The sequence below is a fragment of the Rutidosis leptorrhynchoides genome, chromosome 9 (genome assembly GCF_046630445.1).
Source record: "Rutidosis leptorrhynchoides isolate AG116_Rl617_1_P2 chromosome 9, CSIRO_AGI_Rlap_v1, whole genome shotgun sequence".
Lineage (NCBI taxonomy): Eukaryota > Viridiplantae > Streptophyta > Magnoliopsida > Asterales > Asteraceae > Rutidosis > Rutidosis leptorrhynchoides.
Window position 1 is genome coordinate 356132883 of NC_092341.1, and position 72089 is coordinate 356204971.

Here is a 72089-nt window from a genome sequence, read left to right on the forward strand (position 1 = left end):
TTTTTTTTTTTTTTTTTTTTTTTTTTTTTTTTTTTTTTGGTCAAATTGATAAATCTCAGCATTAGAGTTGACATTTTCTATCCATAATTACGTGGAAAGTTTCTGTGGTTTGCACAGAGTTGACATTTTCTATCCATTTGGCCACAAAACAGGTCCTACAAACTCCAAGATCGCTTACAAAAATGAAATTTTCTTTTTGTAGTCACAGAAATAAGGCAATTTTAATTTGGAAAACGATGCGTTTGTGGGTCTACCTCAAGTGACCTGTTTCCACCGGCACTAAAAATCACCCGTTTCAACCCAGACCCATTACCAAATTTGCCTGACTGACCCATCTTGCCACCTTTACTCTAGTTACCAGTCTTTCTTTCTTGCTTAATACATCATTCGAATTATACTAATATGACTAGCTAGCTAATGCCACTTTCACATATTTTCCTTTCTAACTTTCACAACAGTGTCACATCAGCATTTTCACCAGGACTAACTCAACTAAACACTCCAAACCACGACATACTTCCTTATTTTTTTAATAAATTTCTTCAAAATAAATAACATCATCATCATCATTATTATTATTATTATTTACATTGTCATTTACGTAATTAAAACTAATATTCATGTTATTATTAGTTTTTTTATTATTATTATTATCATTAAAATAATCAAATAATTAAAAAAAAAATCTTATATTTTACAATTACAATTTAAAAAAAAAAACAGATGATGCCATGCCACGTTTCATTGATTTAAGCCACTAGTATAATATTATTATATACGGAGTATTTTATTTAAATGTGTCGTCTCTTTCATCTTTATATTCAATATTTGAATAGGAGATGATACTCACACACTCAATATTAATCCATACACACCTAATAGACTATTATGTCCTTACAATAATAGAGGTTCAAGTCCCAAGATAAATTGAAGGATATAATTGTAAGTTTTATGGTAAAAAGTGTGTATGGATCAAAAACTGGTGTGTGAGTATCACTTCCCATATTCAATACATATATATGAGCATGCGTTTATTTAAAAAAATAGAAATGAAAATAAAAAAATTCAATACATATACTGATATACATACAGCATATCATAGAGCACTCCTACCCCATTAAAATAGCTTTGAAACACAAAACAAAAAAGGAAAGAAAAAAAACAATAAAATTACAAAGCCAACATATCAAACCAAGACATAAGGCTGGGTGGTGGTGTGGAGGGTGACGCTGGAAACAACCACGCCCTCCGGAGCAATGTGCTGGGCGACGAGGGCTGCCTTCCCGCTGGGAGCGGCCTAATATGATTTGTATAACCCTTGGTGAATATTCAAAGAAGTTATCAGTCCATTCTTCCTGATCTAGAATTATGGTCAGCTTTTTATTTTAAGTGTATGTATTTAATTAAAGTTGACAACTTGACATATTGTCGGACTATGAATCTATAACGCTTACGATATTGATTTAACTTTTGGCTAAGTCAAGATGATCGAGTATTATTCGTTAACTCGTTTTATCGATCAGTGTTTTGGTCTTTCCATCCTCAATTTTATGTATCGATCAAGTACAGTAAAATCTATTCAACTTGTCATTTATGCCGTTTATATACAAAAGCCTGCTACTTTTCATTTAGAGATACTGGAAAGCGCCTACACCTAATGGCTTAAGCCGCGTTCCCATTTCCTCGCTGACCCATCATGCAAAAGGAATCATCTTAATCTTGATATACCATGAGTCTGTCATAGTGTCATATCACCCTCAACTCATTTAGATTACATCTCCATAACAACATTTTGACAGACCTGATGATTTTGTTTCTTGAAATTGTAAATTTAATACCCCATTGGTACATGGTCAGTCCTTTTAGGACGTTGTTCTGTTTGCTTTTGAGATTTTAACAGACGGTTTCAAGAATGAAACCAACAGTTTGCAGTGCCAATGTAACAAAAGCACTAAAGACATGGCACCACAGAGCAATAAGAATGTCAAACACAGCCACAATTCACCTATAAATACACCATTTCCATGCAGACAAGGGACCCCACTCATAGATGTTTAGGCGTTTGGTTACTTATTAGACACTCTAGCAAACAGTACATATCAAGTTTGATATGTATTTTCAAGAACGTACATAAGGTATATATATATTCAAAATATATGTGCCTATTGACAAAAGTGCAAGTGTCCAAAGAAGACAATACAGACAAGGCATGGTTCTCACTATAGGGATCATAACCCATAAGATTGAGGAGCTAAATAAACTAACTGATGTGATCGGCAAATGTTCAAAAGGAAACAAAATAAATGAATAGTTTACACATACCCATTATTTATTAAACATTCTCACTTGCATCTCTTTCGGGTTCATCTGTCTTACTCTTTGCACCTGCACCATTCAATCTTTCTATCGCCAATCTTTCCTCTAGAGCTCGGGCACCCCTTTCCCTGAAATTAATACATCAATATATCAGAATGTTGTGAACAAGCTATTTACTTAAATTAAAAGCAATTATTTGTTCAAAGGAACTCAATTAACAAGACTCGTTTTGACACGGACCCATTTGACTTGCTACCCAACACACCAAATTTGCAGCCCGTATATTACAAAACTCGAATCTAAGTTAAAAAAAAGGTCAGGTGGGTTGGATAGCAAGTCAGATGGGTTCCAAACATTGCTCAAACCGGCCTATTTTGACACTGAACCAGTCACCAACCTTGCTTGACCCGCCCATTTTGTACCTCTACTCTAACCAACCCTTATTCTTACCGATTCACTCTACCCGTTTCTATAACCCAAACTAAGTACTGAGTGCATTACTGTATTTACCTTCTCCTTGTTGCCTCAATGGGGTCAGAACCAGGCAATGGAGCACTGCCTATTGTGTATCCCCTACCATCAATGGACGCTTCAGATCTTCCACAAAGCATTCGATCAAATATTGAAGCAATTGGATCAATCACTGGTCTGCACAACCAACAAATTAGGGAAGTTTCTAGGTAAAATACTAAAATGGCATATTTCAATTACACTACATCCTGAATTGCTTCATTATAAGGGCTAGTCTATGATGGTAATTAATTAGTTTTTATAGTCATTTTTAATATTTTTACTAATTACAAATTTCAAAAATCTATATGTATGTATAAACATTGTGTTTGCGTCAACCTGACATTACCCAACCATATTTAGAATATACGTGTTGTGAGCTGTTTGGCACCTATCGTTTGTCCTACTTTAGAAATATTTTGTGGTAAACCAAATTCTTGAAAACCCGAATATTCTTAGACAAAGTGAATGTCAAAAAATAAAGCCATTAAGGGACTAAACCATAACAAGTTTGGCAGAATGATACAAACATCTCAATTTTCATGTAATCACATCATCTCCCTAAAGTGGACCTTTGATAACAAAAAGACATAAAAGCAGAGCACTGAAAGTTCTTTAATTACCTCATGAATTCAGGGAAGAAAGTGGAGAAGGAAAATTCATCGCTGGGGTCACCCTTAAATCCAGTCTCTTGTTTCTTTTGAAAATATCTGAGGTAAATCCAACCAATATATGTGCCAAATATCAAGACTGGAAGGAATTCTGATGGCTCTGTAACAAAAAAGCTCATAACAATAGCTAATAGTAGCACGATAGATGGCAACCACTGCGTAAACCAAAAACAGATATGCACATGAATATTTAGTTTTCAGATTAAACAGATGAATATAATTTGCTTTGTGATGATTAGAAATCAGAATCAGGACTTTCATAAACTTATACCTTTGCTTTAATTTGTAATGGAGACAATTCTTGGTCAGGAATTATCTGTTTGACACCGACTAAGAGCCCTGAAAGTACCCCACTGAAGCCAGAAACAGGCAAGTAACTACCCAAAAAAAAGAACAAATAAAGATTAGAACTGTGTTGATCAAAGTCTCCAATTATAGGGAAATATATTCAAAATCTAGCAATAAACCAGTTATCATGTGTAAATCAGATCCATTATTACTTGGAAATCTGCATAGGTGATGTAAATTTAAAAAACAGTGAGGTTAAAATCTTGATGCTCGCAATGACTTTCAATAAAGGTGGAAATTCACTCCATTTACTAATACTTGGGTCGATTATGATTTATCTTCAACGAGTAAAATGAAGAATTAGCTTAACAGGAAATAGGTTGAATATTGCCCAAAGTGTGTTCCAATGCATACAAGCTCCTGTGGTGTATTTATTCAAAAAGTGACATTATTATTGAAATAATATATTTTTAGTAATCATATTTGACGTGCGAAATTATTTATTTATTATAAAGGTAAAAAAGTTTAACAAGATGCATTTCACAACTAAACCAGTACAAACTTACCCATTTTAAACCAATTTTCTAACATGTTCTAACTACGCCTTTAACTTAAGAGATTCCGACTGATCATAACAGAAGGAAAAAGGAAGACAGACTATGGAACAATGAATACAGGCAGAAACATCATCCAGTAGAAATAAACATGACAAATGAAGCAAAATTTAAAACAGTGCAAAAAGAAGAATCATGTATTACTTACAGATAATTCTCCTGCATTGTTACATAGTACAAGGAGATGGCCGTAATGAACACACACACAGAAGTCAAGAAATTAACAATGAAAATGAACTTCAAGAACTCTCGAGAACCCCAGATGGGTTCAAGAAGCTTCCCAATGAAAAGAAGGCCAATTGTGCTACTAAGGACCTGTTTAGCAAATGTTATAAAGCACTTTATCAGAGAAAAACTTCCTAATATGTTTGTACAATTAAAAATAAAATCAAAAAAGGAACATACCCCATGTATTGTTTGTTCTATATAACCGGCTGTTATGAGATTCCAACCAAAAGGAATTGTCCTGCATTTTATATAGAGAATGAAAGTAAATATAACTGATAGTAATAAATAAAAGTTGTAAATGAAGTATCTAGTGCACAATAATGCATCACATGAAAATGTTAAGTGACTTAGTAGTCAGAACTAACTTCTGAATCAAATGGACAAGATCCAGAAATGCAAGACCATCTAGTTTGTGCAACGAATTAACTCGGTTTTAATAATTACAACCATGTAATGATACAGTTCAAAGCCTGTACAAATTTCCCCACGTAAAATAATGTTTTATATATAATTCTCAATAACTATGAACAATATTAAAAATGTTATCACATTTTAAGGCAAAAAACAGTATTACTTAAACCTACAACTCGTAAATTATTAGACTACATTCAATCACAAAAAAAGGTTACGTGCATGTTGATATCACTCCAAAACTCCAAAGCCTAATTGCATTCATGTCAAATTTGGTATATTACAAAAATTGACTCCATCAGTCCATTGTTATCACTGTCTTTGTTCCTCACCCTCTTTCCAATCAAATCTATATTAAGGTGCCTGTAAGCAAAGGAAACAAATGACGGAATACACCAATGACCAATTTGATACAGTTGTGAGTTGTCTAATCTTCTAGTAACTATCCTATAAATCCTTTTGTATGACATCGTATACATCAAGTAGTCAACAAATACTCAAATAGTACAAAAGTTTGTAAATTTGTTCACTACCCATTGTCAACTATCTAATCATGATTATTATCTATATTGAGCCATCATAGCATCACCAGCTACATCTATATCCTTTTAGCTGAAGACCGATCACTCGAGATCTAACTTTTCGACTAAATTAGTCACGTTTCGCACAAACATCAACCTAAAACACAGCCTACTGGCATTAACAAAACTAAACATAGGTCATTACCTATCAAATTAACAGATTACTATCAATAACTAACTTAATACAAACTGAAGGATATAGATACAGAAATTTGAATACAACTTACCTAGCAGGAATGAGTGCAACATAGGTGACTATAGAAGGAACGATCTGAACAGCAATGTATCCACACACAAGTACAACCGCTAATCCTTTACACAATTTCGTGAATCCAGTAAACATGTTCGCACTCTGTTAATTAATCAATGAATTAATTAATCATCAAATTAATTGAATTTTTAGGTTAACTGAATGCAATTAGATAGAGACTTACTGCCGTAGAGCTCATGATCACCGGCTAGATAGCGCAATGTAGTGAAGTTACTTATATGTGATTTGAAATTAGGGTTAAATGATGTAATTGAATTGCTAAGGAATATATAGATATAGATTTTGTATGTATCGACAGGGAGGAGGGAGGAAATTAGATCTTGGAATGGAGTCAAACGTATAGGGGGGTTGAGTGGGATTGAAGAAGGAGCCCAACTTACTATCACGATTAATTAATGTAATTAAGGGTTTTTCAAAGAAACCGTGAAACCTTCAAGTTGAAGTTCTTAGACAAAAATAAAGTAAAAAGTACATATATTATATATATTTAATTAAATTAAATAAATATATATATTTAATTGATCATGCATATTTTAACCCAGAGGTTTAATATGCCTGCTCAATACGTAAAGAGGGGTTTAAGGATCTTAGAACGTGGCTCTCCGGTCCGGCTACCGTGAATAACCCTGGCTGACATGATGATGTCGGCGGGGTGGCCAAGTGATTAAGTCCACCTTCGATAGCGGTCGCTGATCGGAAGGCCCCAAATAAGGTCGTAGGTACTAGCTTACAAAAGACTAACCTGTTAACCTTGAAAAGATGCTGAATGATGTTGTTTTACGTAATGTGTATCGTATGCGATGGTTACGTAATGTGCTGTGTCCGGTAAACGATGATCAGGGTTTGTATTTATAGGCAAACCCTAATTCTTGAATCGTCCCAGATCATCATAATCTCATCCATAACTGACTCCCCCGAATCACGAATATAATTATGGAAAAGATATTTACTTGACAGCTAAGCAACCGCCGTACCGGGAACAAAGGCATTCGCACGCCGCATACCGCACACAAGAACACGCATACGCACAATAGTGATTGTCCGCATACATTCGCGGTGCGCCTGCGGGTTGCGGTATCATTATGTCCCCCCAGTTTGATGTTATATGACGCGAGGCGTATGATATCAAACTATTAAGTGAAAGAAAAAACAAGAAAACGGCTAGCATTTAATATTCCGCGTGCGCCTCGATGCCATTAAATGCCTGTCACAATCGCAGAAGCCCATTCGGCGGACATGACATAAAGTGGCAGTGTGTCAGGCGCGTGCCAACCACGCGCGCACATGGAATCATACCCAACTGGCATCCACGCGCACAAATAAAGTGCTGGCCGTCGATTGCATAACACATGTACAGCCACGATCACACCACTCCATCCAATCTGCCCTATAAATACTCCATTTCGCAGCTCATTTCCACTTCCCTGCTTCAAGCTTCCTCGTTACGCTGCCAATTTGAATTCCGATCAAAAATCGAACATTCCGGCCACCATTTAAAGGTTAGTATTCATCCGATTACTTCCTAGAAAATGACTAAAGCTAACGAGACGTATGTAGATAGCGTAGAGTCTGTTATAGAGCAGAAGCACATAGATTACTTAGTGAAACAGTATCCTCCCTTAGCCAAGTACAATCCGGTGCCCCCTTTGTCTAATCAGCGAGCCCACGAGCCACCGGAGAAAAAGGTGGCTATTTACGAACATGCTTTTAAGCATGGCAACTTTAGGGTTCCTCCCACTGATTTCTTCCTGGGCGTGCTAGATCATTTTAAGGTCGGATTAGGTCAGTTACACCCTTACGCTATAGGAAAAATAGTCTTGTTCGAGATGTGGTGCGTTGCACTCAAGAAAGTGCCCCTGGTGAAGGTGTTTTGCCATTTATACCGACTAGCTCACCACCACAAATCGTGGTTCACCTTCTTCGCTCGTCAAAACTTCACCAAGACCCCAAAATCGAATGCGGGGAATTGGAAAGAGACATTCTTTTTCGTCGACCAAACTGTGGTGAGTGCAAACTTCCCGCAAACGTTGATATGGTTCGAGAAGGTGGAGAAGGATGTAAACAAGACCCCCGCCCTGGATGAGGATGAAAGGAAACTATTAGCGGAGTGTGCAAACGCACAGCTAGTGCATCGATCATATGGGAACGTAATGCTGCGGCTAGGGAAGATATCCGCACACTGGCCATGGGAGGATGTGCGCCCAGCCATAGTCGGACCGGATGGAAAGGGTAGGAATAGTATAATCGCGTACTAAACTGTTTTTGTATGTATATTATCTAACGCATGCGCGTATCTTTGCAGAAATGAGGATGAAGAAGGTGCTGACTGCGGAAGAGATTGCGGGGATCTCCTTCCGCAAGCAAGATGTGAACGTACAGCTAGAGCAGGAGAAAACTAGCGAAAACGTGGAGCAATCGCCGGCGGCATCCGGCAACAAACGCAAAGCAGCTGAGACCTCTGCGGCTTAGCAGAAGAAGAAGAAGATGACTCCCAAACAAAGGGAGGACATGCGGAACGATAACTTTGTTCCAATCGAGCCACGCTCCGCAGAACTACTTCCCCCCATCACTGGTAAGCGCCCATTTCTTGCGTCTTCACCGCATAATAAAGTTCACGTTATAACTATTTACTGATATGCAGAGCATGTGGAGGAGACGCAGCCGTCCACCCAGCGGGTCAACCCAGATCTCCAAGCTACCGCCACATCAAAGGATAAGACAATACACGTGGATTCCGATTCCACACCAACTCCTCCGCAAGGTAGCTTCCGCGTTGCCAACCTCAGCCAACTCACACAGTCTTCCGCAGAAAATGCCGCAGAGCAGTCTGCGTTCCTGCAGCAAATCTTTCCGGACGAATTCCGCGAGCAACTGGCCGCTCTACCGTTTAACCAGGCACACAATGCCTTTATTCAAAACGGCCTTGTATTTTTCGGCATGTTTGCGAATCAGGCCCGCCGCTCTTCCAGCATATACCAGCTAGCTTTGCGCAAAGAGGTAGAGCTGGGACTTCTGCAGGCGGGTGTAGATCAGGTCAAGAAGGATAGGGATGCTGTTGAGGAGGCGCGCAAGGCGGTTGAGTCGACCGCGAATGAAACCAAAGCCGCGCTGATTGAGGAAAGAAAAAAGAGCCGTGAGCTGGTTGGTGCGGTTGAGCAGGCGAAGGGGGATGCAGAACGTTTGCGTTCGGAGCTTGAGAAAGTTACGAGGGAAAGGGATGACGCGGTTACCAACCGCGAGCTGGCAGAGGCGGATCTAGCGAAGCTGCGCACCGCACTCCCTACCATTGCGCAAAAGGTGATGGACTCAGAGCCTGTGTCCGACAAGTTCAATGCCTACGTTGATGCGGTCAGGGACCATGAGATCAACAAGGCTGTGCAGGAGGTAATCCAAGCTTGCGGTCTAACACCGCCGTTCCCCGACATCGTTCAAAAGAAGCTAAAAGAGGGAACGGCTGCAGCGTTAATGGAGGCGGAAGAAGCCATCAAGTCCATCCCTACCCCCCTAATCAACGCATTCGCTGCGGACCCGAACATGTCAATCGATGGGTTTTTAAAGGAGGATTATTAGTGTTGGATTGCGCCGTAAGTCCTATGCTTAGGCAGGTATTTGTATTTTTGCAGCCCTAAGTCCCGTGTTGGGCAGGCGTTACAAACAATTACCTCTTATGTAACAACTTAATTTGATGTATATATATTCCTGATATGCATGCGTAGTGTGTTTATTTGTTTATATATCGCGAATCAAAACAAAATGTGAACCGCATGCCCATGCGCATAGTTAACCAAAACTCATGCGTATGCGGGTATTACTGCGTAAAATAAAACAATACTTTAACAATTACCCTTTAATAATTTAGACTCGAAAGCTACTGCGTTATCGCTTTGTCATGTACTAGAGGTGCACTATAGCTGTATGGTAAGCAACGCAACTAAAAACAAGCCAATGTTTTTATGCTTTGAGTTCCTCACGCAAACCAATGCGAGAGTAATTACGCACAAGCAAACCAATGCTTGTAATTTTTTAAGTCGACTTTGCAGCCATCTAGTCTGCGTGGCGCTTGGCTAGGGGAAAACCAATTCCCTTTGCCTGCCGTTAACGTCTAGCCTTGTAACCAAACAGGCTTCTGCCGCACGGGGGCTAGAGGACACCCCTTAAGTAGGCAGGAACCGCATACAAAAAAGATTTAAACAACAAAAGTATGCGCGAGTAAATATTTAATTGGCATTAATCACAATTACAACCGCGACACATTCAAACGGACGAAAAATACATAGAAAAAATAATGTGCTACAATAAACTGGAGTGATCAGGTCCACCTAGCTACATATAACATTTTTTCAATAACGTCGCATGCCAAGTGCGTTTAACAGGTTTTCCATCTAGTGTCTCGAGATGGTACGCCCCGGTATTGTTTGCCTTCGCTACCCTGTATGGACCTTCCCAACGGGGGCCCAGCTTCCCAGTATCCTCTGCATGACTTGCGTCGTTTTGACGCCAAACCAAGTCACCGCACTTGTAAGAGCGCGAACGCACACGCTGATTATAGTACTTTGCGATTTTTTGCTTGTTATTTGCTTCGTTGACAGCCGCAGAGAGTCTGCGCTCCTCCAGTAAATTAAGATTTTCCCGCAAAGCTTCAGAGTTATTTTGCTCATCAAAATTTTGTATGCGGAACGTTGGTACCCCAATTTCTGCGGGTACAACAGCTTCTGATCCATAGACCAAACTGAACGGGGTCTCACCAGTGCTTGCTTTGGGTGTTGTTCTATGCGCCCATAAAACCTTCGGTAGTTCATCCACCCAACCAACGCGACCATGACCCAACCTAGCTTTGATTCCAGCTACTATATCCCGGTTGGTGACTTCGCACTGGCCATTCGCCTGCGGATGCGCGACAGATGTAAAAGTTTGCTTAATATTAAGCTCCGCGCACCAGCTGCGGAAAGGGTCACCCGCGAACTGCGTACCGTTATCGCTAACAATTTCGTTTGGTATACCAAATCGACAGACGATGTCTTCCCATACAAAATTTCGAACCCTTTTTCCTGAGATTGCTGCCAGCGGTCTCGCTTCGACCCACTTTGTGAAATAGTCGATTGCAACAATCAAGAATTTGATGTTTCCTCGGCCTTTTGGGAATGGTCCGACTATGTCGATTGCCCATTTGCAGAATGGCCACGGTGAGGAGACTGGTATCATTGGATGCGCAGGTGCTCTGCTAATAGGTGCATGTATTTGGCATGATTCACATTGCTTAACTATGCGCGCAGTATCCGCGTACATGGTGGGCCAATAATATCCTAGCCGCATTATTTTTGACACAATGGACCTGTGCCCCGAATGGAGTGCGCATGCACCCTCATGCACCTCGCGTACAACTTCCTCTGCCTCTTTCGGGCCAATGCACCTTAAGTGCGGTCCCAAATAATTCTTTCGATATAGGACGTTACCCTCAAGGGCATACAGCGGTGCCTTAACGCGGACTTTCTTTGCATCAGCGGAATCTGCAGGAGAAGTGCCATCCCGCAGAAAAGCCACGATGGGCGTCATCCATGTTGAGCTTGATTCCTCGACTGGTGCCACTAAAGGCATCATAACAATGGATTTCGCATTGAGTTCTTCTATTAGAACTTTCTTCCCCATATGATCAAAAGCCAAGGCAGCCAGTTTGCTTAACGCATCCGCTTTCTTATTTTGCCCCCGCATTACGTGGGAGATTTGAAAAGCTTCAAACTGGTCAGCGAGGTTGCGAACAAGCGATAGATATTGCTGCATGGCTATGTCATGCGCTTCGAAATCTCCGCTGACTTGACTGCATACTAGCTTTGAATCCACATAAGCGTGCAAAATTTTAACATTTAACCTATGCGCAATGCGCATACCTGCTAACAGAGCCTCATACTCTGCTTCGTTGTTTGTAACAGAAAAATTAAACCGCAGTGCGTATGTATGCTCTTCGCCATCCGGGCCTGTTAAAATTACACCGGCACCTGCACCAGATGCGCTGCATGCACCATCGGTGTACAATTCCCATGGTGACAAAGTTGGTGCATGTAACATCCCGCGTTTTTCCGTTAAATTTAATTTTAACACCGTCTTTTTTTTAAGACATAATCTTTCGTATTTAAATTAATAGTTTCCGTGAGTAACGTTCATTATATTTCCGCTATTTAATTATAACATCACTCGGTTACTCGAGCGTTTTTAAAATATTTCGTTGGTTAATTCCCGCACCCGCTTTGAAACTTGAGGGACCGAAGTTGTCAAGTGGGCAAACTAGTTGACTAGGTCAACTAGTCAACCCACCATTCTCATCCATTCAATCCCTCCATCTCTCTCCCTTTTCTCTCTAGCTCAAGAACCCCATTTCTCCCAACTTCACTAAATCATCATCTAAATTCGATCTAGGAGGCTTACAACAAAACAAATTACATTTTCGTGATCCTCTCTTCATCCTCTACGATTTGATACTAACTACACCGATTTTGGGTAACATTTCTAAAACTCTAGATTTCTTTAAATTCGTGTTTTTGACTTGAAATGTTGTTAGTTAGTGTCTATGGCTCGTGTCTAGCATGATTATATGATTTGTATGCTCGATCTTGATGTTTTGGTGTAACTAGCTTGAAAATGAAAAGTGGATGCTTAATCCTTGATTTTGGATGAGTTAATGTTGTTAGATTGTTAAAGTGCATGTTTTAATTGTGTTACTAGTATCATTAGCCACATTTGGATGTGTAGGTTGATTAAGGAAACTTCAAAAACCCGATTAATGATTTTGTGATGTTTGACTAGGGTTTGATAGTTCTTGACATGAACTTTTGGATGCTTAAATGCCATGGAATGTTAATTGTTAGTGTCTAGTAGTAATGTATGCTTCATTACCTTCAAAACGGCATATCGTATGTGTAAATTGGATTCCCGAATCATAAAATACGTTTTACGAACTTGAAACTTGAAAATAAACCTTTCTCGATCAATTGACGAGTTTTCGTTTATTGTAAATGATGTTTTTGATTGATGATATGTGGTTAGTTGTATTCCTTGTCGAAATAGCTTTCCGATGATATAAAATACATGTTCTAATTGTTTGCGGATCATAAAATGTGATTGTTTGTGTTTTGGTTCGTGCATACTTTGAAAACTGACCAGAAATCCCTGCACAGAGGGTGGCGCGGCGCGCCCCTTCCCCGCGCGGCGCGCCGATGTGCCTGGTCAGATTCTGACCTCCTCGTCCCGTTTCACGTGAAATGTTTGACTAGCTATCGACCTCCGATTCACATGAAACTTGTTCTAATATGCTTATATATGAGTAAAAACCTCAGAAAAATAGTTCGGGACCGAACCCGAACGCGTTGACTTTTTTCGTTGACTTTGACCGAGTTTGACTTTTAGTCAAACTTAACCAAACTTTTATACAATCATTCTAACATGCTTTTATACTTGTTTCTTGTATGAAACTTGACAACGTGATTCACATGCTATACTTAATCGAGTCGTAACGAGCCATAGGACTAATTGAACACATTTCACCCGACCTTGTATCGTAACCGGTTAATTGACACAACTTACTTGTTTAGGTCAAGGCTAAGCAACTTTCATGCATACGTTACTTTGTGAAGTACTTTTATACTCGTGCACTCGAGGTGAGATCATAGTCCCACCTTTTCAACAACTTTTATACTTTAAATTGTGGGCTGAGAAACATATACTTTGTTACATTTGGTGCTACTTACTTTTATACTTTGAACACAAGTACAAGGAAAACAAACATTCCACAGCGAGTTAGAACAAAAATCCTCAATTCGATTATCATTAGTTACACTTGCAGGGTGTAAGCGAGAACTTATATTGTGTGGCCATACGGGTTTGACAAACCCTCACTACGGACGGTTCGCTACCGTCTACGGGTGAAATATATTTTTGAGAAACAGTGTATGTTCTAACACTATAGTGATGGGGTTCAATGGAAGGAAACGTTAAGTCTTGATAATTGGGTGCTCGCGAACAATACTTTTGGAATGCAAACGATTTTGATAATCAACTATAGGAATACTAAATCTTGTGGTTCAAAAACAACGTTTACAAATACATCTATGATTTCACCAACGTTTTTCGTTGACAGTTTTCTATATGTTTCTCAGGTTCATACTTGGCTATTTGATACATGCTTCCGCGTACACTCATACTTGCTTGGGGTCAAGCATACATGCATACACTCTGATTATTTTGCTTGGAGTCAAGATACATACATACATACGCTAGTGATAGCACCTTTGGATTCAAACATATTGTTTACATACTTACGCTATTTATAGCAACTGTGTTTTTCAACTTATATTATGTCGCAAGTTATTTCATTTATACTTTATGACTTTTGTAAACTTAGACTTGTTGTCGAACGGTTTTGTAAACTAAACTTGCAAGTCTTGTACCTTTCAAATGAATGCGACATAATTTTGGTCAAACGAGTCTCATATAGGGACTACGACCACGTAACGGGACCTAAGTAGTCGGCGCCGTCAATGACGATTTGGTCGGGTCGCTACAGATGGTATCAGAGCGTTGGTTGTAGGGAACTAGGACGTACATTAGTGTGTCTAACAGAGTCGTTAGGACGCATTAGTGAGTCTAGACTACAACCGGATAGTTAGCATTTGCATTCTGACATACATTTGCTATAGATAGCACTTACTTGACTACTTGTGCATTATACTTGAATCATTCTTAGGCAACTTTTTTAATGGTACCCAACCTTCATCATACGAACTCGTATTCCGCCACTTTTTGGTAACACACGTAAATTCATGATTCATACACGTACGGATGACGACGACTTCATTAGTCACACTTGTTCGGGAACTCTGTCTCCCGGATTGTTATTTGCCACCGTTTCAACTTACTATCGGTTTCCCACTGGTGTTTCTTACTATCTACTTTTTGGTGTTACTACCATCACTACTCTAGGTGAGTATCGTCATCAACATTTATCACTACGGTTGCGTGCTACTCGTTATCATGACTCGTTACTCTTTTCATACCTAAATACATTATTGTTTGAATCGAACCGATTTGACGTTAACAATCATTTATACTCTTCCCGCGGGGAAACGCTTCTTTAGAGTTGTAGAAACTATTTCGATTTAATACGAGTCACGTTTGAGACGTCGTTACATTTTGTTCATTTTAGATTTTCGCGATGACACGAACTTGAGTCTATGGAGTGATGTGGGAATGGAGGTATGAGTTAGCATAATATAACTACACTCGATCAACGTAGTTATATTACGGTAAGACATACCAAAGTTCTAGTGACGCGTGATGGTGGTTAGACTCGATCAACCTAAACACCACCATGTGCCATGTACATAACTTCATCTTTTCAGGTTTGGACATCCGAAAACTCCGAGAATATTTATAACAACCATACCGGGGACACACCTTCAATTATTGTCAAATTATATTTATGCTTCCGAATGAATTACCGATTCCATTCGACTTCAACCGTATGTCACACGGGTATACTAGCTCGTCCTCGCGCAGTCTTATTGACTAACTACAATTTGCTCGTTATGCTTACATCGGGGCGGAAACTTCTCTTGCATCACCCTCGTACTTCCGGTTCAGGAGGTCCTTATTCTAAATTCTCAATGGAGAGCGACTCTTCACGTCATACAAGTATTCGCCGCGAGGGTGATAGTCCTAACAATCGTTTTCAAAACCCGATAAGAACTTGCCCCGACGAACGTTTTTGGAAACCAATAAATCTTCCGCGACGCGAATTTTCTTGAGAAATTTGTCCTAGCTAACGTTCTCAATTCCTAGCAAACTTGTTCAATATGCCTTAGGGAAATGTACCCCGTTTCGGATCGAGATCCTCGTTTCACTTCTAGATTTTGGAGTACCTTACAAAAAGCCTCGGGACCGCGTTTAGACATGAGTACCGCGTACCATCCACAACCCGACGGACCGAACAAACATGCGATTTAAACCTTGGAAACCATAATACGAATTTGTATTACCAACTTCAAATTTACTTGAGAAAAATATTTTCCTTTAACCGAATCCTCGTACTACAATGATTTTCATTCGAGTTTTAACGTCACTCCTTTTGAAACCACGTGTGACCGGAAACGTCACTCTCCTTTGTCGAACCAAGTAAACGATGATCAATTCACCGGGACCGAGGTTATTCATGAGCAACCGAGAAAATTTATTCATATTCAGGCAAAACCCTACGCGACTCGTAATCACCAAGAGCTACGCCGATGTTAGACGTAAACATTTCAAATTCCACGTGGGAAACCGCGTCACGATAAGAGTCGCACCTTGGAAGGGTGCAATCCGTTTCGGGAAAACGTAGGAAGCTAAATCCGCGATATTTTGATCCTTTAAATTCTTGGGGTGTTTTGGACCCGTAGCTAGCCGTTTAGACTTTTCCGACTCATTTTGGGTCTCCGTTTATCCTACATTCAATGTATCAACTCAAAGACGTGTTTTGCGAAACGAGAACTTGTTATCTCCTTTGATGAACTCACTATCGACGATAAACCTCACTTCCTAGGAGGACCGGTTGAAACCATGAATCATGGAAGCCAAACCTTAAAACAACATATGATCCCGACCGTCAAAATTCGTGGAAATACTCAAGGACGTACCTTCACTTATTCGTAGAATTTACAACGCAAGGTCTCGAGTAAGATTCAACAACTACTACTTCCAACTAAATTTCGGGACGAAATTTCTTTTGAGGTGTGGATAATGTAACATCCCGCGTTTTTCCGTTAAATTTAATTTTAACACCGTCTTTTTTTTAAGACATAATCTTTCGTATTTAAATTAATAGTTTCCGTGAGTAACGTTCATTATATTTCCGCTATTTAATTATAACATCACTCGGTTACTCGAGCGTTTTTAAAATATTTCGTTGGTTAATTCCCGCACCCGCTTTGAAACTTGAGGGACCGAAGTTGTCAAGTGGGCAAACTAGTTGACTAGGTCAACTAGTCAACCCACCATTCTCATCCATTCAATCCCTCCATCTCTCTCCCTTTTCTCTCTAGCTCAAGAACCCCATTTCTCCCAACTTCACTAAATCATCATCTAAATTCGATCTAGGAGGCTTACAACAAAACAAATTACATTTTCGTGATCCTCTCTTCATCCTCTACGATTTGATACTAACTACACCGATTTTGGGTAACATTTCTAAAACTCTAGATTTCTTTAAATTCGTGTTTTTGACTTGAAATGTTGTTAGTTAGTGTCTATGGCTCGTGTCTAGCATGATTATATGATTTGTATGCTCGATCTTGATGTTTTGGTGTAACTAGCTTGAAAATGAAAAGTGGATGCTTAATCCTTGATTTTGGATGAGTTAATGTTGTTAGATTGTTAAAGTGCATGTTTTAATTGTGTTACTAGTATCATTAGCCACATTTGGATGTGTAGGTTGATTAAGGAAACTTCAAAAACCCGATTAATGATTTTGTGATGTTTGACTAGGGTTTGATAGTTCTTGACATGAACTTTTGGATGCTTAAATGCCATGGAATGTTAATTGTTAGTGTCTAGTAGTAATGTATGCTTCATTACCTTCAAAACGGCATATCGTATGTGTAAATTGGATTCCCGAATCATAAAATACGTTTTACGAACTTGAAACTTGAAAATAAACCTTTCTCGATCAATTGACGAGTTTTCGTTTATTGTAAATGATGTTTTTGATTGATGATATGTGGTTAGTTGTATTCCTTGTCGAAATAGCTTTCCGATGATATAAAATACATGTTCTAATTGTTTGCGGATCATAAAATGTGATTGTTTGTGTTTTGGTTCGTGCATACTTTGAAAACTGACCAGAAATCCCTGCACAGAGGGTGGCGCGGCGCGCCCCTTCCCCGCGCGGCGCGCCGATGTGCCTGGTCAGATTCTGACCTCCTCGTCCCGTTTCACGTGAAATGTTTGACTAGCTATCGACCTCCGATTCACATGAAACTTGTTCTAATATGCTTATATATGAGTAAAAACCTCAGAAAAATAGTTCGGGACCGAACCCGAACGCGTTGACTTTTTTCGTTGACTTTGACCGAGTTTGACTTTTAGTCAAACTTAACCAAACTTTTATACAATCATTCTAACATGCTTTTATACTTGTTTCTTGTATGAAACTTGACAACGTGATTCACATGCTATACTTAATCGAGTCGTAACGAGCCATAGGACTAATTGAACACATTTCACCCGACCTTGTATCGTAACCGGTTAATTGACACAACTTACTTGTTTAGGTCAAGGCTAAGCAACTTTCATGCATACGTTACTTTGTGAAGTACTTTTATACTCGTGCACTCGAGGTGAGATCATAGTCCCACCTTTTCAACAACTTTTATACTTTAAATTGTGGGCTGAGAAACATATACTTTGTTACATTTGGTGCTACTTACTTTTATACTTTGAACACAAGTACAAGGAAAACAAACATTCCACAGCGAGTTAGAACAAAAATCCTCAATTCGATTATCATTAGTTACACTTGCAGGGTGTAAGCGAGAACTTATATTGTGTGGCCATACGGGTTTGACAAACCCTCACTACGGACGGTTCGCTACCGTCTACGGGTGAAATATATTTTTGAGAAACAGTGTATGTTCTAACACTATAGTGATGGGGTTCAATGGAAGGAAACGTTAAGTCTTGATAATTGGGTGCTCGCGAACAATACTTTTGGAATGCAAACGATTTTGATAATCAACTATAGGAATACTAAATCTTGTGGTTCAAAAACAACGTTTACAAATACATCTATGATTTCACCAACGTTTTTCGTTGACAGTTTTCTATATGTTTCTCAGGTTCATACTTGGCTATTTGATACATGCTTCCGCGTACACTCATACTTGCTTGGGGTCAAGCATACATGCATACACTCTGATTATTTTGCTTGGAGTCAAGATACATACATACATACGCTAGTGATAGCACCTTTGGATTCAAACATATTGTTTACATACTTACGCTATTTATAGCAACTGTGTTTTTCAACTTATATTATGTCGCAAGTTATTTCATTTATACTTTATGACTTTTGTAAACTTAGACTTGTTGTCGAACGGTTTTGTAAACTAAACTTGCAAGTCTTGTACCTTTCAAATGAATGCGACATAATTTTGGTCAAACGAGTCTCATATAGGGACTACGACCACGTAACGGGACCTAAGTAGTCGGCGCCGTCAATGACGATTTGGTCGGGTCGCTACAGTGCAGGTGGATCCTGATGTTCTGCTGATGCCTCGACCTCCGCAGGTAATTCTGCTAGGTAATCAGCAAGTATTTGACCCTTAACCGCACTGCGCGAAGAAAAATTTATTTCATGTTCACCTAATTCAACTGCCCACTTAGCCATTCGGCCAGAAATCTCAGGCTTGTACAACACCTGAAAGAAAAATGATTGCGTTAGTCAATGCGGTAACCCCGGTCATTGCCGCAAAGTAGGCGTTTACCAACCTGTTTGATTGGTTGATCAGTTAGAACCACGATTGGATGTGCTTGAAAATATCGGCGCAAACGCCGCGCCGTATGGACCAGCGCATATACAAGCTTTTCTATTGGTGAGTAGTTTACTTCGTTTGATGTCAGCGTCTTGCTTACGAAGTAGACCGGCATTTGCGTCTGAGAAAAACCTCAGTCGTTAAATTTCTGCGATATAAATAAAGCATGTAAATTAATGGATTACCTTTCCGCGATCCGCGATGAGGACTGAGCTGACAGCTTCCTTCGATGCCGCGAGGTACAGCGTTAGCGTTTCTCCTGATACTGGCGCAGTAAGTGTTGGTAATTCTGCAAGCACCTTTTTCATCTCCTGAAAGGCTGATTCCGCTTCCTGAGTCCATACGAAGTCTTTTTTCTTCAAACAATTTTTCAAAGTATTGAAGAATGGCAACTGTCGTTCTGCGGCTTTCGACAGAAACCGTGTGATAGCCGCAAGCTTCCCCGTTAGACTCTGCACATCTTTCTTTGTCTTCGGAGATGGTAAATTATCAATGGCTTCAATCTTTTTGGGATTGGCCTTGATACCCCGCGCTGTCACCACATGACCTAAAAACTTGCCTTCCTCTTCCCCAAAACTACATTTTAGCGGGTTAAGCTTCATGTTGATCCTGCGCAGAGATGCAAACGTTTCCAGGATGTCTGCGAGCATGTCTTCTTCGGTGTTACTTTTAATTACCAAGTCGTCGACGTACGCTTCAAGATTTCTACCGATTTGGTGCTTGAATGCTGCGTCAATTACACGCTGATAGGTCGCGTCAGCATTCTTTAAACCGAAAGGCATCTTCATGTAACAATAAATACCCTGCGGCGTATGAAAAGCAGTCTTGTCCTCATCCTCCGCAGCCATTAAGATTTGGTGATAACCCTTGTACGCGTCCAGAAAACACTTGTACCTAAATCCCGATAGTGATTCTACCTTCCAGTCTATCTCCGGGAGAGGGTAATTGTCCTTGGGACATGCCTTATTGATATCTTTGAAATCAACGCACATCCTCCAGTTACCGTCAGCCTTTTTTACCAACACAGGATTTGCAACCCATGTCTGATAACGCACTTCCCGCAGAATGCCTGCTTTGACAAGGTTGTCCACCTCTGCGCACAACCAATCACTGCGGTCTAGGGCCATATGCCGCTTCTTTTGCCTAACGGGTGTCAATGATGGATTAACGTTTAACTTATGCTCCGCAATATCCCACGGAACCCCTATCATGTCTGACTCGCGCCATGTGAAAATATCTGCATTAGCTGACAGTATTCCATGCAACTTGCCCTTCGTTTCGGCTGACAAGCCTGCGCCGATTTTAATTCGCTTATCCGGATGCAAGCGATTTGCTATTACTGCACAGTTTGCAAGTTGCTCTCCTGTAACACCCGCATTTTGGGCCTAGATGAAATAACCATTGTACCCTGGGGTAGGGCGTAATTAGTGATTTTTATAATTATATGTTTATAATTATTTGGTTGTTTAGTTGAGACCAGTTTGTGACAAGGGTCACAGAACAAGTTGGTTTATTTAATTTGGACTCCGTTAGGACCGCCTAAGGAGATACGAAAGGTTATCAGATAAGATAATTGGTAAATACCTGTGTGATATGGGGTATGAGTTTGTAACTCATTTAAGTGTATGTATCTGGATAGTTCTATCCATTTCTCATTTCATCAAACCCACACACGAACGTATACACAAACACACACATAAACCCTAATTTGATTTTGTGAGTCTTTGGATTAATTGAAGCTAGAGATATATTCCTTGTGATTTCGTGATCAATATAAGGTATGCATATCATAGATTCATGTATTAATTCTTGCTCAAAATGGGTTTTGGGTTCATATGGGTTTTATGCATTTTGATGCTTGATTCTTGATTATATGTGTTTGTGATGCTCAATTGATGTTAGAAATAGGTTGTATATATGTTTAGTAGCTTCCATGTGCTTAAAATTTGATCAAAATCGCTCAAAAATCGAGTTTTTGGGGAAAAAAATACGAAATCAGCGAAATTGGTTCGAAACCCAGTTTGCTACAGTACCCGAGTTGCTACAGTACCCGAGTTGCTACAGTACCGAGTTTCTACAGTGTCACTATTTGCTACAGTGTCACTGTTTGCTACATTGTCACTATTTGATACAGTTCCGAGTTGCTACAGTACCGAGTTGCTACAGTGTCACTATTTGCTACAGTTTCACTATTTGCTACAGTACCTTTTATGAAATTGAAACGGGCGTAACTTTCAAAACGTAACTCCGTTTTTGATGAATAAACTATCGTTAGATTCGTAATAAAGAATACTTTTCAATGATGAACTTTTAAGAAACTAGATCAAACTGTTTTTGGGTCGGAAAAGGAGTTTTAGTGTGTATGTCGTGTTTTGCACGCACCTGTATGCCATTATTGAATGGAGTCATGATGTAGACTCATAAAATTATGAATATATGGTGTTATGACCTAGTTTATAGTATGATTTGATTATACTATTGATTGAGATATGTATATTGACTTCGTTGTGTTGTTCTCAGGTGATAAGAACAAGGAAGAAGCTCAGAAGTAAGATAACTGAGTTGTAGCTAGTAATCGGTGAGTGGGATTATCTCCGGGTGTAGTATAGAGTAGCAAGTTGTGCTACTATGTTATACTGTTATAGTTGCTATGCTTAGTAGATATGTTGTAATAGTGATCATCGTAGAGTTGCCATGCTAGTCGTAGGAACAGTTGTTCGTAGTGATAGTTGCTTAACAGTTGTGTGCACAAGTTGTAGTTGCCTGTTGGAACCTATTGTTGTTAGGTTCAGCTCAGAGAGGTCAACCTTGTTGTGGTTGGGTCCAGTTGGCTACTGTTTGTTGAGTATAGTACTGAATGACGCATCACCTGCGTGTGAATTTACTATACTGGAGATTCAGTAGTAAGGACTTTCGGTAGACGCTAGACTGATCAGCTAGTGGTCGTGTGCTCGTACAAGCCGCCGAGTCTCTAGTTGGAGCATAGTTGCTAGTTGATTGTTGCCAGTTGATAGTTGCTAGTTATTAGTTGTCAGTTGCCTGTTATGGATTGTTGTAGTTGCTGTAGTTGTACAAGTTGGTACTGTATGCTAGATCTGTTAGATGATTCCATTCACTTAGCCTCGTGCTAACCCCCCTCACCTCCTCCCTTGCAGGTTTTCGATCTTAGTGCTGGTAGGGACGGGAGTTGGGTTGACGATATGTTTGACAAGACGAACTCTGATGTCTTAACTTTTATAAATATGTAACTAGTTGTTTAACGTAACACCGGTTGTTTGTAATAAGTAACTAGCTAATGATTTGTGATAATCATGTTCGTAATTAACTAAGGGTATTTATGTGAATTAAGACTTCCGCTGTGATTTAAAAAAAAAAAGCAGGGTGTTACAACTTGGTATCAGAGCATAGGTTTGGCCGCATGTACATTGTGTTGAATGTCATGTTCCCAAACCTTGTGTTGTGTCAAACATATATGAGGGAACGGGTTAAGTGAATGTAGGGATTACTTGCGTTAGTGGATAGGTACTAACCTGTTTTCCACTAAGAGTTTGTGTGAGATGTTGTGGTAGTGCAGATATGGCAGATAATACAGGAAACGCAACTGGTCCGTCAGCCCCCGGAACATTCAGAGCCCCAGATGAAGACGGATATGTGTCAGAAGAGTATCCGCATGAACAAATTTTAGATTTGCAAAGTAAGTTAAAGGAAGCACATGATCAAATAAGGGAATTAGAACAACGTCAGGTAACCGTGAATCCAAGTGGTAGTGTACCGAATCAGACTATTAGTGGGTATCCGGTGCAGTCAAATAATTATCAGCAAATTGGAAGTGCTTTCCAACAACAGCAATGGTTACCACCTCAATATCAGTTTCCTCAACAGTTTCAGATGCCACCTCAGTTTAATCAACAGTTCCCAAATCAGATGTGGGGTCCGTATCAGACGCCGATGTTTCAACAACCAAAGAAATGTACATTTAAACAGTTTCTGAATTGTAATCCACCAGAGTACTCAGGAAGTTCTAACCCAACGGTAACTCTTAACTGGTTAAGAGAGATAGAAAAGGTTTTTGAGGCCTGTCAGTGCGAACCAGAATTACAGGTTATTTATGCTAGTCGTATGTTGAAAAATAGGGCAATGGTTTGGTGGTATACGGCTATTTCTAGTATACCAAAAGAGCAAGTGAACATGATTACTTGGGAACAATTTTATAGTAAAGTTTGTGAGCAGTATTATTCGTCTTATGGCCTCAATCGAATTAAGACGGAATTTCTGGCAATGAAAATGACACCTCAGATGACGATAGATGAGGTGATTGAGCAGTATATGGATAAATTAAGGTTTGTGCAACAGTGGGTTCCAGATGAGCAGTCCAGAATTCAGCACTTTGTTAATATAATTTTACCAGAGTATAGAACAATGGTTAGGATGGCGACGACATTATCACAAGCGTTTGTTATGGCCAAGATGGTGGAAGATGATGTCAGAGCAGCAAGAAACAGAATGGAAGGTTATGTTATGCCACAACAAGATCAGGTGATGAGTCATTCGGACTCTAGGTCAAAGAAGTCTGTTAAGTTGAAACGGACCAGCGGGTCAGAACAGTGTGGGTCAGCATCAAGTCAGAATTCTTGGTGTTATAGTTGTAGATCATCTCACAGTGGTCTTTGTTCAGATTCAACCAAAAGATGTTTGAGATGTGGTATTGTGGGACACGAGATTCGGATGTGTTCGTTCCAAGAGGATGTATATTGGAGATGTCATCAAGTGGGGCATAGGTCAGCTCAGTGTTCGTATATAAGAGGATCAGGTTCTGGGGCGGGGCCAGGAGCGCAGTCGGGATCAGTAGGTGGATCTTCTGGTTCTCCAGTTGGGCAGAAAAGAAAGAATCCACCTACGGAAACAGCAAGAGCTTATCAGATGGTTGCAGATGCAGATGTTGAATATGATGTGAATACAGGTATGCTTCAAAATCGTCGTATTGTTTAGTCTTATACATGTATATGATTGGGTGTATATATATGTGTGGTAGATTAGTAGATCTTGATAGTAGTGTAAGATTTATTTTGTTGCATTATGTTGTTTATGTTTTAGTTGCGACCCTTCTGTGCCATGTGGGGTAAGGGTGACCCTTAGGTTGACTTTTTGGGATTGAGAACCGTGACTTGGATAGAGATGCGTTGAGTATGTTTGTGTAGTGGACTTTTGGACGAGATGAAGTTGTTGGATAGTGGCATGAGTATGATTGTTATGACGGTATTTCCTAAGCTTGTTGGATGTATGATCTGGTTGATAGATTATATTTGGATGATTGATAGACAAGGTTTGAGTAACTATGATTGGACAGATGTTGTGATTGATTAGTTATAAAGTAGTTAAATTAATTACCGATGCTTATTAAGAAAATTGATTGGACATAAGTTAGTGAATGAGACAAGTAGAATTTTTCCGTTACGAGCAACTCAGAATGAAGGTATGATTTAGGATAATATGCTTATGTCTGGCCAACAGAAGTATATTGTGATAAATCATACGGAATTTCTGGGAAGCTGAAGGAAAATTAGGCGGCCTGTGCTATATTGGATTGTGATGTGACTGGATATGAGACGAATAACCTGTGAAGTTCTGATGACTTACGAGACAATTTCGTGGACCTAGGTATAGATTTTAGCATGATGACTAATTCTATTGCCTAAGCTTTGGATAATTGGGAAAAGTGGACTGTATAAAGAGTTGAATTGGATGACAGATCGTGAAATTTATGATACGGAATGGCGAAGAAACACGAATTTGACTCTGATTATTTGACTTGATCGTGTAATTTGTGGGCTTAAGTGGATTAATGGACGTTGATCGACGGAGATTGTGAGAAGTTATTTGGTATCGGGAGTGTATTGACGTCAGGAATCTCATTTCCCTATGCAATTGTGGTGGATATTGTCGGTATCAGGGATAAGATCGATAAAGTTAACCTTGTGTTTTGGCGGTGCGAGTAACAATTTTTGAGTTTGTTGACCATAGTTGACCCGATTCCGAGGACGGAATCTCTTTTAAGGAGGGTAGATTTGTAACACCCGCATTTTGGGCCTAGATGAAATGACCATTGTACCCTGGGGTAGGGCGTAATTAGTGATTTTTATAATTATATGTTTATAATTATTTGGTTGTTTAGTTGAGACCAGTTTGTGACAAGGGTCACAGAACAAGTTGGTTTATTTAATTTGGACTCCGTTAGGACCGCCTAAGGAGATACGAAAGGTTATCAGATAAGATAACTGGTAAATACCTGTGTGATATGGGGTATGAGTTTGTAACTCATTTAAGTGTATGTATCTGGATAGTTCTATCCATTTCTCATTTCATCAAACCCACACACGAACGTATACACAAACACACACATAAACCCTAATTTGATTTTGTGAGTCTTTGGATTAATTGAAGCTAGAGATATATTCCTTGTGATTTCGTGATCAATATAAGGTATGCATATCATAGATTCATGTATTAATTCTTGCTCAAAATGGGTTTTGGGTTCATATGGGTTTTATGCATTTTGATGCTTGATTCTTGATTATATGTGTTTGTGATGCTCAATTGATGTTAGAAATAGGTTGTATATATGTTTAGTAGCTTCCATGTGCTTAAAATTTGATCAAAATCGCTCAAAAATCGAGTTTTTGGGGAAAAAAATACGAAATCAGCGAAATTGGTTCGAAACCCAGTTTGCTACAGTACCCGAGTTGCTACAGTACCCGAGTTGCTACAGTACCGAGTTGCTACAGTGTCACTATTTGCTACAGTGTCACTGTTTGCTACATTGTCACTATTTGATACAGTTCCGAGTTGCTACAGTACCGAGTTGCTACAGTGTCACTATTTGCTACAGTGTCACTATTTGCTACAGTACCTTTTATGAAATTGAAACGGGCGTAACTTTCAAAACGTAACTCCGTTTTTGATGAATAAACTATCGTTAGAATCGTAATAAAGAATACTTTTCAATGATGAACTTTTAAGAAACTAGATCAAACTGTTTTTAGGTCGGAAAAGGAGTTTTAGTGTGTATGTCGTGTTTTGCACGCACCTGTATGCCATTATTGAATGGAGTCATGATGTAGACTCATAAAATTATGAATATATGGTGTTATGACCTATTTTATAGTATGATTTGATTATACTATTGATTGAGATATGTATATTGACTTCGTTGTGTTGTTCTCAGGTGATAAGAACAAGGAAGAAGCTCAGAAGTAAGATAACTGAGCTGTAGCTAGTAATCGGTGAGTGGGATTATCTCCGGGTGTAGTATAGAGTAGCAAGTTGTGCTACTATGTTATACTGTTATAGTTGCTATGCTTAGTAGATATGTTGTAATAGTGATCATCGTAGAGTTGCCATGCTAGTCGTAGGAACAGTTGTTCGTAGTGATAGTTGCTTAACAGTTGTGTGCACAAGTTGTAGTTGCCTGTTGGAACCTATTGTTGTTAGGTTCAGCTCAGAGAGGTCAACCTTGTTGTGGTTGGGTCCAGTTGGCTACTGTTTGTTGAGTATAGTACTGAATGACGCATCACCTGCGTGTGAATTTACTATACTGGAGATTCAGTAGTAAGGACTTTCGGTAGACGCTAGACTGATCAGCTAGTGGTCGTGTGCTCGTACAAGCCGCCGAGTCTCTAGTTGGAGCATAGTTGCTAGTTGATTGTTGCCAGTTGATAGTTGCTAGTTATTAGTTGTCAGTTGCCTGTTATGGATTGTTGTAGTTGCTGTAGTTGTACAAGTTGGTACTGTATGCTAGATCTGTTAGATGATTCCATTCACTTAGCCTCGTGCTAACCCCCCTCACCTCCTCCCTTGCAGGTTTTCGATCTTAGTGCTGGTAGGGACGGGAGTTGGGTTGACGATATGTTTGACAAGACGAACTCTGATGTCTTAACTTTTATAAATATGTAACTAGTTGTTTAACGTAACACCGGTTGTTTGTAATAAGTAACTAGCTAATGATTTGTGATAATCATGTTCGTAATTAACTAAGGGTATTTATGTGAATTAAGACTTCCGCTGTGATTTAAAAAAAAAAAAAAAAGCAGGGTGTTACAACTCCTACGCTAGGAGCGCTTACAGACGCGACAGAGCCACACAGCTCGGTTGCTTGATGTGACGCAACTGTGGCAACGCCTCCTACTGTGGGAAACTTAATCAAACCATGCACTACCGATGGGATAATGTTAAAACGCCGTATAAAGTTTCTCCCTAGCAGTGCATTATATCGTGAAGTTGAACGAACCACATAAAAATCGACCAATTCACACCTGATCATCTGCGGGTTCCTGTCATCCGCAAGCTCTATCATTAATTCTAATCGGCCTAGCGGCCACGAGTTTTCTCCAGAGAACCCTGATAGCGTAATATCAGGCTGACGTAACTGCGCTTTGACTTCTGCCGGAAGGAAACGATAACAATGCTCATACATAATATCGACACCGCTGCCAGTGTCAACATGCATGCGCTTAACCTGGATTCCGCAATCGGGGATGCGAAACTTGATGATAATGGGCTCATTAATAGAATCAATTGACATTACAGGAGGGAAAGTGATCGGGAGAAGCTCCCAATCCTGATGATCGTTGTACTTTCTCCGCTGGCTGATTTTCTCTGCGTCAACCATGTTAATGGTTAAGTCGGCATTTTTCGCTTTGTCAACTTTCTGCCACGCGAAAGTCTTAGACTTCGGAGCCTCTTCTGCGGCCTTTCCCTTGTCCTTTTTAGGTGGTTTTAGATGATCCAACTTGCCTGCGCGAAGCGCTTCCAGAACCCGTTCCATCAAATTTTTACATCGATTGGTGTCGTGACCATAATCGTCATGAAATTCACAATACTTTGTTTTGTCCCGCTTGCCAAATTCTGTAAGCGGAGTTGGAACCGCGAAGGTCGCGCATACTGACTCCGTTGCCAAAATTTCCTTGGGCGTTTTGGACAAACTTTTTAGTAGCGCATAGTTCTGATTATTGATGCCGCGCTGATTATTGTTTCGATAATTGCCACTTGATTTCCCTTTATCATTCCTGATTGGACCACCGCTAGGATACCTTCCACGAGAGTTGTTACCGCGACCTTGATCGCGCGAACGATCATCATCGTCCTTTCTCTCGTTGCGTGAGCTAGCTGTTGGAATGTCATTATCTTCGCCACTCCGCATATAGTCGTGGCATTCATTAAGCGCCTCGGCATAAGTTGTTGGGACTGTATGGCGCAGACGCCTTACCAGTGTTGGATGACGTTCTGAGTTTATACCATGTATGAGTCCGGAAATCTGTTGCTCTGGTTTGAGATCTGGTATACGCAGGCACTCATTAGTATACCTTGTGAGAAATTCGCCCAAAGATTCCTTGGGCTTCTGCACGATGTCATGGCATTCAATGTGAGTGTGCTTGCGTGGTCTCTGATTCTGATATTGCAGTAAAAACTTCGTCCGCAGATCCATAAACCCGGCAATACTACCCGCCGGCAACTTATTAAACCACTCACGAGCAATACCCTGTAGTGTCATAGGAAATATCTGACACGCAACCGGATCCACCCAGCCTTGAGTGCGCATTGCGCCTTCGAAGCGCTGTAAAAAATCATCTGGATCGGTCAGGCCATTGTAAGTACCCAACGTGCTAGGTATCTTTGGTGCTGATGGAAACGGGTACGCGGATATATGCGGAGGAAACTTGTCAAAGGTAGTCGGTAGCTCGAAGGGTGGTTTGACAGGATCCCCTTTCAAATTTGCAAAGAAACACTTCATCATGTCCTGAACAAAGTCAGGTTGTGAAAATAAGTGAACCATATCGGGAGGTGCGGCCTGCATGAATTGACTTGCAAGATTTGCCTGCCCTTGAACATTTTGCCAAGGTTGACCCTGCGTCCGCGGATATGACCAAGGCTGCTGCGTTGGAAAAGAGGGATAACTTGAAGACGCAGAGTACACAGGTGGCTGTAAAGGAAGCGAAACCTGTGGCGCAGATATCTGCGAAACTTGAGGATACACACTTAAAAGCCCAACTGTATGCGTTGTGCTTTGCTGCTGCGCTGTTATCGGCGCCCAATGAGAGTTCGCATCTGGGATGACCCCAAATCCCCAACTATTAAGTAACGCCTGCGCATCCGCAGGAGTTAAAAATTGTGAAACTGGGCGCGGTGGTTGCCAAGGTTGCAACGGTGTAAATGACGAATTCTGCTGAATGCTCTGCGTATGCAGAGGTATTGAAACAGTGGTACTGTAAATAGGTACCTGGCCGCAGCAAACCACATGCGGCCCCGTTGTTCCACCGCCAACGCCTGCAAAGATGACCCTTGGATCCACTGACGAAAAGTCCAGCCGCGTGGTTATGACTGGTGAGTTTGCTCTTGGCGGTGTGACCCCGTCTGAATATATCGGCTTGTACCTCTGAAAGGGTTCGCCGGATATAGGTGGAGGGTATATCGTGTATCCCACCTGAGTAGCGGCCTCCGTAGTCATAACCGGTGTATGTTGACTACCAGACGGTGCGTTCTGAACATCTGTTTGGGTATGTTCCGATGATTCCTCGGAAGTCATGATACTGTTAAAGAAAAAATTCAAAAATTTTGTAAATAACGAGTCATACAATTCAAAACCTTAAAAGAAAAAGCAATTAAACAGTCTTGAATTAATTCGACTCTCAATGAAAGCACCACTTGATCATGCATATTTTAACCGAGGGGTTTAATATGCCTGCTCAATACGTAAAGAGGGGTTTAAGGATCTTAGAACGTGGCTCTCCGGTCCGGCTACCGTGAATAACCCTGGCCGACATGATGATGTCGGCGGGGTGGCCAAGTGATTAAGTCCACCTTCGATAGCGGTCGCTGATCGGAAGGCCCCAAATAAGGTCGTAGGTACTAGCTTACAAAAGACTAACCTGTTAACCTTGAAAAGATGCTGAATGATGCTGTTTTACGTAATGTGTATCGTATGCGATGGTTACGTAATGTGCTGTGTCCGGTAAACGATGATCAGGGTTTGTATTTATAGGCAAACCCTAATTCTTGAATCGTCCCAGATCATCATAATCTCATCCATAACTGACTCCCCCGAATCACGGATATAATTATGGAAAAGATATTTACTTGACAGCTAAGCAACCGCCGTACCGGGAACAAAGGCATTCGCACGCCGCATACCGCACACAAGAACACGCATACGCACAATAGTGATTGTCCGCATACATTCGCGGTGCGCCTGCGGGTTGCGGTATCATTATTAATTAAATTTAATATTAATTACATTATTATTATTTTTTGGACATCAATTTGGGATCACTCATGAGGACTTAACCACTCACGCGTTCATCTTCCGTAGTTGCATAACCCACTTCTAACTACTGCCACGAAGGAAACCCGGACCAATCCGAGAGTATGACCGGTAAAACCCCCCTCCCCGTTGCCCTCGCACTAAGCGAAAGGCGACCTGAGTGGATACCTCGTGTCAGGATAACATTGAGTGGAATGTTGCAGCCGAGCAGAATCGAACTCCTGATCTCTCACTAAGAGAGGTATATCACTACCAGTTGAGCTACAACTCAATGTTTATTATTAAATTATTATTATTAAATTATTAATTATTATTATTGTTATTTAATGATGATAATAATAATAATAATAATAATAATAATAATATATTATTGTTATTAATTTGATTATTATTACTATTGTTATTAATATTAATATTACTATTATTATATTATTATTATTGTTATCATATTATTATTAATTATTATTACCATTATTATTATTACTATCATTGTTATATTAGCATTATTATTACTATATTAATTTTATTATTAATAATTACTATTAATATTATTATTATATATTATAAAAGTAATTAATAAACAATAAAAATATAAAAATAAGATATAAAGAACAAGAAATAGAAAATTATACCGCTTAAAACCACATTAACGTCAAATATAGTTAGGTTGGGTATATCAAAGTAAAATTACTACCCTTACCAAATAGGTGTTTGTGACAACCCGAAAATTTTTGACCAAATTTAAACTTTATCTTTAAATGATTTAATGTTTTCGACACGATAAGCAAAGTCTGTAATGTTGAGTCACGAAAGTTTGGGAACTATATTCATGTAATCAATTATTATTTGACTGTTCTCAAAGATTTAAGAACAATATATATATATAACTTAATGTGCATATATATATATATATATATATATATATATATATATATATATATATATATATATATATATATATATATATATATATATATATATATATATATATATATATATATATATATGATTTCAAGTTATTTAGTAAACGATAGTAACATTCGATTATTGATTCGATTGATATTTAGATAAGTTAACTAAAACGTTTAAGATGAACCAGTAAAACACTAATTTGCTACAGTATTTTCGAATTTCTACAGTACTCGAAAAGCTACAGTGTTTTCGAAAATCACTATTTGCTACAATAAAAAATGTTTGCTACAGTAACTTTGCTACAGCAAAATACTATTTTAAAATGAAAATGTATATATGTATATGTATATGTATATACTACGAGACGATGATTTATAAAAGCAAATAACCAAAACACTTAATTGATTAAAACTACACTTCGAGTGACATAGTTTATCAATGATTAAGTTTAATTTTTGATAAAGGTACACGTCGCGTAACGAAAAGTACTAGTTTTCTAAGCGTACGAAAATGCGTTCGAAAAACCGGAACCGGGACATAAGTCGAGTGACAACTTACGAGTCATTGGAACAAAAATTACAAGTCAACTATGCACATGAATTTAATATAATATATAATTAATTATATAAATTAAATATATTATATTTTTATTATTAAATTATGTCGACAAACAAAACGTTAAAACAATGTGAGCTGTAAATCCTCCCCATGCGATCGCATGGGAAAGGTGCTAGAAGGCCATGCGATCGCATGGCAGTCTGGTACTGGAAATGTCCTATAAATTCAATCGATTTCAGTTTGTGAGAAGCATACATCCTTCTATCTATCTCTCTGTAAACATATATAATTATATATATATATATATATATATATATATATATATATATATATATATATATATATATATATATATATATATTGTAATTAAAATTATTATATGATTATTATTATAAAGATTATTATTAATCTTAGTATTATTATTAAGTTGTATTATTATTATTAGTGTATTACATAAAATACTACGACGAGGTCTTGATTGAGTTATTTCAAAACGGGTTTTATGAGTGGGATATAGCTAAGGAAATTATGGGTTATAGCTATGAAGGTTATGGGTATGGTTCGTGGGTTTTGCTCGTGAATCAAACTAGTGTTTATCATCCCCGTTGCGTCTACGTGCTTTCCTGCAATATTGAATCACAATATTGATACGTGAGCATTCATATCTTATCTTTTATATATTAATTGTGTATCCATGTCTAGTACTCGAGTATATATTTATGCATGCTTGTATGCTAAATTTCTTCGTTAAACAGTTTATGATGAATCACGAAGTAAATATATATATATATATATATATATATATATATATATATATATATATATATATATATATATATATATATATATATATATATATATATATATATATATTTATATATATATATATATATATATATTACTGATAAAAGGTATATGATATGCATGTTTTTGGAAAGCTGACGAAAAATCAATAACTTTTCATTTAGAAATCGTGTAATTTCGATGAACGAATTAAAAGATATGGTCAACTGAATTATGATTGATGTTAATTGGAATTGCTTTTGAATCTGCAATTAATATTTAAACAACCTGTTTACGAGATTGATAAATTGGGTTTTTGAACACTACTAGCCGAGTAAATGGATTCTTAAATAAGGCATGACTCGTTTTGTTGAACAATTGTCAAAATTGATTGTTTTATCATATTTTAAAGCCTTATAAAAACCATAGTTTAATTTTACAAGAATTGGAAAACTATGTGAAATGTTAAAATGTTTCGATTGCCATGATCATTCAACTATAGTATTGAGTCAGATTGACTTTTTGAAATGACTTTTGATAACTTTTGTATGTCGATCTCGAGCATTAGGATTGTGATACACTATGACCTGACATAGCTTAATAGACATTTATTGATCAACATATGTTCTCTAGGTTGAGATCTACGGTTATTTGGTAATCCGAGTTCGGTCACATTTTGGTGAACGACTTTGTATGCTGCTAAGGTGAGTTTCATTTGCTCCCTTTTTAATTGCTTTTGCAATCTATATTTTTGGGCTGAGAATACATGCACTTTATTTTAAAAGCAATGGACACAAGTACATACTTAATTCTACACTGAGTTTGAACCGAAAATCCCTTAGCTTTGGTAACTAGTAACTGCCGGTTATAAGAACTGGTGAGCGCGAGTAGTTATATGTGGATCCATAGGGCTTGATATCCCCGTCCGAGCTAGAGCACTAGCCTTTTAACGGACGTATGCTATTTGAGAAGCGTACACGTTGGTTTGCGTGTATTATTAAGATGATTATACAAAGGGTATAAATTATATATACGTTAAGTTTAGTTACCAGGGTGCTCAATTTCGTAGAATATTTTGATAAACGTTTCTGGATGAAACAACTGAAAACTTGTGATTCACCTTTATATACAGATTATACGAAACATTAAAACTATGAACTCACCAACCTTTGTGTTGACACTTGTTAGCATGTTTATTCTCAGGTTCCTAGAAGTCTTCAACTTTTTGCTTATATGTTAGACAAACTATGTGCATGGAGTCTTACATGGCATATTTTTCAAGAAAACGTTGCATTCACCAAATCATCACCATGTATCTTATTTTGACTGCATCGTCAACGGAAGTATTATTGTAAACCATTATTTACGGTGATTGTCTATATGTAGAAATCATTTGATGTCGAAAACCTTGGATTAAAATATTCATTTATGGTATGCTTTTTCAAAAGAATGCAATGTTTATAAAACGTATCATATAGAGGTCAAATACCTCGCAATGAAATCGATGAATGACGTATTCGTCCATATGGATTTGGAGCGATCGTCACAGTGTTGGTCTAGCGGTATCAAATTAATCTCTTCAATCAAGAGGATGTAAGTTCAAAATCAAAAGTCGACATTTATATCTATATTCATAAAAAATTCGTGTTAAGTATGTAAATTTATCTTTAAAAAAAAAAAATTTCTACCTTAAGTGATCTAACATATAAAACATTAACCATTTTTTAAAATACATAATAGTAAATATGACAATATTAAATGATTTACACATTCTGCTAAATAGAAGTTGAGATGAGACATTTAACAAAAATGTCAGGAGTTCAAGTTTCACTTAAGTCGATATATCTTTCTTTTTTTTTAAATCAAACTCACACCTTCACACAAAATTTTCACGATTGAAGCAGTGAGATCTAACATACATAATTTGTGTTAGCTTATATGTTTGTCTTTCAAAAAATATTTTACACTTTTAATCGAAAAATAATGTGAGAAATAAAATGCAAAATAACGCCTAAAAGCATGTACATGTCCAAGTTTTCTTGATAATGAGTGTGTTTGGCGAATCTAGTTGCTACCTAGAACTAGAAGCTTATACTTAGGACGGGTAGCTACATCCTTTTTTATTTATTTTGCTAGAGGCTTAAACCTATTACTTGTTGAAAGATTTGACAAAGTAGATGGAGCTGAAAATTTATAGTTAGACTAAACTAAACTTGACAATAAAATACACGAAAAATAATTATATAGACGATAATACTTAAAGTTATGGATTATGTTTGGGTAAGTAACTTATCAAAGCTTACTTTTTCTATAATTTCCAACTTCATTAATATTTAACAAATAACATTTTAAAAGTTTGTATAAAAATAAGTTCTGAAATATGAGTTACTCGAGCTAACTTTTTGATTAAACTAGTATCCTGTGAAATGAGAAATTACATAACTTATCGTTTATCACTTATATAACTATAACTATATATCATTATGTTTCGATCCTTATATGTCATTTTACATCTTTAAACTCTAGCTAGTTTATCAAATATTCATAAACCATAGGATTCAACTTCTAGTTTTAAAATCTACAATTATAAGCTTCGACTTTAAACTACAAACTGGTTTTTCAAAAACATCCATCAGTTTATTTTAAAAGCTTTCAAAATGGTAACTTGATAGTTGGAAGCTTGAGAATCTCTAAACAATTCAAGTTCATTCCCTACGAGATACAATTTTAAAATCTTGCTTTAAAAAAAAGTTTATATTAAAAGATAGTTCAACTATATTTTTTAGAGAAATCTTAATGACAATTCTTAGGGTTCTCATTAAGAAGTTTTCAATGCAAAAATAGTAGTTAAAAGGTAGTTTTTTTTTCCATAAAAATAAGTAGTTATTAGTATGTACAATCAAAATATGCATACACAAAATTGTTATAGATGACCCTTAAAGTTTTCATTAGCATTTTCCTATTTTTTATGCAACTTTATTATCATATTATAAAATGTTGTAGATTTAAAGCTCTATATTTTATCATGTAAAGAATGATAGTGTACTAATTTGTGGGGGAAAAAATAAGTTTCTAATTAGTAATTCATATTTATTTTAGTTTTTTCATTAGAACATGTCTCATTTAATAAGTTGAAAACAAACATTTCTCCATGACTTTTCATAATAAGTTCATTAAAAGCTAGTGTTCGGTTTTGGCGGTTAGGTGGCTTCAGAGGTGATGAAGGGGACGGTGGTGGTGTCTTGATTCAGTTGTGGATTTGAGTGGGGTTAACCGTGGATACGGGTGCGAGAATTTTCATGTTCGAGGACACTTTCGGGTTTGGACCAGGCGACGACCTCCCTGTTGGAGATCTGGTTTTGATATGGGGGTGGATGCGGCTTTTTGCGGATTGGGCTCTACTTTCGACGGTTGGGGCACTGCTACTTGCTGGGATCGTTGTTTCTGTTGTGGTGGTGATCGGCGTTCTCCCGATGTCTTCCATTAACTTTTTTTTTTTTACTTTATTGTCTATGTGTAGTATAGCTAGTATTTTAGCTTTCCTATTTGTTATAATTTTAGTCAGTGGACGTGATTTCTCACCCTGTAGGTGAGCCGTTTTATTAGGTCTGTTTGGTACTAGCTAGAGCTCGTTTATGGAAGCTATTGTATCAGTTGTATGAGTTGATTTTCGGATCCGTTATTAATGTTATCGTTTTTTTTTTTTTTTTTTTTTTAAATAACAAGTTAATAACAAACATGGCGTTAGTTCCATTGCCAAACAGACCCAATAAGAAAAATTCAAATAGGCCCCTGAACTTTTAATTGAGCTATAAAGTTTAACCACTACTTATCTAATTTCTGATGCAATGCAACCGTTTTCGACTCTATCTCGATTTCCCTGATATTCATGGTATGTTATCTTCTCCCAACATCGATATTCATTTTTTTGTGCGTATATATATATATATACATATGTGTGCCTTTAATTTATTGTTGTTTCTTTCGATTTGCTATTTGAATTAAAATATATTGAATGGTCATATGGGTGCATTTCTGCGGTGTGATGTTGTTCATGAACAAATTGGGCTAAGTTATTAATATTATCTAATCGATTTTTCAATTATATTTAAATTTTAGTTTGTTTTTGTTAAAAATTTGTAATTGTTAAAACTTTAGGGTTCGTATAATATTTCTTATTTAAATTGAAATGGTACCCTGCAACCCTTCCCTTTTCGAAAAATTTATGAAAATGAAAAAAAACAAATGCATACACTTTAATTTTCAGGATGAATAACTTATATAACTATGTAAGCATGTTGATTTAACGTGTCAAAATGGGCAGGTTGGGCGGGTTGATTATATGGATAGTTGGATACCTGTCAAACATAATTTTTTTGTGGTTCTGTGTGATGAATTAAAAAGTCACAAACTTTCTTGTACATTTATATGGACTGTTATTATTATTGCTATTGTTATACATATATACATATGCATATATATGACCCTTTTAGATATATCTCAATTCTCATTTTATTACTCATTTGACGCGCTAGGACTTTAGCACTACCTGAATGGGTCAGAAACTGTGAAAGGTCTCATATTGAATTTTCTTTTGCGTTAATGCAGTCTTATGCTAACTTGCAGGTTCTAAGTCTCTTGAAAGCAATCGATAGTTGATTAGTTCTTGAGCAAGTAACTTAAAGGAGTTTAACAACTTCAATTAACTTAAACTCAATATGTCCGAAAGTAATCCAACGAATGCATATTTTCCCGATGAGATCATAAGCGACATTCTTTCTCGGCTACCAGTCAAAACCTTGTTACAATTCACCTCTGTATCAAAGCACTGGAGAAGTATAATATCCGATACACATTTCATTAAGTCACACCTTAAAAAAGCTGAAACTTTATCAACCCATCATCGAATTCTCGTCCCAGTTTCCCCTTTGTTATCCTTAAACTATAACGTATCACCGTACAACACCAATTCATCAGTGCAGCTTGATTGTCCATTCATAAAGCCACTAAATACAGTCAAGATTTTGGGTTCTTGCAATGGGCTTGTATGTTTAATCGACGGAAGAAAAGAAATTACCGTTTACAACCCATCAACCAGAAGACATTTCAAACCCTTGCAAATATCTCAAGTTGTTGACTTTTCAAACGAATCAAATCAGATAGAATTTGTGTATGGGTTCGGTTACAGCTCGAACCCTATCAACCCAAAAGTGTTTAGGTTTCCGCGATTTGCTCGTGATTCTGAATCCATGGTGTATGATTTTATCGATACGGTTGGTACTTTCTTGAACGGTTCAATTCACTGGTTAGCACGTTATAGTAACAACAATAGTAAGCATAGAGTTGTAGCCTCGTTTAGTGTTAAAAAAGAGACGTTTAGTGACTTGTCGGTGCCGCCTCAAGAGCCGCTTCTTCCGTATTACGCTTTAAGTGTGTTAAAAGGACGACTTTCTGCACTATGCGATGGTAGAAGTTACACAGATATGGAGGTATGGTTGATGATGGAATATGGGGTAGTCAACTCATGGTCAAAGTTGTTTAAAATTCCACTTGGTAACGGGATTGGATTTATGAGGCCGTTGAGCTGTGTAAATGAGGATGAAATTGTTTTGGAGATTGATCTACAATCGTACGCTATATATAATGCTAAGACGAATAGATTTAAGGGTGTGAAAAGTGTGCAGAATTTGAAATGGTTTGGGGATGCTGTTGTTTATGTGGAGAGTCTGTTGTCACCTGAAATTTCGTGCGTGTTGTACTAATGTTAAGTTTATGAAAAAAGTTGTATCGTTTGTTGTTGTCTGTTATAAACTAGATTAGAAGTATGTTTAAGGAACCTGGCAATCTCGCAGCGCATGATACATTGTGCCGATGCTGCGAAAAGAATTGATGTTACTTGTTTGTATGTCCTTATGTTGTATGTATTTCAGCTTCTATGTGGATCATTACTTGGTTAGTATACTTGATCCTTATTGTATCCAGTTTACGAAGTGAACCCTGCAAGGCTTTTAGGTTTGGCATTTTCGACTTTAAAACAGTACAAAATCTATATATAGGTGTTGTAACTGGCAATTGTATGACACATTCATGTTTAAGAGGAAAACAAAGTTGCTAAAGTGTTTGCTCTACTGTGACTAAATCGGAGTTATAAATCAAAAGATATGACATTTCAAACTTTGCTAAAAAGCTTATCACAATTTCCACACAATGTTCGAACGAATAGCCGTTCGAACATTATAATACTTGTTCGAACTCAAGTTCAACACAAATCTGTTTGAACTCAATGAATGGGGTTGTGACACAATTTACCGGCCATCGAGCCCATGTGCTGGGTTAGAACAATTTTTGCTTAGTTTGAACGGAAACTTGTTATATCAAAGGGTCAATTTTGACAACTTCAAAAAAAAATGTAAATTAAAATAACTTAAAAAAGTGTGTTTTTTTCTACTAGTTTCCCTAATACATTTTACCTTTTTGAAATATTGTTAATGCTTGACCTAGAAATCGTGAACTTGTGATTGTTTGTTGCAGAGACTATTTATATACAGGTATCAAAACCATTATTGATTTATAAATGTCATTGATATAATTTATGCAGTACAGTTCGTTCTTTATATCTATACATTAGTCATGAAATTGCCATTTCTGACAAGTTTCCAGAACACAAACTAGTGACTGCAACAATTAGTACCACAAAGCCATAACTACAAACATTTGAAACTTAACCCAACAGTACTCAGCTATCTTCAGTATTCATGTAATCATATACAACTTCTGTTAACGTTAGGTACTCACTGCATATTTCTTGGGAGCGAATGACAAACGATCCAAATAAGCCTTAGATAAAGAAACAATAACACGATGAGACGCCAAAGCTGAAGCTGCGACAAGTGTCAGGAAACTAACCCAACATAACCGGGCCATCAGAACAGGAACTTGTCTTCCTGATTCCAAGACTTTTAAGAATAGGACTTTGAGTCGTCGGTTTTTGACTATGGACTTGTAGTTGATGGTGGGTGTTGAAGATGAAGATGATCTGTAAATGGCACTAGATCTTGCTGCCATGAAGGTTTTGCCTAAGGCTGCACATATTGACCCATAAAACACATCTGCAATGATTCTGCAGATTTGTTGACGAAAAGGACTCGCTTCCTTGGAAACTATGCCTCGGATTATTGAAGTCCCATCCTGTTCAAGAAAAAAAATATAGTGGTCATGATGTTGCAAGCTACGTTAATTATGATATATCAATATCAATAAATAAATAAATGAAAAAACATATTTAAATAAAAAAGTAACTCACAGCAGTCATCACAAGCCGTCTCACCACCATGCCATCTTTAGAGAGCAGAAGTTTAAGGGCTAAGTTTACCGTATCAGATACCCGATTTGAAGGATCTTCAACATAAGTACCGCCTTTTGTTGCCAGGTGCAATCCTTTACTGAAGGAAGAGCTGTCAATAAAAAATGGGCTACTGTATCAGTTTTCATACCGTATTAAACAAAAAAAGATGATACAACAGTTTTTAGAAGTATATAAAGCAAGTTACATAAAAGGTATGAATCATTACAATGGTGACTCCTACTGTATCAGTAGTTATACAAAGTGATCATAGTACAACTTCAAACTATTCTCGATACAAATTTAAACAAATAATAAACTTCACTGTACGTTCATTATTAACCTTTGTGATACTGAGTTAGAGTCAAATGTCTACTGCAATGGGAGGTAAAAACAAAAATAACATAATGATGTACATGATAACCATAAAGTATATGAACTATAATCCAGCTAAAATAAAGCAATAGATAACTTTTGTGATACTGAGCCAAACGATAGTACAATTAACTCACCTTGTAGCCCCGAATCTCATGAAAAAAGCAAGCTTATCCCATTGAAGTTCTTTTCTTTTGTTCAGGACAACCTAAAGAGTAAGTAAGTATGAGATCAAAACAGCCATAAATGGCAGTTAAGTATATGGAAAGGGTAATAGAGCATATGAAGTACACATAACCCAAGTCAAAAATAAAAAGAGAACAATGACAGGTTAACATATAGAAGATGTTTACCGAGTGCAGAATTTTCCTTGTATCAAGTGAGTTATCAGTGAGTAGTTTACGAACGACGTATGGGTATGAGCTTTCAAAAGTCTTAAAATTTGGATCTCCAGCCATTGCCAACCCTAAGAATCATAAAGCATTAAAGTATGAAACAAGGTACGTATATACATGATTGAAATTTGCAGTACTGATGAAGCAAAAAGATAGGCATAAGAAAAATTTGATAATCACATGCATAATGCAAAGAACACATTATATCACTTAAAATTTAATACACACATGCATCTCATATGTACCAGTTTGAATAGCAAAACCGCTGTTTTTAGTACTTGATTGTTTTGTAATTGCTATTCGGGTTAAAGGTCCGGACCAGAGACGCGTGAAGCAAAAAAACGTAACCAAATGAATAAAAAAGGGTTTGCAGCGATTATGGTTGCAGTTTAACTTTCTGATACTTAGATTTAATTTTTGACCTAAAACGAATTTGTAACCTTCAAGATTCAAGATATCATTTTCACACAACAGCTAAAATATATTTAACTAAACGCAGCACCAATACTTAGCAATGGAAAACAAGATTCTTGAAGATGTACCCAAATTTTACATGGCTGTTTTGAGTTAGGGAGAGGTGAAAGCTTGAAAAATAATACCTTCAAAGGAAGCAAGAGAACGTAGCAGAAGAGTATAATAAGGCGGCATTTTAAAATGATACTTGAGGGCTATGGTCCACACTTTACCCAGCACCTATCAAAGTAATTGAAAAGTCAGTCAAGTCAAAAGACCTAGAAGACAATCGCAGACAAAGCAATACAGCAGGCAACAGCTAATGCTAAGAGCATCATTATATATCACGGCTGCTTGGAATTCTGAAATCTGTAGGACTACAACTACAATAGATGTCATTACAAATTACTGATCACTTAGAAGATTAGAAAAATAAAAACGAGAACAGGAAAGCAGGTATTCTCACCCGGCTAAATCTAACGTCAGGGATTCCATCATTGAATTCTATCTCATCCATGGCATATTCCAGGTCCTAGATGATCAATTTCACAAGTCAAAGTTACAGAGGTTGACTTTTCATTTCCTTAAAGAAAGATTTTGTCTTTCATGACATCAAGCTAGATGTGACGATTTTGAACCATTTACTTGTGAATGGGTCAATTAAGGTTATGTTGTATCTCTATAGGGTCAAGTGAGTAAAAAAAACAGAAAGGAAGTGATGAAAGTCGGTCAGAGTGTAACTTTAGTTCATAAAACCACCCAAATCAACATCAACATAGTTGGATTGCTACTGAAACAAAAAAACTTCTTAAACTCATAATTGAGATGCCATTTATTTATATATTTTAAAAAAATAAGATTTAGGCCAATGAACCTGACAGATACCAAATCACCCATTTTAAAAAAAAAAAAAAAAAAAAAAAAAACATTTTTGAACTGATACCTAGCCTGCCCATTTACACTTCTACAACAAGCTAATGAAGAGATATCTAACTCTCAGCAGTCAATACTGAAGACATTACGATAATGTTTAAACAAAAGAGCTGAAATTTGCATCCTCAATCAAAAACGTAGTACCATGGTAACTCTTGAAAGATTGGTTCCTGGCCTCACAACATCCATGTCAGTAAGGGATTCAACAAGGGATGCCCAGTCTCCATTTACTATGTGAATAATGGACCCAAGCATAGCAAACTTGTGTTTCTTTTCCATTCGGCAGATTAGTCCAAAATCAAGAAACCTATCATGGAACACTAAGAAAGGTAAACGTACTACTACAAAGTAATATCATCTTTATCGAACTGAAACTTAAAGTAAAAGACTACGGTGATAACGGCGTACCCTATTTGTCCGGATGGTAGGTAGAGCATATTTCCAGGATGTGGATCAGCATGAATTAAGCCAGTCTCAATAAGTTGAACTAGACATGCCTCAACTCCTTTGCTAACCTATAACACCCAAAGACAACAATCATAAAAAACAGATAACGAATATGAATCAGGTTCAACACCCGTCGTGCACAATCAAATAACCTAGGGATAATAATCTAAATAAGATGGAGATAGAATCTATCTAGAAATGCTCAGTACAGACCAGATCAAGAAGATTCCTCTTAGCATCAACTCGTTGTTTATCTGAGTATTCAGAATCATTCTCAGTATTATTGCTACTGCAAATGCTGATCAAATCTTTTGGATTATCACCAGCCATCCATTCCATAGTTAGGACCCTCTTTTGAGTCAAATGCTGATACACTTTTGGAACACGAATAAAAGAAAAAGATGAATGAGCTTCCTGCAGAGTTAACACACAAATTACATTAAGAATCCCACAACATTGGAGCAGTATAAAAGGACTCTTAGTTATCATACACCAAGGTTGATCTGACATTGGTATTCTGATATAATGTTGCTTTGAGTGTATGTTTACAAAATTAAACTGATGATGTGTGAATGACAATCAGATGGACATATGGTTTGATATTTTAATTCAAGGAGTAATTTTCATTTCCTGCATGTGCCATTATGTTTACCATCCAGGAACAGAGAGAAAGCAACTCAAGTTACGATATTATCTGTTAGCATATTCTCAACAGGAACTGTTCATTTTACATTTTTTTACTATGATGCATACATATGGGATTATGATCATCAGATCAATCAAAAACAAGATGTTACTGACCTATTATCGTACATATGCCATACGCTGACTGTAGGAATCCACTATAAACTACCACATGAAATGGGGAATAAGTTTTTCTTTTCCGGTGAATAGAACTATTGACGACCAACAAAAGTATGGTATCTATGTAGCTGATCAAAACGATAAAGTAGATATAACTTAATAAGATTTTATTAATAAAATAAAGTACCTTAAATTCTGCAGCATTAGCAGCCTCTAAAGTATAGTCCAGCTCCCCCACCAACCCTTTCCCAAGCTCATCAGCATAAAGGCGGAGATCACTTTTCCTTTTAGTGACTTGTTGCAAAATGTCAAGCTATGCCAGATCAGGCATAAGTTATTTAGACTTCACTCAGATAAATATACCAAAAATAAACAACGCAAACAATGATACACACCCCAACTCGCATTATATAGATATCCCGAAACACTACATGTCGCAGGTTGGGTCGTTGAACTTTCACCGCAACATCATGACCATCTATTGTATTTGCCCTGTAAACCTACCATCAATAAAGACAAAAATGAGCATTTAGAGATTAGGAAAAGAAAAAAGTGCATTGAGCAGTTATCCTAACTGTTCAACCACTTCATACATTTTTTTCTGATACATGGACCAAGACTGTAAGGTGAGATCCTTAAGACTTAGATTATAGGCAATTGATAATCACCTAAGTGGCTTTGATTATTATCAAAGTGAATGGACTAGTTCAGCATCTAGGTTTGCAGGGTTGCACACTTGCATTAACCTTTTAATCGTGAACAGTATTTCATCTATTTGTAAAAGAATTCAACACACCTGACCAAACGATGCGGCAGCTATTGCTTCCTCAGAGATGGAACTAAAGAATGTTTCAACAGGGGATCCTAATTCTTCCTCTATGATCTTCATGGCTAAAGCCCGAGGAAAAGGAGGTATTTGATCATGAAGCTCGCTTAAAGCCTACAACCATACCAAACAACATCGATGATACACACAAGAATAACATGGATCCATTGATGAATTCAAAAGCTTGAAAGTTGAAACACAACTTGAAGTAATAAGATTAACACAAAAAAGGGCTGTTTACTTTCTTCTGAAATTAAGGGTTACAGTGAGTGAGTGATATAACAAATTACATTATGTTTCATCTAACGGAATTGATTTAAGATAACAATGCAGTATGAGATTCTTAAACCTAGTTACATGGTTGAATTCAAGGAGGTTTGTAAGACTGTGACGGGAAACCTTAAACTCATAAACTACAATCTAACCTTGAATTCATCTCCAAACAAACAAACAAATTAACAACCTTGTGCTTATGCAATTTTCCCCATTTGAGTAGTAAAGTTAATTTCGAAGAAACGATGATTCTACTACACTGTAGAAATTTTCAAAAGAGTATGATACGACATTTGAACGAGAAGGGGTATAATGTGAAACTATCAGAAATTCCAGGGCAATTGTGGTCACCTCAGGATCCTTAAAGCCTTCAATATAAGATTTATATGATAATCTGGTTCATACAAACGAACATGGTTTAAGACATACAAAAAATGATTGTTTGTAGTAGTAAGTTAGCGTAGTCAGCAATATTCAAAACGTATAGTGTATGATTCATGTGTTCTTGATTTCGAAATTTCCAGAACCACCACACAAAGATACTTTTCTAAAAATCCAAAATGGAGAGCTAGTCTTCTGCCAAAAGACCAATACCCCACTGAGTATGCAAAAGATGTATAAGAAGTTCATAAAAACAAATATAAATGCGAAGAGTTCAATAGACAATCCCAAATGTAAAAACGATGATGGCCTTTTGCCTCTATGGATTCACTAAAGAAGTAGCTAAGCCATCATCATCCCTTGGCTAATATAACATTGATGGTTAAGAAATTATCGTAATATTACTTTTCCATAATGACCCTTAAAAAGTATGAGCCATCAAAAAGCAAGTTGAAGAGTATGGCATGAGTAGTAGGAGCTCAATGACGACCAAAATAACAGAAAAAGGATGATAATTCAGAAGTTAAAATCCAAACAATATAACTATGAAAGCATATAACATTAGAAAACTGTGCAACCAACTAACCTTGGATATTTGAAAGCCAATTATATCTGGCCTTGTAGAAAGGGACTGTCCAACTGCACCAGCAACCAAAAGCATGTCACAATGAATACAGATGACCTAAAAGGGCATGAAGAAATCCAAGAGTCTAACCAACAGGATATATTAATAAGGGTTAAAGCCATAAATAGGCTATATACTTTCATTTTTGTTCCAATGTAGGCTATATACTCAGAAAAAATACCAATGAAGGCTATATACTCTTAAAAGGTGTATCGATGTACACCAACAAAATTTAGAAACCTGCTAACATCATCATCTTCATCGTATCAACATCATCATCTAATCGGAGCTTCAAATTACTTGAAAATGATGCCAATAGCCTCAACTAACAGCTTTTGTGAAGTATTAAGATTCAAAATCCACAACGATTTCACAATTCGATGAAGAACTCATGAAGAACACCAAAATTGTGTTTATGGTAGCAAGTCATTTTTGTTGACATGAGTACACTTTTTGAAAGTATATAGCCTATATTGGTATTTTTCGGAGTATATAGCCTACATTGGAACAAAAATAAAAGTATATAGCCTATTTATGGAAGAACAAGTTGCAGGGTTTTTTTTTCCCATGTCATATTAAAGAAAAAAAAAATCCACATAATCATTTTAACCGGTTTAGACGGTAGCAAGTCATTTTTGTTGACATGAGTACACTTTTTGAAAGTATATAGCCTACATTGGTATTTTTCGGAGTATATAGCCTACATTGGAATTGGAACAAAAATGAAAGTATATAGCCTATTTAAATAGCTTTAACCCTATTAATAATAACCAGCAATGAAGAAAATGTTTAACTAAAACCATCTGCAACTATACCTTTGATAAAAGTGGGACCCAAGTTTAACATTGTTTCTTTTAAAACCATCCCAAATTTGTACTGAGAATTGTATTCATCGGCCTCCGTGCTCCCACTTGAGTTTCTAGATCTTTTAATTCCTTCTATTCTAATTCTGATAGCAGCTGAAGCAAAGGAACCAAATACCTTCCAAAATACAACATTATCAATACAACAAAGCACTTCCAAGAAAATAACGAAATAAATACGAACTTTTAAACCTTAATATTATAAGCAGTATATTCAACAGTTTATCAATGTCACATTGTTATGAAACCTGTTAAAACTTTATTGCATGTGGCAGATAACATTATGTACACACAGTGGCGGAAGCAGGATTTTTTTCACCGGGGGCGAATTTTTTTTTTTTTTTTTAACGTAGCAAATTTTTTGAGCAAAATATGGAGGTTTTTGGGCAAAATATGGAGGTTTTTGGGCAAAATTTGGATGTTTTTGAGCAACATTTGAAGGTTTTGGGGCAAAAAAAAAAAAAATCTACTGGGAGCAAAGTCGAAAAATCCGAAATTTTTACTCTGAAAATTGCAAATCCACTGGGGGCGGGCTCCCCCTGCCCCTACATAAAACCGCCCCTGTGTACACATATAAAACATATGTACATCTGCTGCCAAACTAAATAAAAGACAAACAATTATTTATAAAGAAAAAGTTAATAAGGCATCTGTAACTGATAATTATTTAAACTGAGAAAAGAGCTAACCTCTACATGATGCATGTTAAACAAACATCTAGTAAAATATATGTAATTCAAAGGAAAGGTAAAGTATGCACTCTTATTAAAATATTATAAGTGCATGTCACAAGCATGTTGGATCGAGGGTAATAATCTACCTCAATAAGCCGAAGGGCAACAATATGAGGACGACATTTGAAGTAGTCATTAGCTTCCTGTGCGATGTAAACTTCTGGAAGTGGCTTGGACCACATTTTAGACATATAGTAATAGTATAGCATATATGCTTCCAATGCTTTTAGATCAGCCAAGATAAGATCTGTGCCAGAGAGTTCTGTCGAAAAAATAAATAATATGCTGTTAATAAAAGTGGCAAGTATCTACAATTTTGAATGTATGATGACATGAATCAACCTACGTAAGTTCTGCAGTATTTTACAAATAAGTCACGTTTCAAATTCTGGTTTCATCTATCAAGTGAACAGATCAGTATCCCTTATCATTCATGTTGACTCAAAGTATTCACTATGTTTACAACTACATCCCTCATAGCATATGAGGTATATTGCTCCTATAGAAGTCCATGTGCACTATTTACTATGCTCAACTTAAATTAAGTTTGTGAATAACACGACGTGTGTTACTAAACATATATTGGTGCTCTTAGCTTACACTCAGGTTGACTGGAACGCCTTCAAAAAGACCTCAACTGTCATTAGGAAACAACTCTGGCACCAAACCCTGAACCCTTTGCAAATGTACTTAGCATTACTCATGAAACCTATTACTACTACATCATAGGTAAAGATATCACTTTCGTTCTAGATATCGTAAAATTTATATTCTTGCTCTTAACTTATAATTTCAACTAGAAGTGATCAAAGAGAGAAGTCCACTTGCATAGTTGTATCTGCTAGTTGCAGGTCTTGAAGCACTTGCCTACCTCAATGTTAGGAATTCGGTAGGCCCTAACAAGACAAGTGATTCATCAAACCACCAAACCCACAAACGACAAACGATTAATAAAGCTAGAACGATAAATAAAACGATAAACGACACAGGGTATTTAACGTGGTTATATCCCAACTCCAAAACACGAAGAAGGGTTTACTCCACGGGCGCAAACCAGAGATTTTCTACTATTAATTTTGTGCACACATTACAATAAGACTAGGGGTTACAATTTATAGGAAGAGTTAAACTTGTCCACCAAGTTAAACTTGTTCTTCAAGCAAAAGACATTCCATAAATATCTATTACTTGCTTCATACTCCATTCCTACTAGAAGATTTAATTAAGGCAACAAGATCTCTACGACTTGTTCACCAAGTCAAGCTCCCTACAACTTGTTCACCAACTTGTTCACCAAGTCAAGCTCTCTACGACTTCTTCACCAAGTCAAGCTTTCTATGACTTGTTCACCAAGTCAAGCTCCCTACGACTTGTTCACCAAGTTTAGCGCCTTGTTCCTTTGATCAAATTCTTCACACATTCAACAATCTCCCACTTGAAGACTTTGAGCAAACTCTTCACTACTCAACAATCTTCCACTTGAAGATTTTGAACAAACCCCGAACATCAATCTCCATTCCATCCAAGAAAGTCAAACCACCATTATACCGCCAAACTCCATTTGGGACACGCACACTCATCACATACGTCGAATGAGTAGACTTTCGATACAAGGTCTTCAACACTACTTGTCGGAACTAGAAACCAATAACCGCCTCAACTGTCAATGTTGTTCAAACACCCAGAGCAACTCCCGTTCTCCTCTCAGCTACGACTTTTGATACCGCCGGAATCAAACATCCGGGTCACGCCGCTCTTCCACACCTGAGGGAAGGAAGTCTTTCGACATCAAAACCGCTAAGCTTCAACCCGATCTCCAGTTACTAATTTGGGCCATCTCGGTTTCTTGCACCACCATCTTCTTACACAAGAAGATCAATTGAAGAATGCGACACTTCAATTTCAGGATTCTTCCATGAGACAAACACCGCCTCACCCATTACTCTAGACACGTCCAATCCAGAAGCCCGTGTCAACGATCATTCGTACAGAATTTCCGTCTATCTATGATTTCCTTTTACCAGCAATCAGAAAACCTATTAGACGCCTTTGTAGACTATTTATCAAGGCTCCAATGAGAACGCTATCACAACCTTGAAATCTACCACTTTGAACTTTTTCGCTTTCTCGCTGGTACACTGACCTCCTCATAGCTATGAATTTCACAAACCCTATCTTCTCATCCCAAGCACGCTCCCACTGCACGAGTAATAAATAAAATTGCGGCTATCCGAGAAGAATCTGGTTCGTTCCACCGATCAGTTGCAAATCTCTTTGCCATTTGAGGGTATATTGCAGCATCCAAGTACCCTAGTGTCATATGCACTAATCTTGTGAATACCAGAGACCCACGTTGCATAATCGTCTCCATAACTCCCATTAGTCGTCAAACTCCCACTAGCTCGGTACTCCCGTCGGTTACCAAACTCATACTGAGTTCCCGACACCCTCTAGAAAGCTCAAGTTACAAGACTTACAAGATTATCCACTTCTACCATCACCTAAAGATTCCTAATTGGTCACCCCGAAGAAAATCGCTCGCTTTGTTGTACCAATGTCAACCAAACCCAAAGCGTCAGTCGAATGCATCATATCCGACAACTTCAAACCAATTTCTTCATTGAGAGAAGCTCTAACCCTGCCCACATATTCCATATACTATAGAATATTCGACTAAATACATTAGTCGACCCGTTCAATAATCTGATGTTGGACTTTGATTTGCACCATAACAAACCTCCCCTCAAACCCAAGTTCAACTCGGCATCCCTCCAATGATAGTCAAGATCCAACCTTCTCTAGTACCTGCCGCAACCTCGGAACACAACTTGAATGAGACCACATCAAGTCTACTTACGGTACAAGGCTCCAAGATCAACTCATCCACTGAGGGTGCACAACCGCGTGTGCCAACCAAGGGGTTAAGCCAACCGTTGACATGCTGCAAATGTCACGTTGCGCTATCCACACATCCAGACTACAACCTGCGAGTATCCAACCTTCACAATAACTCTCACTGTTGATTTTCAAACGAATATCCCACTGTTTGCTACCTTACCTCCCAAACCTGAGAGAAACCAACTTCTTAAGCACACACACTTGTTTCTTCCCAATATTCGATGTATGATTAAGGTTTGCACCCAAAACAAACCTCCCCTCAAACCCAAATCCATATGAGCCTCCCTTCCAACGATAGTTCGGACCCAATCTTTACCGCCGACAAACGGAACTCCCAACTGTCTATGTGCGGACCAGTGGGATTTCGATACAAGACTTCAGGATCAACTCAACGTTACCAGGAGAACGCACGCGCGCTGAGAGGTGCGCCCACGACGCCGTCCATCACATCCGGAATATATTTGGCTCCCGTAACAAACCTACATCCCTGAAAAAAAAATCACGGCCTTTATCGCCCGAAGATTCGCAAGACAAAACGTCTCGACACTCGCAACATCAAAACCGGAACTCTCTCCATAACACTGCTGCAACTTTAAAAAATCGTATCTCAAGATCCAACGGTCCGATCATCACCAAAATTTTACCACTCTTAGATCATTAACTCTGGAACCTACAGCCCAAGTTTCACGTCGATCCAACGGTAGACGAACCCTCTATGAATTTTCTCGCTCTAAACCCGAACGACTGCAACTTCGAAAAAACATTACTCAAGATCTAACGGTCCGATCACTGTCCAATTTTGACCATGACTAGATCTATGAGTCTAACATCTACAGTAAGATTTTCAAGGCGATCCAACGGTTAACGAACCCGTAGTAATTTTTCTTCTCTAACAGCTCCAAAACAAAATAGGTTAAACCTGAACGGCAGCAGTTTCGAAAAATTATATCTCGAGATCTAACGGTTCGATCTTCCTCAAATTTTTACAACTACTAGATCTATGACTCCAGCACCTTCAGTAAAAATTTCAGGCCGATCCAACGGCTAACGAACCCGCAGTAATTTTTCTTATCCAGCTGCGCAGTAGAATCCGAATTTTGAAAAGTTCATCATTCTCTCGAACGGGACTGCAAGGAATGATAACTTAGATCCGATACCCGGATCTTCCCGAAAATCTCTTCTTTGTCTTCAGCAACAAATCTTCGATATCTCGACACAAGTTGCAAGACACACAACCCTGTCGTTCAAGCTTTCTATGACTTGTTCACCAAGTCAAGCTCCCTACGACTTGTTCACCAAGTTTAGCGCCTTGTTCCTTTGATCAAATTCTTCACACATTCAACACTCAAAACAAAAGGAGGCCATGAATTGCCATCAATACTTTCATACCACCCTGGCATATGAAACTTTGTGATATCACTCTAGGCAAAAGTTCTTCCCAGTGAACTTTGTTCACATTTTAAACGGGTAAACAAATTAGGTTTTCTCTGTCTAGTTTGTCAATCGAGGGCGAGTCTTTTTGACTCAAATGTCCTTGGCCTGACAAGGGTATTTGTGACCGTTTCCGACTCATTCCGTGGCCACCCCAAAAATGTTTATCTTTAGATGTTCAAACCTGAGAACTCTTGTGAGGACATCTGGACTCCCTACCAATAAGGCCACCTTAGTTATGGATAATTTTGTTCACATGTGTATAACCAAAATACAATTAATGTATATCATGTATTCTCCGAATTTATCATATCTTAGTTAAAGCCAAAATCAACTTCCTCGTTCTTCCAGCTATGCTTCAAATCAAATCTAGTTCATGGTTTAACAAGGTTATTTACATTTACATTATTTGGATTTATACACTCAAACCAAACATGGTGCTACCTCTATACTTTCCAAAATAACAAAATGGTTATTTGCTTTATTCAATAGCTAATCAAAGCCTATATGCCCGCATTTATAATCCTTTCACATATTACAAGTTATGCATTGATAGCTTAACTAATTATATTACTTGGTACGGAATATAATTTCCTCACATATATACAGGATATACAGTATATCAGGAAAAATATAAATTAAATTGTATACATATAAACTAGAAAAATTAAGAAGTAAAACCTGGATAATAAGGCTGAGGCCAACACGGAGACTGAAATTCATCTGAATATTTGGGATCTTCAAGGTTCCGTAACCAAACAACTTCATCTACCTTTTTCGAAATCTCAGGAAACCTAATAGCATCACTCGTCCAACTAATTCCTCTACTAATATTCCTCTTAATAATATCAACATCATTTTTCACAATTTGTACGAAATGACCTAAGTTTCCAGCAACTGCACGGAAATTGTTACGAGAACGGTTATTAGGTCTTTTTGAGCTGGATTGAGAAGTTGAGCAGAGTACGGATGCCGGAATTGATGATGCCGAGGCGGAGATAGCGGCGGAGCTTATCATTGGAGTCAGTAGTTAGGGTTTAATTTCCGGTGAGTTAGAGTGGGGAAGTGATTGGGAGTGTGGGGATTGAAGGGTTGAGAAAGGTGTTGCGTATTTTGTTTGTTTTATTTTGACACGGTGACAAAAGTAGAAACGGGTTTTATTTTTGGCGCGATGGATTGTGATTTTTTACCGTTTTGTGGTTTGTTATTTTTTTATTAATTTGATTTGATTAATTCCATATTATTAAGTTTTAATTAACATTGCTAGAGTAATAACTTGTTATGCACTTTTTGATCCTGTAAACAGCTGTGAAAATGATTTTAATTAGAGGTGAAAACATGTTAAGACTATGTAAACATTGATATATCACAAAATTTATGATGAAATAATTTTGTTTATTTTCATAAAATATTTCAATATGTTTCTTCACTGTGGAATCTATATTTGTATGCAAAATATTGTAAAAATGATTATATTGTCAAATATGGAATGGTTGGTGGATGTTGATGTGGATGGCTTTCCTGATTAGTCAAAGTTAGGAAACATACCTAACACTTTTGGTAGGCAACCTACCATTTATTTTGACCACATGGTTTATCTACATTATGAATGCATGAATGGGTAGGTAGAATGCATGGTTCATTTTAAGTATAAATAAAACTATAAGCATGCTCATTTATGCATCCCAAATCCCAAAATTACAAGTTTCCTTGTATACTAAAAGAGTTAAATAGAGAGTTTGTGAGTTTAGTCTCCTAATTACAAGAGATATAAAAGATTTGTACTTATCCTTGTAATTAGAGAGAAGTGTAATTCCTATTATTCTTATTAGTGAAACGTTTCTTTCCTTGCCCGTGGTTTTTACCCTTTTGGAGTTTTCCACGTTAAATCTCGGTGTCCTATTATTGTCGTTATTTCAATTATTACTAGCGGTTTGCTATAATTCGGTGTCGCTTTTCTCAACAAGTGGTATCAAGAGCTAAGGTCTAATATCTTGTGTGTATTAATCTACTTATCGTATGCTTTGTGGTTGCCACGGGAGTGGATCGTCCACATCAGAAAATAAGTAAGATTATTTTCACTCGGTAAAAGTCCTTGGGTGTTATTTCAAGAAAAATAATATTGTCGAAAAGAAGATTGTAATTATAGCAATGTCTACGAAATTTGAAATTGAAAAGTTCAACGGGAGTAACTTCTCGTTATGGAAACTAAAGATGAAAGCTATCCTGAGAAAGGATAAGTGTTTGGCAGCCATCAGTGGACGTTCCGCCGAAGTCACTGATGAAAAATGGGAAGAGATGGACGGCCAGGCTATCGCAAATCTTCATCTGGCACTAGCAGATGGCGTTTTGTCTAGCATTGAAGAAAAGAAGACGGCGAAAGAGATTTGGGATCACCTCGTAAAATTGTACGAGACCAAATCACTCCACAACAAGATATTCCTTAAGAGGAAACTTTATGCGCTACGCATGAATGAATCTACTTTAGTTAATGAGCACATTAATTCTTTGAATACTCTATTTTCTCAACTTGCTTCATTAAGTTGCAATATAGAGCCAAAAGAACTTGCTGAACTTTTACTTCAGAGTCTACCTGACTCATATGATCAACTCATTATTAACTTAACCAATAATGTTCTCTCGGAGTATCTAGTCTATGATGAAGTTGCGGTTGCTATTCTAGAAGAAGAAAATCGGCGCAATAACAAGGAGGACAAACAGGCCGGTTCACGACAAGTGGAGGCCTTGGTAGTGTCAGGAGGGAGATTAACGGAACGTGGCCCAAGTGGGAGTCACAATCATGGTAAACCGAAGTCTAAAAAGAAGAAGACTTATACATGCTACAATTGTGGCAAGAAAGGTCACCTGAAGAAGGATTGTCGGAGTTTAAATAACTCAAATCCTCAAGGAAATATTGCAAGCACTTCAGATGATGGGACTGCTTTGGTTAGTGAGGCAGTAGTAGCAAATGAAGGCAGAAAGACATTTGTTGATGTCTGGTTATTTGACTCGGGAGCTACTTTTCACATGACCCCTAGAAGAGAATGGTTCAAACAATATGAACGTATCTCAGGAGGATCTGTATACAGTTGCAATGATCATGAACTAAAGATCATTGGAATTGGAGATATCATTCTGAAGATGCATGATGGTACGGTTTGTACTATTCAAGGTGTACGACACGTGGAGGGTTTGAAGAAGAACTTATTGTATTTAGGACAATTAGATGATCTTGGTTATAAGATGGTGATACATGAGAAGATCATGATAATCAAGAAAGGTGTGGTTGTATTTATGAAAGGAGAAAAGGTGGGTGCTAATTTATACATTCTGAAAGGCGAGACGGTACAGGAATCGGAAGCATCTGTTGCTTCGAATAGTTCAAGTGATAAAGTTGCTATGACATGGTATCAAAAGCTTGAACACATATCTGAGCAAGGTATGAAGATTCTTGTTGAAAGAAATCTTGTTCCTGGTCTTACAAAGGTATCACTACCTTTCTGTGAGCATTGTGTAATCAGCAAGCAGCATCGCCTGAAGTTTAACACATCAAATTCTAGAAGCAAGTTGATTCTAGAATTGGTTCACTCTGATGTGTGGCAAGCACCAGTTCAATCCCTATGAGGAGCAAAGTATTTTGTATCATTTATTGATGATTACACTAGGAGATGTTGGGTGTACCCAATCAAGAGAAAGGCGGATGTGTTTGAAGTTTTCAAAGTTTACAAAGCACGGGTTGAACTTGAACCTGGTAAAAAGATCAAGTGTTTAAGGACTGATAATGGAGGAGAATACACTGGTGATGAATTTGATAGGTTCTGCAAACAAGAAGGTATCAAAAGACAGTTCACGACGGCATACACTCCTCAACAAAATGGAGTGGCAGAGCGGATGAACAGAACCTTGCTAGATAGAACAAGGGCGATGTTGGTAACTGCAAGCTTGGGGAAATCATTCTGGGCAGAAGTGGTTAATACTGCATGTTACGTAATAAATCGGTCACCATTAACTACAATTGAGTTGAAATCACCGATGGAGATGTGGACTGGTAAACCAGTTGATTACTCAGACCTTCATATATTTGGAAGTCCTGTGTACGCAATGTACAATTCTCAAGAAACGACAAATTTGGATCCGAAGTCCATAAAGTGTTTGTTCTTGGGGTATGCTGATGGAGTTAAGGGGTATCACTTGTGGGACCCCACTGCCCACAAAGTAGTCATCAGCAGAGGTGTTGTCTTTACGGAAGACAGAGATCTTAAAGATGTAAGCACTTCAAAAGAAACTACACCGATACAGGTTGGAAATGAATTTCATAAAGATTCTTCTGAAGCAATACCAGAGCACGAGGAAAATCAAGTAGTCGTTAATGAAGCTCCAATGACTTGTACTTCTAATCGGGAACGAAAACGTCCAGGGTGGCACTCGGATTATATTATAGGAAGCAATGTTGCATATTGTCTTCTAACAGAGGAAGGAGAGCCAACAACTCTTCGCGAGGCACTGAATCATTCAGATGCATCTCAGTGGATGACAGCTATGCAGGAAGAAATTGAAGCTCTTCATAAAAATCAAACATGGAAACTTGTGCCATTACCGAAAGGTAGAAAACCTATTGGAAATAAATTGGTGTATAAGATCAAGCGAAATGGCGATGATCAAGTGAAGCGGTATCGTGCAAGACTGGTGGTTAAAGGATATGCTCAGAAAGAAGGTACGGACTTTAATGAAATATTTTCTCTTGTGGTTCGACTTACAACAATTCGAGTAGTTCTAGTGATGTGTGCTACATTTAATTTGCATCTAGAGTAGCTAGATGTGAAAAATGCATTTCTTCATGGAAATCTTGAAGAAGAAATTTATATGCTTCAACCAGAAGGTTTTGAACTACAAGGAAAAAAGAACTTGGTTTGCAGCTTAAAGAAATCTCTGTATGGTCTCAAACAGGCACCGAGATGTTGGTACAAGAGATTTGATTCTTTCATAATGAGCCTTGAATATAACAGACTTTATGCAGACCCTTGTGCATATTTCAAGAAGTTTGGGGAGAATGATTTTGTCATTTTGCTGTTATATGTAGACGACATGTTGGTTGCAGGCCCCAACAAAGATCGTATTAATAAGCTGAAGGCTCAATTGGCTAGGGAGTTTGAAATGAAAGACTTGGGTGCCGCAAACAAGATTCTAGGGATGCAAATTCACAGAGACAGAGATAATAGGAAGATTTGGCTTTCTCAAAAGAATTATTTGAGAAAAATCTTGGAGCGTTTCAATATGCAAGATAGTAAGCCAATCTCAACCCCACTTCCTACTAATCTCAAGTTATCCTCCGTTATGTGTCCTAGCAGTGAAAACAAGAAGAAGAAGATGTCTCGCGTACCGTATGCATCAGCAGTGGGAAGTTTAATGTTCACAATGATATGTACAAGACCAGACATTGTACATGCAGTGGGAGTAGTTAGTCGGTACATGGCGAATCCTGGTAAAGAGCATTGGAATACGGTAAAGAGGATCCTTAAATACATCAAGGGAACCTTAGATGTTGCATTATGTTATGGGGAACCGAAATTTATTGTCAAAGGGTATGTTGATTCAGATTATGCAGGTGATATGGATAAAAGTAAATCCACCACCGCGTATGTTTTTACACTTTGTGGTGGAACAGTAAGCTGGGTTTCAAAACTGCAGTCAGTTGTGGCAACATCAACAACAGAAGCAGAATATGTAGCAGCTAATCAAGCTACTAAAGAGGCAGTATGGTTGAAGATTTTATTGGAGGAACTCGGGCACAAACAGAAGAATATCACTTTAATTTGTGACAACCAGAGTGCCTTGCATCTTGCAAGGAATCTGGCATTTCATTCAAAGACAAAGCATATACGAGTTCAATATCACTTCGTTCGTGAGAAAGTGGAAGAAGGAACCGTGGATATGCAAAAAATTCATATTGACGACAATGTAGCTGATTTTCTAACAAAGTCAATCAACCGTGACAAGTTTGTTTGGTGTCGTTCCTCATGCGGCCTAGCGGAAACGTAAGCAACATCATTGGCAAGGAAGGATTATCGTGTGAAGACTGATTGAGCTTCAATCAAATCTTCAAGTGGGAGATTGTCAAATATGGAATGGTTGGTGGATGTTGATCAGTAGGTGGATGGCTTTCCTCATTAGTCAAAGTTGGGAAAACATACCTAACACTTTTGGTAGGCAACCTACCATTTATTTTGACCACATGGTTTATCTACATTATGAATGCATGAATGGGTAGGTAGAATGCATGGTTCATTTCAAGTATAAATAAAACCATAAGCATGCTCATTTATGCATCCCAAATCCCAAAATTACAAGTTTACTTGTATACTAAAAGAGTTAAATAGAGAGTTTGTGAGTTTAGTCTCCTAATTACAAGAGATATAAAAGATTTGTACTTATCCTTGTAATTAGAGAGAAGTGTAATTCCTATTATTCTTATTAGTGAAACGTTTCTTTCCTTGCCCGTGGTTTTTACCCTTTTGGGGTTTTTCACGTTAAATCTCGGTGTCCTATTATTGTCGTTATTTCAATTATTACTAGCGGTTTGCTATAATTCGGTGTCACTTTTCTCAACATATATTATTGAAGATAATTAAGGATTGTACTCCATGCCATAGAAGATATGTTATAGCGGAGGGTGATATGTCATTTGATAGATTTATTCTGCTTCAATCAGGGGATTCCGCTAATGAAAGTTTTTTTTTTCGGACAGCGAATAGGATCACCTGAGGGGGACTAAACCACCCGTTGCGATCATCTCCCGTTTCGACTATGCCGATGCAGCGATAATAACCCCGCCCCCATCGCTGCCCGGGAAGAAACCTTTAAACCGATCCAAAGGTACGGCCAAGTAAAACCCCCTCCCCTTTACCCCCAAGCGATATGGGAAAGGTGTCATGGGTGGATACTTCATGGCAGGGATGAAATTGTGTTTTGCAATATGTAGCCAACGGGGGTTGAACTCCTGACCTCCTCTAAAAGAGGCAGACCTCCCCTAATGAACGGTTTAATGTTGACGTTTCTTATACTGTTAATTTGCAAATAGTTACTCAAAATATGAAGAAACAAATGGATGCTAACAAGGTCGTGATTATTGACTCGTATGCCCCTGTTTTGGTTACAATTGCGCCTGAGGTTACACCTGCTGCTGATCAGGATACTTCTGGTGCTACTATTTTGTTTGAGTATAACAGTCCACGCTCTTCGCTTCCTGTTGACTCTCATTTTGACACCGTTACAAGTTGAGACTTGTTCAACTTTTCCGTGCAAAGGTAAAGTTTGCGAAAAACATGCTCGTGGGCTTGGAGGTTTGCCTTAGATCATAAGGTTGTTTTCGAATGTTTGTCGAGTAAAGGTGAGTCGGGCTCGGTTGATAATTTTGTTTGTTTTTGTGAAAATGTTTGTTTTAATGGGTGTAAATAGCGAGCTTTGGACTAGGCCCACGTTGTTTTACCTAAACTAAATCTCGTGTCAGAAGCTAATGTCAAGTTGTCGGGTTCGAAGTCACCGTATATAGAATTGTTTGTTGGAATCGTACCAATTTGTAAACCCGATTGTGGATTTGGACAACGTTCTCGAGGTTGAACGTGAAGAGGCTACTCCTTCCATTATGTTAAAAGGATCTAAATCTTCGATAGGTTTGAATGATTTGTTTTTCGCCGAATCGATCCCGGTGGAGGGTAGTATTGTGACGACCCTGGAATTTTTGACCAAATTTAAACTTAATCTTTATATGATTTCGATACGATAAGCAAATTCTATAATATTAAGTCTAAAAATGTTTGGAACTGTTTACATGAATGCAATTAACCTTTGACCATCCTCGACGATTCACGAACAATTATGAGACGGAGGTAGTAAATATTATTAGTATTACTATATTTATTTATTATTAACACTAATAAAAAGATTAATATCATTATTATTTTTATAGTTATTACTAGTAGAAAATAATACAATGTATTATTATTATTATCAATAATATAACTATTATCAATCTTATATATTTTTTTTGGTTTCATTATTGTTTATTATTATTAATCATTGTTATCATTATTAATTGTATATTAATAATAAATTAAATATATAAAGTATAACTCATAAGGGAATCAGTGGTACGATTTCCCCTTTGGATTCAAGATCAACCTTTTCTTTCAAAATTTGTTTTTGTCGGGAATTAGTTACACATCTATTTCATCAAACATTATCAGACAAAAATCCAGCTAATATATGATTAATTGTGTTACTGTGTAAAAAAAAGTATCCTATATCCTTATCATCAACCTTAATAATATACATAAGACATATATAAGATATATCATATGCATACATTTTACCCACACATTCTCTTCATCTTTGAGATCATCCCCGACCACTTTCATCACCACCAATCACCTACTACTGCGTTCTTTTGTTTCTGTCTTCAACTTGATCAATAACTAGCCAAACTTCTTCTGTTTTTCACTTCGGTATAAACCCAAAACAACCACCTATTCGAATATGGTAACTGCAGCAATTTCTGTGTTACTGTTCTGATAAACAACCGGTTCGAACATCATTGTGACCTACTACTTTCGTCTCTCTTAACTGTTGAGCAAGAACCATCTTAACTGTATACTACTACATATGTTTCTGTTTTCCGTTCAGCTCAAAATGATAATCATCATTCGAAGACCAACACATGTTTCAATTTTTTTTTTCTATTCTTCGACCATCAAAACCCAACAACCTACTATTGTTCAGTGTATTGTTTTTGTTTCCATAACCCAGCGAAACCCACTCAAAACTACACCACCCATGGTTTACTCCGCCTTCAAACCACCACACCTTTAATCATATATATCACCACCACAAGCATTTTGTTATTTTAACCTCCACCATCATCCACAGAAAATGCTGCCCGAACTAAACGCCTTGGCTGCTACTATTTTCTTGCTGGTGAGCACTTTAACGCAAGGGTAGGAAATATTTAAGTTAATGTTCTATCCACTTATTTATATAATACTAAAATATATAAGGATACCATCAATTATACATATGGAGTGGTTTAACATCTCATGGCCGACATCCTTTAAGTGAAGATAACACCATTTGATTAATTTATTAGAGAGTGGGATTACTTTAGCATGATTTATCCGGTTTGGCATCTTGTATTGCTAATATTGTCGATACTCTTCCACTTAGGCCGTTTAAATTAGTTTAACACAATAAGCTAGTGACTGTGAATACATGATTACATTATTAGCCACATGGGCCGAAACAGTGGGGGTAGTTCATTTATAACCGAAAACTATGATAGGAAATGGAATTGGGATATATTAAATAAATTTATCATGTTGGAGTATTAGTTGGGTCATGTGACGACCCGGAAATTTCCGATCAAATTTAAACTTAATTTATATAGTTTCGACACGATAAACAAAGTTTGTAATGTTGAATCTCAGAATTTTTGAACTATTTACATGGATAACAATTACCCTTTGACTGATACTAACGATTCACGAATAATTACTTGTAAATAAATATGTATATATATGATATATATAAATATAGGTATATATATAATGTTTTGAATTAATAAAGTATACTCTAATTAATTGGAATTTAAAATGTATAAATAATAAATATTCAACATACATTATCAAATAATATATTAATAAATAAATGTAATATATTAAATTATAATTTAAAATATAATTAATACATTAATTGTGGTTATAGTTATTATTAGCATCATTAAAAGTATAAACATAAAACTTGTTACATGTAAATTGTTATGTTATTATTAGTGTTATTACGATTACCATTATTGTTAGTATCACTATTATCATACTATCACCTCTATTAACAATATTATTATTATTCATAATATCAATAGTATTATTGTTATTCATAATATCATAGTTATAAATTTCATAATAATAATAATTATTATTATTAGTAACAACATTATTAATATACTTATAGTTAAAATAATACGGGTATTATTATGTTATTTATTAAAAGATTAATCATAATCTATAAATATAAATATAATTATCTAGATAAAAGAAAAATACAAATAAATAAATAAATACAGACATATAAATACTGATATATATATATATATATATATATATATATATATATATATATATATATATATATATATATATATATTCAAATATGCATAAATACATAAGATAATAAGAATTTCAGTTATTATAGATATATAGATAAATACATGTACTGTTATATAAATATATAATACGATATATACCTATATAAATACGGAATAATTGTGTATTAGGTTGCAAAACACCATCACACGGTATAATCTGTCTGTTGATTTATGCTCAAGTTGATATCAGGTTATATAGAATCAAAAACTAAATTCCAAAATTAGTTACAGGTCTGTTTCACATTTATATTTTTTTATTGTTTTTCTGCTAGAATAGTCTGATCGAGTATTTACAAGTCAATCTTTAATTACAATAAAAGGAGATTACATCCAGTGTTAGATAAACCTCCTTTCCAATCGAATTAAAACAGAAAAGTCTGTTACAGCTTCTTTTATCCCCTGTTCCCAAACCTTTAAGTCAAAAACTTCGAAATCAAATAAAATTCAAAAATGTATAAATGTAGTAGTGTTAAGGATCATCTACTCAAACTATCTGGAAGGATTCACGATCAAATTTCTTAAATTGATGTCGAATTTTAGAAGTCAAACTTTATTTTCAAAAGTTAACCAAATTTGTTCTTGAGAGAATTCGAAAATGTTATGATGCTTAGAATCAAATTAATGATTCCACTAGTTTCAAAAGATGAATTGAAACCGAGTATGTTTTATAACTTCTGTCTGAAAAGTTGTTAATCTTAAAAATCAATTTTTTTTTCAAAAGTCGAACACAGCAGTTGCTGTTATGTATTTTTTTTATTTTATTTTTTGCGTGTGTTAATTTATTATCTCATTTATAAAGTGTTTAGGAATTAATTTCATACCCTAAAACATTCGAATTAAATCTTTAATTGTCAAAAATGGTGTCTCTGGTCGATTTGAAGGTTAGAGGAAGAAGAAAGTGGTGACAGAGAATAATGGGTTAAATAATATTAGATGGGGTTTAATTCAAAGAAAACAGAAACGGAGCAGTGGTTAAGGGTGTTAGCGGGTGTGCAATTGGTCGCGAGTTCGAGCCCTGTGTTGGGCAGTTTTTTTTTTAAAGGCTTTTTAAAGGTATTGCTATTTTTAAAATTTATATTATTATTATTATTGTTGATATTATTATTGTTATTATTGATTATGGCTATTAGTACTAAGTATTATAATTATTATTAGTATTGTAATTATTATTATTATTATTATCATAATTATATGTATTATAACCATTATGATTATTATCATTCTTATAAGTATTATTAATACACTTATTATTGTTACTTTTACCATTTAAGTATGACTATTACTATTACTATGATTAAGATCACAAATTGACATTATAGAAACTTTAGTTACTAGTCTAGAAATTAAACGCGGAGATTATGATTACTATGAATATGAACATAAAGATTTTTAGTAATACGATTAAGATTACAAATATAGGAATTGTGTTGTTATTAAGAAAATGATTAAAATTTTAAGTTAAGAGGAATCGTTAAAATTATTATAATTATTGTTATCATATTTATTATAATTCAACTAAGTACTATTATCATCATCAATATCATTATCCTTATTAACAATATTATTATTACTACTTTTATCATTATTATTATATAGTATTATTATTATTATTATTATTATTATTATTATTATTATTATTATTATTATTATTATTATTATTATTATTATTATTATTAATATTATATCATAGTTATTAACTTCACAAACAAATGATCTTCATATAAAAAGATATTTAATATATAACTTAACTATATTAATATTTTTATATATAAAATGGAGTTATTTAGTTAAATAATAATATCTAAGTATTGATATAAAAATCATATCAAATATAATAATATATAAAAGCTTGTTCGATTATGAGTATATGCTTTAATATATATATATATATATATATATATATATATATATATATATATATATATATATATATATATATACGAATGATATAGGTTCGTGAATTCGAGGCCAAGCATTGTTCAATAAAGGCATATGTATTTTTACTACAAAATACAATAGATGAGTTTTATTTGCTCCCTTTTTAATTGTTTTTGCAATATATATATATATATATATATATATATATATATATATATATATATATATATATATATATATATATATATATTTTGGGCTGCGAATACATGCAATATTTTATAAATGCTTTACGAAATAGAGACAAGTGATTAAAAATGATATTATGCGGATTGATGTGCTAGGTAATTTAGTTACATGTTATAAGAGCATGTAAGCGCGAATCCTAAAGATAGATCTATCGGGCTTAACACCCCCATCCTGTAGGCTGCACTAGACATAAGAGCTAGTGGGCGGATGTTTAGTACTTCGAGGATTATTTATACACTTGCTAGTGTACATATCCATCTTTGCGAAGATGACTTATTATATTATTGTTAAGGTTGGTTACTGAGGCCTCAACATAAGCAGAACGGTTTTATACACTTGCGAGTGTACATATATTTATAAACGGAAATCTTGTGGTCTATTAATATATTGAAATGATTGTTATGATAAACCTATGAACTCACCAACCTTTTGGTTGACACTTTTAAGCATGTTTATTCTCAGGTATGAAAGAAATCTTTCAATGTGTATTTGCTCATATTACATGGAGTCATTCATGGCATATTTAGGACAACACCTCGCAATGGAACCAAATGCTGATGACTTCGTCCAGGTGGATTAGGACGGGTCACTACAGTTGGTATCAGAGCGGTGGTCTTACCGAACCAGGTCTTGCATTAGTGTGTCTAACTGATAGTTGTTTAGATGCATTAGTGAGTCTGGACTTCGACCGTGTCTGCATGTCAAAAGTTTTGCTTATCGTTTCGTGTCGAAAATTACCTGCTTATCATCTTTAGGAAATTAACTGCTTATCATTCTTAGTCTAGACACATCTTACAGCAATGATAGCATGAATAGTGTATAGACAAAATTCGTATCTTAGCGTATCTGCTAATTCATATCTTAGCATATCTGTTACTGTAGACTTTGCCTGACAACTTCCGTAGATTCCTCTGTAACTTATGGGATTTTAGTATTATATATGCATATGTAAATCGTGTATTTCAGGGTACTAATCTACATCCTATAGTCTATTTCATATCGAAAATCTTTCATCTGATCGTACGAGATGAATCCCTCACCACTAGTTCAAGTCCCTCAGATTCTGATATGGAGTTTCACCTAAGCTCCGGAAGCAGCGTCACCATAATGAATCAACCAATCATCCATCCCCAATTCATCTGATGGGTTCGTAGCCTACTCAATTAACGGAGGCGCGAAGAAGGCGATCCTTTCCACCAACCGAACTCACCTTTTGGTGAAGAACCTGAAGCACTCACCGGTGAACCTGTTCGAAACACCATTTTCACCCTCATTTCCCGAATACCTCGCCACGATTATATTCTATCTAAAATTCTAAACCTTATTCATCCGCTCGTTCCAACCGACAGTCATTCCAGAATAATAGAATAAGTCAACGAACTTCGCGCTCGAGTAATCAATTTAGAGAATATGGTGCAAAATTTACCAGCTTCAGCAACATTACCGGCACCAACAGTACCATCAGTAATAGCACCAGTACCATCAACAATCCATGCCTCAACATCTCATTATGTACCTCGAATATAATCATCGTTCTACGTATCGTTCTACATCAATTACCTTTGTTCCTCATGGCGATTATGTAATATCTAATGTTTTAGAGATTATGTACTCTAGATCAAACGATAAATCAAATGAGATTAATATCATATTGACTCATTAAATCTATGATTGCATCTGAAGAAAATATATATGTAAGTATATTTTCATAAAGATTGTAATTAAAATTCTTTTGTACGAACTGTTAATGGTGAAAATATTTTAACGGGTAGGTAATACCCGAGGAATATTTAGATTTCACATTAATAAGTTATATTGTACATTCTTCGAATCTGATTCAACAGTCATTTACTATCCTACTTACATCCACAGATATACGTATCCGTTCACCGCAGAATAACCATTTTCATACAATTTTATATTTGGATTTTGATCTATCAGAATCCAACAAGTGGTATAATGAAGAAAAATTGGACAAAATAAAATTTGTTAGAAACAAACGAATTAACTATGAGAAATTCTGTTAAGAATCCACGCTAACAAAATCCTAGCTAACTGTTCCTAGCTAACTGTTAATTCCGTATTACCTTTTAATTATCGCAATTTATTTATCGCATTTTATTTATCGCAATTTTAATTCTCGTAATTTTATTTATCATCATTTAATTTCTGTTATTTATTTTACGCACTTTAAATATCGGGACACGTATACAAGGTTTTGACATATCATATCGACGCATCTATATATATTATTGGGAATAACCATAGACACTCTATATGCAATAATGTTGGAGTTAGCTATACAGGGTTGGGGTTGATTCTACAATAATATATATAGTTTGAGTTGTGATCGAGTCTGAGACATGTACACGGGTCACGATACGTATTAATTAATTCGAATATTATATATTAAGATATATATGAATTATTGGACTGTTAACTGTGAACTATCGACTGTAGACTAATGACATTGGACAATTAAAATGAATTAAAATATTGATTATAACATATGAAACTAAACAATTCTTCAAGTTTGCCACTTGATTTCATCTTAAACCTCACTTGTATCTCGACGATTACAATCTGCATTCAAACCTTTCATGATTCTTGAAAACACCTCAATCGAGAGGATGAACCAACCGCACTTCATCTACCAAAGGAAAAATTGATGCATATAGTTATGCACCTGAAAACACTCGGAACTTGAGTAAACGTTTAACACGTATCTGTGCTAGCTCCTTTGACATTGCTATTACAGAAAATAACATTGCAATTCTTTTTCAAATTAGCCAATTTTGTCACAGCTCCAGCGGATCAACTTCGACTTTCATTCAGATTAGCCTTATTATAACCTTGATATATAAGTTTGCCTTTCATCAACGTTACCGGAGAACCGTTTATATCCCACCACATTAGCAGTAAAATTATCAACAACTTCATTGATCTTTGACTTTCCGAAGAATCAGTACATCGATCATTAAAACCCTATTATGTACTCATCGACATCTGATAACGATAGTTTCCACACCAAATATCGAGAAGCATAAATCATTAACTCTCGAATTTCGTAGCATTCCTACATCAACAGTTATATATCTATATATAACGTATATATTCTAGACTGATGAATTTCAATTCGGAATCTCTGAATTCCTGAAAAGCACTCTAGCTTATGAATCAGATCTCTGAGTTTTGAAAAAGCTGATGAAGCAGTGAAAACTGAAGACTGCCTTAACAGTCAAAAGTTTGTTGATAAAGAATGGAGTATTGGAAAAGCTCAAAGATTTTGATACTGAAAAATGAATTGAGCAAAAAATGAAAGAGACTCTGAACAAGGACTAAACTTGTACATAAAAGAATCCTGATGATTCTGTTTCTAATGAAATCTTTAAAGAATACCTTACTCCTTAACCACTCTAAATCATCGTGAATAAATTTCTTCATCACAATTTGATTCAAAAATTCTAAGATATTATCGTATCTTTCATTATTAATATCCTCAATATTTCTGAAGATATCTTCATAAATATTCTCGTTCGATATTAATTATATCTCTGCGCTATCCGTATTATATCATAAAAGGAAACTGTTTTAGTTTCTATATTCTGCGAACCTTCGAATTTAAAATATGAATGTTTTTTTTGAAGTAGTGTTGGGAACTGATGCATGAGTTAGTATAATATAATGACACTTAATCAACATGATTATATTACAGTAAGTCATGCTGAGTTTCGAATGAAACGTGATGATTCACAGACTCTAACGTCATCATGTGCCATGTTACACGACTCTTACATTCTGTCTAGTCTATAAACATATCAAGAACATAAATTCTTGATAATTCTATCTTTTCTCTTGAATCCAGGTAATTTAACCAATCAAGAATGTGCTATTTCAATCTCTTTATTAGAACGTTATTCATGTTCATTCGAAACTTCATACCTACTAATTCAAGACCATTATTCGCTTGACTTAAGGTCGAGAATATAAAACAAAAGGATGGAACTCCAAAATATAAAAGAAACGAAGGGATTGGATTTATAGCGAAATATCCGACAGAGCAATAAATGTTAATTATCGCATTTAACCAAAGAGGATCATAATTTCCTTAATTACCGAAGAATCAAATCTTATTACGAAGATTTTCTCCAAATCCCTTGAACTCTGTAAATCAACCCTATCTACGTCAAAGGATATGACGAAACTTTATTTTCTCATTTCACTCTTTTGCGATAGCTTCACTCGTACTCTTCACATAAACGAATTGTTTTATCCATATTACTCAATAATGATAAAACCCTATTTATCAACTCATATGAGTCATGAAAACGTACTTATTGTCTGCCATGACCATCCCAATCAAATTTCGGGATGAAATTTCTTTAACGGGTAGGTACTGTGACGACCCGAAAATTTTCGATCAAATTTAAACTTAATCTTATATGGTTTTGACACGATAAACAAAGTTTGTAATGTTGAATCTCAGAATTTTTGAACTATTTACATGGATAACAATTACCCTTCGACTGATACCGACGATTCACAAATAATTGCTTGTAAATAAATATGTATATATATGATATATATAAATATAGGTATATATATAATGTTTTGAATTAATAAAGTATACTTTAATTAATTGGAATTTAAAATGTATAAATAATAAATATTCAACATACATTATCAAATAATATATTAATAAATAAATGTGATATATTAAATTATAATTTAAAATATAATTAATACATTAATTGTGGTTATAGTTATTATTAGCATCATTAAAAGTATAAACATAAAACTTGTTACATGTAAATTGTTATATTATTATTAGTGTTATTACGATTACCATTATTGTTAGTATCACTATTATCATACTATCACCTCTATCAACAATATTATTATTATTCGTAATATTAATAGTATTATTGTTATTCATAATATCATAGTTATAAATTTCATAATAATAATAATTATTATTATTATTAGTAACAACATTATTAATATACTTATAGTTAAAACAATACGGGTATTATTATGTTATTTATTAAAAGATTAATCATAATCTATAAATATAAATATAATTATCTAGATAAAAGAAAAATATAAATAAATAAATAAATACAGACAAATAAATACTGATATATATATATATATATATATATATATATATATATATATATATATATATATATATATTCAGATATGCATAAATACATAAGATAATAAGAATTTCAGTTATTATAGATATATAGATAAATACATGTACTGTTATATAAATATATAATACGATATATACCTATATAAATACGGAATAATTGTGTATTAGGTTGCAAAACACCATCACACGGTATAATATGTCTGTTGATTTATGCTCAAGTCGATATCAGGTTATATAGTATGATGACCCGAAAAATTTCGACTAATTTAAACCAATTCTCTATATGATTTAATATTATGTAAATATACATATATATATATATATATATATATATATATATATATATATATATATATTATAAGATGTACAAGTAAAATTATAATTGTTACTGTAAAAACGACTTTGCTACAGTAAAACACTATTTGCTACAGTAAAACACTATTTGCTAGAGTGAAACTGTATTTTGCTACAGTGCTACAGTGAATTGCTACAGTAACACTATTTGCTACAATAAACACTATTTGCTACAGTAACACTATTTACTACAGTAACACTATTTGCTACAGTGCACTATTTGATGTCGACGAACTAGAAAACAAGCAGAAATGAGCTGTCCAGCCTAGCCATGCGATCGCATGGCAAAAGCACTGAAAACCCATGCGATCGCATGGGGACCAAAAATACTATTTGCTACAGTAAATATTATGTCGACGAACTAACAAACAAAACGCCATGCGATCGCATGTCAAAAGCACTGAAAACCTATGCGATCGCATGGGGACCAAAATCAGGAAACATGCCTATAAAAGGCCAGTTTACTCGACGTATTATTTACACTTTTTTTTCTTTAATCAATATCAATATTTATATTTATATTATAATTTTAAATTTAAATTTAAGTTTAATAATAATAATAAGGTATATACAAGGGTGTTTTTAATTCGGGTTTCAAACCGCTTTAAGCTAAGGAAGTATTGGGTATTGTTCAGGGTATTGTTCTTGAATCCAAGGCCAACCATACAGTCGTCTACCATCATTACGTCTACGCAATTTGCCTACAATATTGAGTCTCAATATTGAACTGTGAGTTTATAGATCCCTTTTTAAATACTTTAAATATTTTTGGGCTGAGAATACATGCAATTTATTTTAAACACAATAAGACACAAGTACATGCTAAATTCTACACTGAGTTAAACCGAAAATCACTTAGCTTTGGTAACTAGTAGCTGCCAGTACATAGGATATGGACTGGTGGGCGCGAATAATTGTATATGGATCCACAGGGCTTGACATCCCCGTCCGAGCTAGAACGCTAGCCTTTTAACGGACGTATGTTATTTGAGTTTAAGACACGTTGATTTGCGTGTATTAAAAAGAATGGGGTAATTATCACTATAGCGTTAAGTTTAGTTACCAGGGTGCTCTGTTACGTAGAATCTATTGATAAACTTTTGATGAAATCTTGTGGTCTATCTTTATATATGTTTATGACTCGAGCAATTAAACTATAACTCACCAACATTCGTGTTGACTTTTTAGCATGTTTTATTCTCAGGTCCTTAGACTGCTTCCGCTGTGATGTGCTTGTTACCTGCATGGAGTCTCTCATGCTTTGTACAAAGTTTATTGCATTCAAAATAAAACTGCGTTATGTAATAAATAATTGGACTGTGATGTCAACCTGTAAATTAAAGACTTATGTATTTTGAGGTTTTGCTTATACCTAAGCACTCGCCCACATGTTTATAACTTTCTATGTTTAGAAAGTCACTTATTTAATGAATGCAATATTTTATCAAAACGTATCATATAGAGGTCAAAACCTCACTGTGGAATCAATGATTAACGTGCCGCGTCAATAGCGATTTTGACGGGTCGTTACATATAGAATCAAAAACTAAATTCCAAAATTAGTTACAGGTCTGTTTCACATTTATATTTTTTTTATTGTTTTTCTGCTAGAATAGTCTGATCGAGTATTTACAAGTCAATCTTTAATTACAATAAAAGGAGATTACATCCAGTGTTAGATAAACCTCCCTTCCAATCGAATTAAAACAGAAAAGTCTGTTACAGCTTCTTTTATCCCCTGTTCCCAAACCTTTAAATCAAAAACTTCGAAATCAAATCAAATTAAAAAATGTATAAATGTAGTAGTGTTAAGGATCGTCTACTCAAACTATCTGGAAGGATTCACGATCAAATTTCTTAAATTGATGTCGAATTTTAGAAGTCAAACTTTATTTTCAAAAGTCAACCAAATTTGTTCTTGAGAGAATTCGAAAATGTTATGATGTTTAGAATCAAATTAATGATTTCACTAGTTTCAAAAGATGAATTGAAACCGAGTATGTTTTATAACTTCTGTCTGAAAAGTTGTTAATCTTAAAAATCAATTTTTTTTTCAAAAGTCAAACACAGCAGTCGCTGTTATGTATATTTTTATTTTATTTTCAGCGTGTCTTAATTTATTATCTCATTTATAAAGTGTTTAGGAATTAATTTCATACCCTAAAACATTCGAATTAAATCTTTGATTGTCAAAAATGGTGTCTCTGGTCGATTTGAAGGTTTGAGGAAGAAGAAAGTGGTGACAGAGAATAATGGGTTAAATAATATTAGATGAGGTTTAATTCAAAGAAAACAGAAATGGAGCAGTGGTTAAGGGTGTTAGCGGGTGTGCAATTGGTCGCGAGTTCGAGCCCTGTGTTGGGCAGTTTTTTTTTTAAAGGCTTTTTAAAGGTATTGCTATTTTTAAAATTTTTATTATTATTATTATTGTTGATATTATTATTATTATTATTGATTATGGCTATTAGTAC

At 36.2% G+C, this 72089-nt stretch overlaps 3 protein-coding genes across 3 annotated transcripts; 1 reads left to right on the plus strand and 2 right to left on the minus strand.

Moving 5' to 3' along the window:
- Positions 1–2120: 2120 nt before the first annotated feature.
- LOC139867029 (rhomboid-like protein 19) lies at positions 2121–6239 on the minus strand. The gene is made up of 8 exons (XM_071855339.1): positions 6054–6239; positions 5847–5971; positions 4805–4865; positions 4548–4714; positions 3769–3874; positions 3450–3652; positions 2827–2964; positions 2121–2444 (listed from the first exon to the last, which is right to left on the minus strand). Exons 1-8 carry the CDS (start codon positions 6066–6068, stop codon positions 2333–2335), a joined length of 927 nt encoding a protein of 308 aa, XP_071711440.1. The 5' UTR covers positions 6069–6239; the 3' UTR covers positions 2121–2332.
- A 30534-nt stretch (positions 6240–36773) lies between these two features.
- Positions 36774–39082, plus strand: LOC139867213 (F-box/kelch-repeat protein At3g06240-like). Its single transcript, XM_071855546.1, has 2 exons — positions 36774–36902; positions 37637–39082. The coding sequence occupies exon 2, from the start codon at positions 37729–37731 to the stop codon at positions 38770–38772; it is 1044 nt and encodes a 347-aa protein (XP_071711647.1). The 5' UTR covers positions 36774–36902; positions 37637–37728; the 3' UTR covers positions 38773–39082.
- Positions 39083–39563: 481 nt separating this feature from the next.
- On the minus strand, positions 39564–52900 carry LOC139866108 (uncharacterized). Its single transcript, XM_071854249.1, has 16 exons — positions 52472–52900; positions 47548–47723; positions 46680–46845; positions 45826–45878; positions 44556–44699; positions 44155–44259; positions 43947–44072; positions 43169–43369; positions 42917–43023; positions 42653–42815; positions 42042–42107; positions 41722–41815; positions 41081–41193; positions 40865–40935; positions 40314–40464; positions 39564–40198 (listed from the first exon to the last, which is right to left on the minus strand). The coding sequence occupies exons 1-16, from the start codon at positions 52806–52808 to the stop codon at positions 39794–39796; spliced, it is 2478 nt and encodes an 825-aa protein (XP_071710350.1). The 5' UTR covers positions 52809–52900; the 3' UTR covers positions 39564–39793.
- Positions 52901–72089: the final 19189 nt, after the last annotated feature.

Coding starts and splice junctions, on each gene's coding strand:
- LOC139867213 (XM_071855546.1), top strand. CDS start 37,729: ATGTCCGAAAGTAATCCAACGAATGCATATTTTCCCGATGAGATCATA.
- LOC139866108 (XM_071854249.1), bottom strand. CDS start 52,808: ATGATAAGCTCCGCCGCTATCTCCGCCTCGGCATCATCAATTCCGGCA. Junction 45,879..46,679: donor GGGTCCCACTTTTATCAAAG/GTATAGTTGCAG, acceptor TTGCTGGTGCAG/TTGGACAGTCCCTTTCTACA. Junction 44,260..44,555: donor CTGCCGCATCGTTTGGTCAG/GTGTGTTGAATT, acceptor TATTGATGGTAG/GTTTACAGGGCAAATACAAT.
- LOC139867029 (XM_071855339.1), bottom strand. Junction 4,715..4,804: donor TAGAACAAACAATACATGGG/GTATGTTCCTTT, acceptor TTTGCTAAACAG/GTCCTTAGTAGCACAATTGG. Junction 2,445..2,826: donor ATTGAGGCAACAAGGAGAAG/GTAAATACAGTA, acceptor TATTAATTTCAG/GGAAAGGGGTGCCCGAGCTC.